The sequence below is a fragment of the Salminus brasiliensis genome, chromosome 7, assembly GCF_030463535.1.
Source record: "Salminus brasiliensis chromosome 7, fSalBra1.hap2, whole genome shotgun sequence".
NCBI classification, from domain to species: Eukaryota; Metazoa; Chordata; class Actinopteri; order Characiformes; family Bryconidae; genus Salminus; species Salminus brasiliensis.
In genome coordinates this window covers 34,784,960-34,857,048 of record NC_132884.1, presented here as the reverse complement: position 1 = coordinate 34,857,048, position 72,089 = coordinate 34,784,960, and the positions used below count along the sequence as shown (strand labels likewise).

Here is a 72,089-nt window from a genome sequence, read left to right as displayed (position 1 = left end):
ACAAGTGCACTTGCAATAGCTTGGTGCATTTCTGCTACACCTTTCTCATTAGTGTAGCTTTCATAACTTGACATTTCAGTTTTCAGGTTTTTAAAAGAAGGACACTCCATCTCTTTCATGAATTTAACGAGATGCCCAAATTTTGAATTAGCCAGTTCGTTTTCTGCAATAAAGTAAGCAGTTTTGAGAAGCCCCGTTATTTCTTCCTCACACTGCAGCTGCGCAACTTCAATAGCGTTAGCCATCGCATTTTTAGCCGAATTAGCCTCGCGCTTTCTTTTCAGTGCTGCTGTATGAGAAACACTGTCCGAGTGGCGACTTAAAGTCGACGTTTTGTAGCATCGGCTGGTAAAAGGCGCAGCACCGTACATTTTACAAATCGAGCAGCTCATTTCACCGCTATTAAGTTCAAGCCAAGGATATATTCTTGGCCAATTGGCCTGAAACTTATCTTTGGACTGCTGCTTTAGTTTGGTGCCGTCACCTGTCTGTGAATCCTGTGGATTAGCTTCGTTAACGCTGCTGCTTGTGCTAGTCCGTTCGGGTTCCGGTGCCTTTTTCTGAGCGGGTTCAGTTTCAGACGATGGAGATTTGCGTTTTAGCCAGCGTTCCATGTTTGTGTGCCTCAAGTTCTTATCAGGGACTGTGTTGGTTCTGAAAGTTGACCGGGAGAAATGCCTCTAAAGCAAAAGTTTCTCGTAGCTCTGTAGACAGAGGAGGAGTGAGCGCGCCGAGTGCAGCTTCCAGTACGCGCGGTCCATCCGTCCGTCTCACAATCCAAACCGGGATAATTTTTGCTGAACGTTTTTTGCTGTAATTGTGTGCGGGAGTTTCCCGCATTATTAAAGCTAAAATTGCGGGAATAGAAGAAATAGTGCGCAATTCCCGCAATCCCGCACTGAAATTCAGGCCCTGTCATAGTACTGGAACGTCGCTAGCTTGTCCCCAGGTCAGCTTCCACGGCTGATGTGCCTTTGAACAAGGCACCTAAACTCCAGTGTGCAGTTACAGTAAACTGAAGTGTAGAAAACTCTAACAATAGATGTTGCATGGTAGTTATCAAACCTCTTCTGTCACACACGCATTTCAGGGTCTTTTTAATCCAGCAACTTCCACTAGAGTAAAAATTACCTGCTGGGTTGTGGCAGAACTGAGATCATCTGGGAAAATGGTCAAGTTTAGTACAACACAAAGTGAGTACGATGCAAGCAAAGGTTTTTACTTTACCGTTCTTTTCTTATCTTTTTGTTCAGGCCAACACCCCAATGTTCAAAGAGTACATTACACAAGTGATGAAGAATGCTAAGGCCATGGCCAATGCATTGCTGAAGAAGGAATACACTCTTGTGTCAGGTAAACTAATGCTAACCGTACACTAGACGACTACGAAAAGTCTCTTTATCACCTTTATTCCCATTACTCTCAAAATCTCATTATTCATCAGTCATTTTGCAAAGACTGGGAATCTTGCAGGGTATCTTGCAACTAGATTCCTTTTGAGATGATTTCCCTTTATTATATTTGTATTTAATTATTTTAGTTTTGTATATATTTATTTATTTGTATTATATATTTTATTATATTTATATATTTCATTAATAAATAAATATATCTGCCACTTGGCTGCTTCCACGTCATAATTTTGAGTCAAGGGGCACTAGTGCTCCCAACAGCCTTGCTCTTTGCCTCACAGTTACCTTTTCATTGCTAGCACTGCATCTCTATTACTCTCTCCTCTTCTCTTTTCTTCTCTCAGGTGGGACCGATAATCACCTGGTGCTGGTAGATTTGAGGCCTCAGGGAATGGATGGTGCTCGAGCAGAGAGGGTTCTGGAGCTTGTTTCCATCACTGCTAACAAAAATACCTGCCCAGGAGACAAGAGCGCACTTACCCCTGGAGGCCTCAGACTGGGTTAGTTAGTGTGCAAATACACACCCAAAATCACTTACCTCGCTCTTAATTCTCTTAATACGCTGTTTCCTTAAGCGTCATACTGATGAGTTATGCCATTCAGCTTGTCCTTGTCTGCTTCTGTTGTGTCTCAGGTGCCCCCGCGCTGACATCTCGCCAGTTCAAAGAAGCAGACTTTGAACAGGTTGTGGAATTCATGGATGAAGGCTTTAAAATCGCACTGGATGTCAAGAAAAAGACCAGTGAGTTGACTGGACACTAAAACCTTTTCACTTGGTTAAAACTGCCTGGCTAACGTAGCTAATGTAGCTAACAAGGGATGAATACTGAATACTGTTGGCCAGACTTATTTGATTTCCAACTACTGTTATTTATGAAAATGGACAAAACTCAATTAAAACTTTAAGGTTACTGCTGCTGTTTTTACTGTGCAGCTTGCAGACTCAATGAACTTTGTTTACTAAGTACTTTTAGTGATTTATTTATTTGATTGAGTGATTTTGTGACACTTACTGCTGGCACTTCCAAAAGGAAGTGTGTTAGCTTAACCATTTCTGAACTTCCCTTTGAGGAAGCTGAGTGTTTACAGTTACTGTAACCTTGTCTAGTTCCCGTAGAGAAGTATTGCCATTAGAATAGGACTCTTTGGAGCACATAAACATATTGGCACCGTATCTAAATACAGGTGTGGGCTAGAAGGGTATTTTCTGAAATGATGGTGCTTCATGAGGAGTTGGTAATAAGATGGGGTGGTTATCATCAATCAATCTGACCTCAGTAATGCTCATTGTTGAATGCAATCAGATCCTCACAGCAGTGCTCCAAAATCTGTTAAAAAGCCTTACCTGGACATTAGAGACAGAAACAAGCAGTTGTTCCAATATTATTGTTCAAATGTGTGTGTGTGTGTATATGTATGTATGTATGTATGTATGTATATATATGTATATATATATATATATATATATATATATATATATATATATATATATATATATATATATATATATATATATGATCCTAATATACTCTTTTCTCTCTCTTCTCCATTTCTCTCATATCCATTTATTCAATGCTATTCAGAAAAGCTGGCAGAGTTTAAGAGTTTCCTGCTGGAGGACCCGGAGACAGTGGCACGTATCGCTGACCTGCGCTACCGTGTGGAGGCTTTTGCTCGGCCCTTCCCAATGCCAGGGTTCCCTGACCACTAACTACTAATACAACTCAGAGACCGACAAGCAGACAGTGAGAGAGAAACAGTGGTGAATCTAAACACCCATCTAGGAGCCTTGTAGCTTTCTGCAGCAAGTAAACAGTAATAAGAAGGTGATCCGTATTTTTATTTTTTTTTCTTTTGATCCTTTGTTCATCAGGCACCTTGTTGGCAAGTGCGGAAAGTGAGGTGTGGATAAATGCTGTGAAGGTTGTATGTGGTCATCATGCACAATTATGCTAAATCAATGAACAAATAGTTTTATTAACTCCAATGTCTTACAGTGTTTAAGAGGCCAGCAGTGCATTCAGGCAGTTTTGCTTGGATGAAAGCTTTCTTGTTTCAGCATGTTCAAGTGCAAGCAGGCTCACATACTGAATAGCTGGAATGGTGCTGTAACAATCGCAACTGATGTGTAACTGATGTGTTTGATGGGTAATATTGGGATGTCCAAATATTGTGCTTCAGCGATCCAGTTTCTAGAGTGTTTTTGGAGTTGGTTGCAACATGTTTAATCAGTTAAATTGAGCTGATGGTTAATGCTGGACCTGACAAACTAAAGCTGTCTAGTGGTAAAATCTAGCTTGTGAAGCACAATTTGGACAATTCTGCTTGTCCAGGTAGTCTTAATCGTGACTGGCTCTGCTGAAGACCGCTCTTCATGTCTTGCATTTCGAACATTGTCTTAAGAACAAAACTCATTCAAACTTTGCGCTATGTTGGCACTCTTGTGTTTACAGATAATTTCTCACCTCTTATGTCTTAATTTTGAACAGTGGAACAAATGACGATCATGAATTTCTTTATACTTTAGCGAGGATTATTCTTTTCTTTTCTTTTTTTTCCATCCTAACTACTACTGCTGCTGCACTCAGAGGAAAAACATTAATTATTATTTATGTAGACAGACTAAACGCACACACGTTTCGAACTTATAGAGTCTAATATAAGCAAGAGCTTATGATTGAGGTCCTTGATGTATTGCATAGTATGTGGGGTGAGATCACATGGGGATAATGGGGGTCTAAAGTAGTGCAAGTTGTTTCACTGTAGAGATACACTGTTACTAGAGTGTTTGTGGTTAATTAGCCTACTAACCACCCTCCCTTTACTAACCCAAATGGTTTTAGGGGACAAAGGTGTGATGATGTAATGATAATGCTGACCCACATGTATAAGGTACTGTTAAATTACACTGAGGGTGAGAGATACAGTATTTTTATTGTACATGTCTTGCCTTTCCCTGTCCACCAGCAAAGCCTACAGTAGCCTCTGGTTTCCCCCTTAACTCTAGTCTATCATTCTCCAGGATGCTGCCTATGAGACCTTTTTATCTGTAAAGTTTTTTTAAACAGACCTTTACAAAGTGTACAATTTTATAAGAAAGTCTAATCCCAATAAACATGTGCAGTAATAAAAAAAAAAGAAACTACTCCTGCTTTCATTCCTACAAAACCACCAAAACACGTCTGCTTTTATTGGTTTCCTTAAACTGGGGTGGTTTTGGTCTGGGTAGGGGGTGGTTGTCCAATTTTATTCTATTGTCCTGATTTTTCTTAAAAGCAACATTGTGGATTTGAGAGATTATTGGGGGGCAGAAATGTGCTTCTGGATTAGTGTGTGATTTGATCTTGATCTGGTGATTAAAAACAAGCTGAGGCATTATGGAACAAAAATAGTGATTGCTTGAACAGGTACGTGTAAGTATAATCCCTGTGTGTGTGTGTGTCCTTGTGCGAGACGGCGGCAGCAGCAGCAGAATGTCTGCTGTTCCACAGCTGTGCTTTAATGACAGGCCAACAGTGGAAATTGTCTCACTCAGAGAAGCTGTGTGAGAGAGAGGGACACACACATCCACACACACCCCAGCCTACCTGTTTTGTGTCAAGGAGCAGTAGCTCTCCCGTCAGCCTTGCTCTTTACCTCACTGTTACCCTGTCACTGTTAGCACTTCAGCGCTCTCTCTCTCTCTCTCTCTCTCTCTCTCTCTCTCTCTCTCTCTCTCTCTCTCTCTCTCTCTCTCTCTCTCTCTCTCTGTGCACACAGACAGGCAGGCACTAATTTGACAATAAATCACCAATGTTCAACGAGGGACGGATAAGCGACAGCGCCCGCAATTAATTGGACTCGTTTATTTGGAGTGGCACACCGTCGTTGTGCCGCTTGTCATAATTAAAAACGCATAGCAACATGACGAGTCATTACAGGCAGACGGCTGTTCGGGCTTAAGTGCTGTTTTAGAGTTAAGCTCCAAACTGTCCTAATGCACCATAATTATCTCATAATAAAGTGTAAGTGTCTCTTATAGTGCAATAATGCTCCCCCATCGAGAGCGGCCATAAGAGTGAAGGATGGATGGGGATCGCGAGGGAGGAGAGGAAGCGTTCCACTCATCAGTTAGTGGCCTGACAGCCCCGCGGAGAGACTGCACTGAAGGGGGAGCATGCCCATCTTGCTCATGCATGGGCATATTTCTTCCCCCTCTATCCCTACTGCCTTTTCTCTCTCTCCCTCTCTCTCTCGGTCTTCCCCCAAATGAAGGAAGTATGATAACACCTCTGCTTTTTTACCAGCAGCAAGAAATCCAGGCCCACCCCCAGTTTGAGTGCCAGGCTGCTGTGATAAGCAACTCCAAGCCTGGAAGTCTGGACTGAACTCACCCTCATCTAGTTCAGCTGAGGACAGCTTGAACTAATGGCACACTGTGACTGCCCAGAAACAAGTGTTGCAATGACTTTTTTTTTTTTTTTTTTTACAGTTCAGACCTGGGTAGTAATTACATACTAATTTTTGTATAAAACGTTTCTATAATCAGGGTAGGAAAAGGGGACCGTATTCTGTTACAGGTTCAGAACAAGAACACATGGTCATTGATGTGAAGCACCACTCAGAGAGCTAATAGCACCAAACTAGGCAGAATCTAATAAGAGTAAGTAAAGTCAGGTTCATAAGGTGCTTAGGTGCTAAGGTACATTTTAGGTTTAAGGTCAAAGCTACCTACCTACATGTTAGGTACACAGATATTGGAAACTTGCGCGAGACATTCCAGTAACACATTATTTAAAGCCTGAGTGGACTGATAAATCTCTGTGCTGATCAGTTATTTATCTCAGTGTTACTGAGCTCTACTGAAGCCTGAGTAGACTGATAAATCACTGTGCTGATCAGTTATTTATCTCAGTGTTACTGAGCTCTACTAAAGCCTGAGTAGACTGATAAATCACTGTGCTGACCAGTTATTAATCTCAGTGTTACTGAAGTCTACTGAAGCCTGAGTAGACTGATAAATCACTGTGCTGATCAGTTATTTATCTCCGTGTTACTGAGCTCTACTAAAGCCTGAGTAGACTGATAAATCACTGTGCTGATCAGTTATTTATCTCAGTGTTACTGAGCTCTACTAAAGCCTGAGTAGACTGATAAATCACTGTGCTGACCAGTTATTAATCTCAGTGTTACTGAAGTCTACTAAAGCCTGAGTAGACTGATAAATCTCTGTGCTGATCAGTTATTTATCTCAGTGTTACTGAAGTCTACTAAAGCCTGAGTAGACTGATAAATCTCTGTGCTGATCAGTTATTTATCTCAGTGTTACTGAGCTCTACTAAAGCCTGAGTAGACTGATAAATCACTGTGCTGATCAGTTATTTATCTCAGTGTTACTGAGCTCTACTAAAGCCTGAGTAGACTGATAAATCACTGTGCTGATCAGTGTTTTTTTTTTGTTTTTTTGTTTTTTTTGTGTGTACTGTACTTGTATCTGTGAGCACAAATGCCCACATATTCACTGCTTTAACAGGTAGGTGAGTTAAGAATAACCAAACACCTTAAATTGAAAAGTTAAACTAAATATATAAATAAATGTATATTAAACTTAGTATGTATATTATAAAGCATATTATAGTGGAAAAATTACAGCATGATTACCTCCTTTTTTTTCTTCCAAGTTTAAATGATGGTGTTAATCCCTCAGCACCCCCCCCCCCCCCCCCCAAAAGGCTTACAGGTTCTTCATTCTTACACACACATACACATGCATGTTATCTGTCACACACACACACCTCAGGCTTCACAATCACAAACACTTTTACACATACATGCTCCACAACTGGTTTGGAGAACATCTGGCACGTAAACACACACCCTTGCCTTTCCTTACATTCACACCAACCTGCCGTTTCCAGCTTGTGGTGTCAGTTCTCATTTATGCAGTAAAGCAGGTTGATTGAGGAATAGAGAGAAATGGACATTCATTTAAATACCATGTTAAAGTATAGCCTACAGGACGTGTCTTGTTTTGGGTTTGTAATTGTTTCTGTGTTTATCATCTTTTTTTAAATCTTATAAGCAGTGATTACGGTTAGATCATTAGAAAATAACATTTGGTAGATGTTGAAGTGTCTACATTATTAGGACTGTATTCATTTTGTCTTGTTCACACATGTGTTGGTTTAGAGATGAATAAAATAGATTTGTGTTTAGTGATTGTGACTATGAAAAAAAAAATAAAAATAAGGTCACTATAAAGCACCAATACAAATTAAATGGAGAGTGCATACACACACACAGACACACTTACTCAAACCCAGAGCTATCACGTCAGATCTCCAGGCCCTGGCCTTCTGCCAGAGATTGTGTAGTGAGGAGAACTGCCACTTAATTAATAATGTCTTCCGTGTTGGTAAGACGCTAGAGGGTGTTTCCGAGCGAGTCCAAAATTAACGGGTTCTTATGTGCAAAATCCTAATTTGCAAGCGGTTCAACATTTTTATGAAGGCAAATGCACTCGCTTTCTCAACACAGAACAACTTAAAGCAGTTCAACATCTCGTAGTTTTGAGTGCTTTTCAACTCCATTTGTAGGACCTTCTTGAATTCCTAAATTAAAGAAAGGTTAATGGATCATGAAAATGAATGTTTAATGTTTTCTTACTTGTTTGCATTCACTTGCTTACACCGTCTAGTATTTTGCGGTCCTTTTTTGTATAATGGGAAGAAAAAACTGGAAAAGCTCCTCATGTACTGGTTCAGCTTTCCCCCTCATGTGTTCAAAGGAATTGAAAAGGGATGTTGGGTGAATTTGGAAAATAGGACAAAATATTAATCTGCTTATTTTTGTGATTTCTGTATTTGTCCCAATCTGCAGTTCTGCAATTAATAATATTAAATGGTCTGATTTTGTGTTTCACAGGGGCAGGGAGTGTTGTATGTTTTGCTGAGACCCGAATTCCTCACAAATTTGGCCCTTTATAACTCCACCCTCAGTACTGCACAGTATGTATCGTACCAATGGTATTGAATTATTTGACCGTGTGTAACCACCCGCAAATGTCTTTGTTAAATCCACAAGGAGTCACTCTGTCCGGTCAGCTAAACAGAAGAGGGCAGTAGTTCTCTTACCATGCTGTCAAAGTGGAGCTTCTACTGCCATTGCCTTTCTACTGAATTCACATCCCTGTGCTTCTCTCCTGAGTGTACTGTAGTGGGCTTTAGGTAGTGTTGAGATGAAAGGGTATGTGTGACAGTGCATGTGTGTGTTTATCTCCGTCTCATCAGCCTTTTAAAAGAGCCTATAAGCCATGTCGGTGAACCTGCTGCCGCCAGTGCTGAGCTCCAGTAGAGTCTTCACAGCTCCTTGTTTACTTATTTACATGTGTGTCCTTATCTCATCCAGAACAACTCTGTCTTATCTAAAAAAAAATAAATAAATCAGGCACATCCCCTTTGGCCCTCTGGCAGGACATGAACCTTCATGAGCATTTTGGATTTAAGAAAGAGCATAAACATGTGACCATAATCTAGGCAGATGAATCTGGAGTCTATCTTTACATTAACAAAACTGTGTATTGTAGGTTGTAGGTTGTAATCCGGGCTGTTAAAAAAATTATCTTTTCAAATAAAATAATTGTAAAGATAGTCCGAATATATATTATTTCAATAACTTAGGGTCATATTCTTTTGTAATTGATTGTTTATTTTATTTCTAGGCAAATTTAAATAGTTTTAAGTCACTCTAAATGGTAAACAGGTTATTTATTCTGTAATATAATTGCTGTGATACTGTAAATGTAAATATCAGGTTCATAAATCCACACCAATAGGAAAAACACAAGTTCTGTGAACTAATCTAATTTACTCCTGGGCTCCCCCTACAGTTGGGGAGTATAATTCACTTTTACTCCACTGCACCCCAACTCTTCCTGCCAGTTCAGGGGATTTAACCAGTGACCTTCCGGTCTCAAGTCTACTTTAACCTTTAGGTCTTCGCTGTCCCCTGCATGATGTTGCTTGAAGACAAGCCAAAAAATATATATATCTAGGAGATCAGAGTGGTCCAGTGGACTAAGTTGCTAAGGCACTGCTAATCACAGCTTCGCATCCCGGGTCATGCTGCTTGCCATCGGCAGCCGGAGCCCAAGAGAGCACAGTTGGCCTTGCTCTTTCAGGAGTGGGTTGGTGGTGCTTCCTCCCACATCACTTCTAGTGTGATATCGGTCAACACAATTGTATGTTAGCGGATGTATCAGGTATCAGCCACGCTGGCTACCTAGCAATGCTGCATCAGTGACAGTTCGACAAGAGATGCTGGCTGGCTTCACATGTGTCAGATGAGACGTGCTAGTGATGGGGGGAGTTCATATGAACAGGAATTCGGCCTTCCAAATCGATAAAATAAATTATTACAAATAATCTAGAAATCCATTCATTTTTTGTATTTTAATCTTTATTTATTTTATCAGATGTTTCACCCATTTTCTCCCCAATTTGGACCGCCAATTACCCAACCCAAGCAGCATGACCGGGATTCGGTCGGGATTATTAGATTTATTATTTAATAATATGCCAACAACAACATGGAAATGAGGGGAATTTACCCTAATTATCTCGGCCAGAAATGGCAAGTATTTGCAGTGAATGTACGTTTTGGGTTGTTCACAGATTTGTGTGCATACTTTGTACCATACAGTAATATTTTTATAGTATGCATCATCACAGTCTCTGGAAAAAAAACAACTAGAAGCTAATATAAACCAGAGGATAACCCCATCTGAAGTGCACATATTGTCATATAGCAAAACAAAAACAATTACGGAAACATCTGTATATATGTGTGTGTGTGTGTGTGTGTGTGTGTGTGTGTGTGTGTGTATGCTGGCATGTGTGTGAGGGTCAGAATCGCACTGGAGCATTTATTTGTGTGTGTGTGTGTGTGTGTGTGTGTGTGTGTGTGTGTGTGTGTGTGTGTGTGGACTGCATGTATGTAGCGGTGCTGTTTGTGTGTGTGTATTGCCTGAGGCCTGCAGGCGAATAGTAATATAAAGAATAACAAATGGAGGTAATACAATCGTAATGGGCCACCAAGCCTTCCACTTTGGCAGTGATGGTGTGTGTGTGTGTGCGCGCGTGTGTGTGCGTGTGCATATGTGTGTGATTATGCATGGTGCGTTGCCTCAACTGGCCTGATTACCTGTCAGCATGTGCTTGGGTCCTGACAGGAGCTTCGCAACTCTCTCTCCCTTGCACACTTGCGCGCGCACACATATACACATATATACACACACACACACACCAGGTGGAGCTTTTAGATATTCATGCCAGTGTGTGTATGTGTGTGTGGCGGCTTAGTGCCCCTACCAGGCTGTCTAGTCTAGTGGTTTCACTAAAGGAATGCAGACAGGGAAGAGGGCTGGAATATATCCTTTATTGAGGGGCTGAATGGTTCATCATGGCTATAGATCTGTTTCTGGGTGCGCGTGCGCGCGAGTGAACACTTCTCTATGGGTACTCATCTGTGCGAAGGACAGGAGAGATTGCTGCTAGATAGCATGTATTATTCTCGCTACACTGACTCCAGCCACCAATTCTCACACATAATGCCCCTCAAATGAGGCAGCCACAAACTTAGGGATATTTCTGAAGACTCATCTATTGCTTCATAGGAGAACATATTGCTGTTTTGTTGTCAAATGGCTCACAAATCTCGCAACGTGAAGCATGTGATAAGAATCGCAGGCCATAAGTAATTGGACGCTGACGCAAATGCTCCTTTTGGCTCCAGCGCACTGGATTTGAAATGAAACAGTGACTATAAATGTCAGTCTAATTTGAGATGCTCCTCCAGTTTCAATGGACCATAAGTAATCGGACAATAGTCTGCTCACTTGTGTCTTAGCCAGTTGTGCGTTGTTGTATCATTAGTCGCGCGAGCCAGCTAACGACAGGTATAGAGCTAATTCTAGATGTGGCTTTTGCAACCAGTGTGTGTTACAGATACTCATTGTGAGGACCATGGAGGTGTCGAAATACATCATGAAGAATAAAAATATTTTTTGTTAAAAATGATACATGGTATAAAAAATGGGGGGTGGGAAAATCTCTGCGTAAAGTATTATTTTGGTACTTCAATTACAATTAAAACAGAACTACAATTGAAATAGATCTAATCAATTACAATTGAAATAGAATTTTAGCAGAAAACTTAATTACTCTGTTAGTGGTTCAGCTGTCTAGTGCACTATCAAATCCCCAGCCATACTGCTTTACCATCAGCAGCCGGGGTCAGGTGTGTTGACTGCCTGGCAATGCTGCATCGGCGGCAGTTTGAAAAAGAGGTGGTGGCTGGCTTTGCATGTATCAGAGGAGACTTGTGTTGAGTGTCATAGTGCAGCTATGAGCAGGTGGATTAATTGGCAGTACCAAATTGGGAGAAAAAAGGGGAATATTTAAATATTTGATAAAGAATGAAAAACACGTATCCTACAGTTTTCACCATGGCTTGAACCCTGTGGATGTTCTGTCCACTGTGTAAATCATTCTGAATGTATGGACCAATAGAAATGCTCTAAATCACTTGGTATAAGCTATTATTTTATATTGACTTCCATTCAAATCTAAGGACAATTTTGCCTTCACCATTTTGGAGATACATGTTTTTCATTGGAATAATGTCTGCTGTCTGGAATAGAGAGCGTTTTTTGAGGTTTTGAGGTCTACACAGATCACCCAATATAGATGGAAATAACCTCAAAAAAGAAGTTGACCTTCTGCAACCCCATAGTCCTCGTTTCACAGACCCCAAACAACTGCCCGGTTACTTACAGGCTAAAGTGCTTTGTTTATTTAAACTCTGTTCATGTTTGAACTGTGGGTTTCCAGGATATCTTCAGTGGAAGTCGTAATTGTTGGGAATTCTTGCACACTCCTCATGAGCATGCTTGTCGTCGTTGCAGGGGGAGGGTTGTGTGCTTCTGTATGCTAGTAAACAGCACTTCATCATAGCGTGCAGTAATGTTATTTTCTACTCCTCCTTTATGGATAATATATGACCCTCTGCAAACTTCTAAGCGTAGAAATTGTCTTTATTTGTTCTTTGAGAAATATCCTGGAGCTACAATTTTACGCATGCATTCTCTAAGTGTGTGTGGCATGTTGAACATGCATGCTGCTGTCGTGGAAATATGACTTTAATATTCTAAAAGCTTTCTACTCTCTAGAAGACTGAATATGGATTGGCTAGGGTTGAGGTTGCTGTTGTCTTACGTAAAAAAAAAAAAAAGGTTCACAAGCACACACAGCAGAGATGGGAAGTGATACCGCAGAGGAGTGTGCGTATGTATTTGTGTGTGCGTGTTTGTATGTGCCCTCAGAGTCTCAGAGAGGACCTTTAAAAGTCAGGCCCTTCCTTCTTCAGCTTCTCGTAGTCTGTAGTGACGGCCACCAACTGTGAAGAGAGGGAGAGGAGAATACATTTAAATCTGCTTAGCTTAAATTAAGACCATCAGGCTGGCAGAGGTGAGAAACCAACACACACACACATGTATGTATTGTCTGTCTGCTCATCCCAGCCCAGCCCACCCTTACACTTAGCATGAAATCACATTTCCCGCTGCATCACCCTTAGCATGTTGGGGTCACGGCTTCCAAACAAGCCCCCCAACCCACTTCACCACTCTCCACCCCACTCTAGTAGATGCAGTTTCCTGTCTGCATAGATTATTTTCCTTCTGCATATTTTCATTGATCTCCCGGCTGCCCCAAAACACACACTCATGTGAGCACACACACACACACACACACACACACACACACACTCACACAGACTTATTACTGTGAGGATGGAATGTGGATGTGGTTGAGAATTAAACATACTGCGTTGTAACCTTTTTATAAGCCTCGGCCTATGTGTTCACATCCATATCCACCAACCACATCACCCCTCCCCACACGGACACGTGCGCACACACACACACACACACACACACACAAAATGCATGCATTTCTTTTGGGTATTTCTGTAATTTCTCGTTCCATTTGCTGTCTGTGTTTCCTGTTTTTCTTCTCTCAGCTGTTCGGAATGCCGCTCTCGGTCGGCATGTTCTGTTATTCAAAACGGGAACAAAATGTTCACCTGCCGCGTCCTGAATTATTCTCTCTGAAGAGTCATTAACGAGCAGAAACACACTTTCAGCAATGCTCCACAGCCAGGCTACCAGAGAGGGGATCCCAACCGCAGCTAGCACAGTTACAGTTTGACAGGCGCTGAATTTTAAGGACTGTCTGAGTTCTCAAGATTTTACTTTTCATGCCAGAATTTGGGATTTTCTTTATTCATAACACTGTAGATTCATTCTGACGGTGCCTACTCTGAGACCTAACGTACAGCACACTCCTGTAATGCACTGCTTTAAGCCAGAAACATGCTCAACACAAGTATGCAAACACAAATTCCAGCACCCAGCCCTGCAAACTCAATGTGCGTTCTTATCTGAGGGAACCAGGAAGGTCCCTCAGATCTTCCAGATCTTCTCTTTTAGTTCCACAAAAAAAAAAAAAACGTTGGTGATGCTGCTTTTAGCCACTACGCTCCAAAATGCTGGAACAACCTTCCAACCAATGTGAGAGGAGCTCAAAACATTGAAATCTTTCATTTTGTTTATTTTTTGTTTTATTATTTAACTTTCATCATCTTAATTATTCATCTTTTATTTTTATATTAAATTATATCATTTATATTATATTAATTATACTATTGTTTTATATATAAATTATATTAAACTTTTTTTTTTATTCTTAAACTTTCTTTAATCACCTGTGAAACATCTTGAATTAAAATTTAGTTTGTCTGAAAGGTGCTATATAAATAAAGTTTGATTGACTGATTATGATACTGTGGCAGTTAAACACCTGGAGGCGATAGATGACAAATCTAAATAAAAACTGGTCTGGCATGATAGTTGACTGAAAAAAAGAATGCCGGAGGTACAAGGCAACTAGGCTGCCACTGTAGCGCCCCTTGTGGCAACGCTTAGAATGCAGCTCACACTTGTGTTACTATGTACCATGTGCGAAACCCAGTCTGCGTAGCTTCAAGCATATGCGCTCGCATTGTATTGCAAGTCCCTGGGGCCCTAAATCTGAGTTTTCTTTCTAATAAAGTTAATCTGGCTCCTCAGGGCCAAACGTCAATAAATAAACAATAAATTGCTGCATTTCACCAACATTGCTCTCCTCTCGATGAGTGGAATGGGTGGCCCTAAAAGTGGGTCAGGTTTACATTAGCATTCCCCTGACCAATCATAATACTAGCATGGCTTCCGCCTCTCTTCGAGTCTGAGCAACCTGGAGAGTTAAAGCTAAACAGTATTTAAAAAACAGTCTAGTGCAAAAATTCATTGAGGATCATTTCAAATGGTTCATTCATCATTCAAATTTGATACAATGTAAAGAACAACTTCCAGATCCACATCATGTCACAAAAGTGAAAAGATATTTCTAGCCAACATAGCAAGCACAATCAGAAACATTACAGACGTCAAACAGTGGAGATATATCAGCACAAACCACAATGCTGCAGAAGGCTGATGACCTTCTACACTCAAATACCTGGATTAATGGTTTTGTTCTGACAGTGAACACATATATGTACGTGTCTGAGCGTGAACACATACATATAAATATATAATATTTATAATATATAATACTTGGGTGTTCAATAAAGCGTTCAGCAAAGTTTAAAAAGAAAACATGCAGCAGAAATTTGATAAAACACTCCTCGAAAATCGTCAACGAGCACTTCTCTTTGATGCATGAAGCGGTGGGGCCTCCAGTCCATTTTGCCACCCAATTGGTAAAATTCTGCAGTAAAATAGAGTGATGAGTGGTGGATGTGAGAGATGACACACGCATGGCAGCTGCTCTCCCAATCACATCTCATGATTTTGCTTGCCAGGTTTAGCTTGCATTATCCCCCCTCTACCAAACTTCACAGTTCCACAGTGCAGCCACATGCAGGTAACATTCTCCTGGTATTCACCAAGCACAGCAATCTGTCTCTCCACAGAACATGTTTCCACAAACAGTAAAATACATCAAAACTGTGGAGAGACAGATTGCTGTGCTTGGCGAATACCAGTGAAGAAGGTTTTTGTGGGACAGCAACTTGGAACAGTTTTTTTAAGAACCATTTAATCATTCAGGTGCTTCTGAGAGTTGACGCGGTTCTATATAGAAGCCCTTTACCCTTAAAACATTCCTTTATATAGAATATCTGTTTTTATTTAGAATACTCCTTCCTATCATGGATTGCTATAGTTAGGTTGTGGTTTTCTGTGTCTAGATGAATGCGCTTCTCTGCAAATATCATGCTGGCTGAACCAGGAGCAGAAGGCATGACAGTTGTGTCGCCGCTGTCAGGCTGAAACTGATCTGAGCGCAGTCAGCAGGAGCTTTTACCTTGTACTGATAGGTGGGACTGAGGTTGTTCCATGGCTCTGGGTTATTCTTCCTGTCCCAGCTGACAGAATGAGGATAAGGCCAGGCCCGAGAGAGATAGAGAGAGACAAAGAAAGAGGGAGGGAGGAAGAGAGAATCAGAAAGAGGGTCAATTGGGAGCAGAAAAAGGGCAGAAAAATGGAGGAATGTTGGAATGGAGGGAAGAAACAGTGGGTGAAAACAGACAGGATAGGGATGGAGAGACGGGGAAAGACGTGAAGGGAGGAAGGCAGAGCAAAGAGAAGGAAAGTAATTATCACTGGAGTTGAAGGAGGGCAGTATTTTGGCAGAGTGCCACTTTTCATTAAACAAAGTTTGTTTCTCACAGAGAGAGAGAGAGAGAGAGAGAGAGCGCCCCACAGTAACAGAGCGGCAGGCCTGAACGCCCCCATGCGCTCAGACACACACAACAAAAGAGCAGCTTATAGCAGGGAGCATGGGGTTGAAATATGAAACGTTTGGCACCCAAGCCAATGACTTTTAACTGATTCTTAGCTATTATAGATATGAATGACTCAAGTAGGCCGTAAATGCATATCCTGAGTCACCAGTGACACACTAATGTATCTATTTCTTCAACTGGGGCTGTATTGAAGGATCTTACCTTTTGAAAAATAAAATGAGTGATAATTAGATATGACGAGGTTAACCTGCTGTAAAGCAAAGTCTTAATGATGGGCAAAACTAAACATATACAGAATTATTCTTTATATTTATTTGCCAAGTGGTAGAGTGCAGAAATCCAGATCGTTCCAAAGGGTTGATTTACTGCCTCACCCTTTCACCCTTTCTCTGATGTCTTACAGCTCTACAACAGTAAAACTGAAAACCTTTCAGTACCATCACCAGGCACTACAGTCACAACAGGTTTTGTGTTGGTAATGACATATTGTGGTAGTAATGAAATTTGAGGAGAAAAAGACCCAGGTCATGGGTGTCTTAACACTAGTATAGTATAAGATACTATACTTCAGATATGTGTAAATAATGTGAAATAATTCCCTTTTTTTGTAAAATATTACTGTAACAGAATAAATGGTAATGCTGTGATATAAATCGACTCAATGATTAGAAGCAGTAAAGTACATTACTCAGAAAATTACTCACATTTCCAGACATCAAAATGCCACTTCTCTCTCATGGTTATGACATAAACATGTGTTACCTTAAAAAACACTTTACAGACTGTTGCAGTAATGAAGGTACAGTTAGGGACGGTACTGTATTGTTCAAATATATACAGAAGCTGGATAAATATAAACATCCAAATAATTTATTCTGTATCTTACGTTGTTATAAAACACATAATTTTTCTATTAATTGATTTTTATCTTTTTGTTGGTGCAGAGACGTTTTATGGTCTGGGTTGGTTTTAAGGCCAAAGTATGAATATTTTGCTACTTAAAATATAAAATAAATGGAACTGGACATGAAATAAAGTATCTCTAACTCTAACTCTATTATAATATAGGGACAAAGAATGTCCCCTAAACGAATCACCCATATATAGATGAGCCAAACCATTCTAACTATAAAGTCATTATGGATGGAACGAATAATAGTGAATATAGTAGTGAACAACGATGCATGTAACGGTCTGGGGTGTTTTTAGACAGTAACTGAGAACAGTGAGTTCTGGTGGAAATGGTGGATGCAAGAGAAACGGTCAAGCCTGAAGACCTGAGCCATTCTGACAAGGACAAACATGACCTACAAAACTGCTTAAAATGGGCACATAAGCGCCTGGACTGAACCTTGAAACAATGGAAGGAAGCCGCCTGCTCAGTAGAGTCCTATTGTTTGTTTTACACCACTTGGATGGCCTGATGTGTTGACTGTTTTCTTGTGGGACTGTTTTTCTCTGGATCCATATCAGATTTACAGCATATCCACCTTGCAACTGACAAGCGTTAAAGGATCTGCTAATGTCGTGGAGCCAGATAACACCTTCATAAGTCAAACAAATGATGATTACCAGCATCTTAGGTGGGTGGTTTTATTGTTTTGGCTCATCTGCATATATATGTGACTGAATAAGCTATTTACAGCTCATGTATCAGTCTCTGGTCCTCATGGGTCATAATCTATTTTCATTTACATTCATTTTTAAACTGAAATGTCTTTAGTGTAGCCTTACAATTTCAATAATTTCAGTATATTCATAAATGTATACCAGTTTTCTGCAAAAGTTTGGGCACCCCTGTTGACAACTTTTGTTGACTTTCTTACTAATAGTAAGTGAACTAGTTTCACTTATGTAACAACCATTTCTGCATGTGTTTAAGCACATCTTTATGTTCTGAATTAAACATATTGATTATTGAAAAATTACATATTTATTACAATGTGCCATTACTTTTGCACAAACCACATTACAGTGTGTTAAATTAAGCAAATAAACAGTATTATGTTGTGTGTCTCTGTAGAGGAACAGCATTCCAAGACAAACTGTAGCACATCTGAGCAGTTTTGGTAGAGATGATTATCAGCATCTTAGGTGGGTGGTTTTATTGTTTGGGCTCATCTGTGTATATATATATATATATATATATATATATATATATATATATATATATATATATATATATATATATATATATGACTGAATAAGCTATTTACAGCTCATGTATCAGACTCTGGTCCTCATGGGTCACAGCAGTGTAGGCTTAAGCAATCTACTTAATTAAACACACCCGATTCAGATGATCTGTGTGTTAGAAAGGCCTGCTTGGTTTCAGAGTGTTAGATGAGGTAAAATGCTAATCTCTGCAGAGCTGCGGCCTGGAAGAAACACAGATTAACATGTGTGATTCACACATTAGTAGAATCCGAGCCAGTTTATGAGGAGCCTGGCCACTTTCTATGTCTCCCATTACACCAGAAACATGACTGCAAAACACTAGAGGGTGCACATGAGTGAGTGTACAGGGAAAGGGAATGAACTGAGCTAGAAATTACATAAAAGAAATTGTTTCAATTCAATTTCAAAATACACAACAAATGAGTAGGTATCTCAATACTTTTGACCATTTAGTGAATGTCAAACCATTTATGCAGGAACTGATTGGTTGTGATATATAAGAACACGCAGACTGCAACTCACCAGACATGAGGTCCTCGTGCCAGTCGGATCAGGTAGAGGGATGCTCCACCCGCACCCAGTATTATGAAGAAAAACTGAGGGATAAGCTGTAAACACAAAGAAAACATGGGAAGACATCATGTCAGATATCAGAACAGCAGCCAATTACTGCAGCATTATTAATACATTTGTCCAAAACATGTTACTAAGGCTTATGACTAACAGACGATATAGTAGTCACCCGCCACCAATGACATCATTGCTGTAATGCTAATTGGTAGTTATAAGATCCCATTCCCTATTAGCATTACAGCCATGACCTCACTGGTGGCGGATGACTACCATCCCCTGTTTATCATCCACCACCCGTGACGTCATGGCTGCAATGCTAATTGGTAGTTTAAGATTTCATTCACACATGTTCATGTTGAAAACTCCATTATTGCTTTAAAAAAATAAAGCTTACAAATTACAATAAGCAGCATACTGTTCGCCTACTGTAGACGTTTTTAAAATATGATTTTTGAGTTAGAATCCTGTAAGACTTCACAGTCAGTTGTACTTTCAGGCTGGTGGAATGTCAAACACAAGAAAAAATGTACCAAGACAGATAGGGTCCAGAATTCTGTCATATTTTACACCTGAAAATGCTTCCTTCAGGTAAAGAGCAGCGATTCTCACTGACAGAGACATTTTGACATGCAGGAGAGCTGCAAAAAACCCTGAGATGTGGCCTAAAAATGACCATGATATCTAGAAGATTGGTGAGACAGATAAACTCAAGATAGAAAATAAATAATTTGAAGACACTGCAATTGAAGCACACTGAGGTTTGTGGGCTCAGTGGTAAATGGATACAAATATATTTAATTAATAGATTAGAATTGATAATTGACAATTGACAGTCAGCTGAATGATCAAACTGATATCTGCAATTCCAATAACCAATTCTCACATAACGCTGCTTTAAAACGTCTATTTTCTCATATTTATTTCTAATATTAAACTGAAACATCTTTAGTGTAGCCTTAAATTTTTTATATTTTCAGTGGAGACTGTATATATACCACTTATATCAGTCTTATACAAAAGTTTGGGCACACATTTTGTTGACTTTCTAACTGATAGGAAGTGAACAGCTTTCACTTCTGTAAAGAAAACAAATGTTTCTGAATGTTTTAAAGCTCCAATCCTCTTTATTTTCTAAACTGAATGAATGCAGCATAAGTGCTGTGATATCACCAATATAACAGTAAACTACTCATTTAAAAAAATTATGCAATTTCAAATGTAGTTTTTAGCTACAAAGGAAAGAGTTCATGCATGTGTCACAGTAATATTATTTCATCTAATATAATATTTTAATTATTGTCATTATTTACTAATAACTCTAATAACTCTAATAACATCACTCTAATAAACTATTGGCATATTAGACAAGCAGAGGATACAGCTGTGTGCCTCTAAATGCTGTGTGTCCCAGTACAACAAGTAGTCTAGAAATGCCCTTGATTTGACCTCCCAAAACCAACAATTGCCAGTTCTGAATTTCTCTGCTTGACAACAAATGCACATGTAGATGCTCAAAGCATCTTTTGTATTTACTGCAGTGGAGTAAAAGTGAATTGCACTTCCTGTCTGTAGGGGGAGCCCAGGAGCAATAACATACCAAATCTCACATAACATTGCATTAATAAAACATCTAATCTATTTTTTCATATTCATGTTCATATTCATTTATACTATCCTTATGCAAAAGTTTGGGCACCCCTGCTAAAAAGATTTGTTGACTTTCTAACTGATAAGCAAACACCTTTCACTTATGTAACAACTGTTTCTGCATGTTGTTAAGCATAATACCAATTTATGTTCTGAAATGAACGTATTGATTATTGAAAAATTTCATTTATTACAATGTGCCATTAATTTTGCACAAACCAAATTGCAATGTGTTAAATTAAGCAAACAAAGAGCATTATGTTTTTGGGTGTGCAAAAGTGTGTCTCTGTAGAGGAACAGCATTCCAAGTCAAACTGTAGCACATTAGACTCTTCTCATTACCTATATCCATACATTTCCTTGTGTTTCCATTATATTGTCTACATCCAGTGTATAAATAAACACACACACACACACACACACATACACACTCACTCTGACGTGGTTGTTATTCCTCCCTGTCTCTCCCTGATTCATATGTATAAGAGAGAGAGATATTGTGGGGTGTGTGTCAGGCTGGGTTGAGCGGGCAAGGACGCAGCAAATAGAGAGACGTGTGTGTGTGTGTGTCTGTGTGTGTCTGTGTATGTGTGTGTGTTCCAGCCTGCACCCGCTGCCTGTCAGACTGAGTGACAGGATCATAGACACTCTTCAGGGAGACCTGTGAGTGGGCGTGTGTCTGTCTGTGGGTGTGTGTCTGTGCAGTCGATGACAGGGATTAGAATATAAATACATAGTAAGGGTAAATGGGGAAAAATCAGTTCAAATGCCAGGGAGGGAAAGAGAGAGGGAGAGAGAAAGAGAGAGAGAGCTTAGCCTTGAGCTGTCAAAACTTTACGTCCTATAGCAGGCATTTACATAATCCCCAAAGGGGCTTTCAGGACGATATTCACATTAGCTTATCAAGTGTTTAAAATGGCCTTAAATGGCTGTAGCCTGTTGTGTGGGGGGGCTTAAACTGCTCTCATCTCCTCTCAGGTCATATCTGTGATGGACACATTCTGGTCCTCATCGTTTAATATGATTGATTTCGCACTGTAAGCTGAGGTGGTTAGTGTGAGTTTCTTTGAATGCCGTTTGGGATACCGGGGGCTGCACCTTTGTCTAGCCTGCCAGCCGCATGGAAGTCCAAGATTGGAGTCTCCCACTGGGTGACTGTCACATGTACAGACCCACCGGAGGGTCAGAGGGGCTAATCCTCATGGATATTAACACTGCAAAGGGATAAGTTCTTCATGTTTTACTGGTCCTGTTACATTACTGTCTAGGCTCTGATTACATGGGAGGCCAGATAGGCAACATTAGGGGACAGTGTCCTGGACAAAGATCAGGAAGGAATCAATCAATTGATCAAACTAATCAGCAATCAGCCAATCAATAGAACTTTAACTGTCCCAGAGAGCAGGTTACATTAGTCACCACCATGAGTTTTCAACAGAAACTACTAAACTAAAAGTCACATAATGCAGCAATTCTATCTTCAATTAACAACATTAAAATCCTTTTGATGGTACACTGACTGTAATAGGAAGACTGGCATGACTGTTATTGCCCCTCTTGGCCCGGCACACCACAACTTTAGAGTGTGCATGAGACTACACTACATAACGCTGCATAACCCAGGTCATATTTGTGTAAAATTCTGTAATATTACTTTACACCTCAGTCCACATGCTTCTTTCACTTCAGATGAAGTTCTGTATCTTAGCTTGTCAACATATGCATGTTTATAGCTGTCTATAAAATGTGGATCCTAGAACAATTTTAAGTACATTCTCTGACTGTAGGGGGAGCCCAGGTGAGCCCAAGAAATACCAATTCTTGCATAATGCTGCTTTAAGTTGAACTGCCCTTCATTATTAAACTTCAAATCCAGTAAAAGAAAATTACTTCCTAACACATTAGATTTTATACTGTTTGTTTAATCTTTGGATTAATGTCTTGATGAAAAGTACTATGTTTTAAGGACCAATCTGCATTCCTATCCTGGACTACTGCTGGTTCCACACCTTTCAAACTGGGTAATTAATAAGTCACCATGAGCTTTCACCTCTCGGCAAGTATTCTTACTCAGCATTGACAGTGTTTATGTAGCAGCTCAGGGAGAATAATCAAACAAGATGTATGTAATTCCTAAATGGCAGCATGAAATGATGATATAGAATTAATATCTATAATACATATTTTTTTCAAAAGTGTCAATAACATCTCAAGGCAGACAACTTCACAGACAATGACTTCACAGATTGTTGCAGTACATTACATATTTTATTAATAATGTATAATTTCATGTACAAATACATGAAATATAGAACTGGATACACGCACACACTATCTATATCTGGTCACTTCATGCCACTAATTTATGGATTGTATCCTGATACATCCTTGTCCTTGATCCTGCATTTACACTTGGTATTTGGTGCACTTGGTCACTGGTTAGTCGGATATGATCGCAGTGTGAGATGGAATATGTAAATTTGCTCAATGTGTAGCAATTATTACTGGTGTTACGGTTGTACAGGGAGAAATATAAGTTGTTGGATCCAACAACAACCAAGAGAGAGAGATAGATGTGTTTACACAGCTATAGCATCTCAAAGTGGCTCAAATGTGTCAGACCACCTCCTAAGGTAGTTTGACTGATTGGATTTGTATCTGGGGTTAAATGAGTCTTAGGTGTGTTTATGCTTGCAGTTTTATGTAGCTTGGCCTTAAGACAGACATTTTAAAAAAAGAGGTGAATATGAATTTCCTACACACCAGAGAAGATGGTGAAAGAAACAGGTGCTAGGCTAAAAGCAGAAGAGAACAGAACACTGCAAGAACACTGAGAGGACAGCAATACCATCTGGTATTCATTGTGGTGCTGTAAGCCAGCGTATTGATTTTTACACAAGCCTACAATATTAAAGCAAAACAACAGGGTAGTAAACACACTTACTATTTATAACATAACATGAATAATCAATCAATGCATTCTTTGACACATTTAAGTAAAGCTATTGTCCCACATGTGTTTGTATCCATCCTCACACTGTGAAAAGATGGCTGTGGACCTGAAAGGATGTGGAGCTGATCAAGCTCTAAATTAGAAAAGCAAAGAACCAAAGAAATTGGCACTGAAACATCCTGAAACTGGATATTTGAGATGTATGGAATGGGTTTTGGATTGTAAATTTATAACTGGGATGATTTGAAAGGTGAGAAGTTGAAAATACTATAGCATGTATGACTGAAATTTCCCTTTGGATTTCTGCAGAAAAACTGATGGTGAGTCTGTTAAAAAGAACGAAAGCTGGAATGGAGAGAGATGAACTGACTGACTCCTAATCTGTGTGTGTGCACAGCATCTGGTGTTACATCTGGTCCTGACCTCAAACTCCTCTTAAGCAGAACAGGCCAACTTTATTTATTTATTTATTTATTATTTAAATTAATGGTGTAAACTGACTGTGAGGTTGGAGCTTTTATGGTTTTTAGGTGAACATTTGGATTAAACATGCTTCTACACCCCCTCTGTGTTCAGAAACTGGGCCTCAGCTAAACGCTGCAGAGATGTTGCAGCCATGCTCACATGATCGGCCTGACTGATGTAGGCTGCGGGCAGTGGATAATGCATTGCGCTTCAGTGCTGTTCGGTGCTTCACTCTGATTATATAACAATGTCACTTTTGGCTGCTTTTGGTTGCCTGCCAACAAGAATTTAGGTCACCACAAACTGATTTTCAGAAACGTGGCAGCTGTTCAAGGAACACACATTAAGGATGATTTTTGTGTTGTCAGCCTTTTTTGTGAGAATTGATTTAAAGGGACATACTTAAAACTATAAAAACAGATGCAACTCAGAGAAGTTACTGAATGTCTGTTTATTCCAGTTTAAATATTCATCTCATGGAGAAATTACAAATAATAATAATAATATAACATTCATATCTGCATACTGGCATCTTTATTTTAATATTATGTTAGATCATAAAACCCCACTCTTAAACTCGAAGCCGGTATTTGGTCAGGCATATCATTGGAACAATCAGCAGGACCTACCTCTTCTGAAGATAGATAAGTGGATAAACAGACAGACAGACAGACAGACAGACAGACGGATAGATAGATAGACAGACAGACAGACAGACAGACAGACGGATAGATAGATAGACAGACAGACAGACGGATAGATAGATAGACAGACAGACAGACATACGGAGATAGACAGTACAAGTGCATCTACTATATATAAGGTTATTTATATAAGGTTTTACATTTACAATTACAATACAATTTTACATTCTATTTCTGTCAAATGCAATGTATATTCTTATCATATAAAGCATTGTTACATTTATTTACTTAACTAGTAAACTAGTTAACTAGTATTATCTTACATTTATTTTTTTAACAAAACCAGTGCAAAATGACACTGTTCAGAGTAAATAGTGTTGGTGTGAGGAACAGTACCACAAACTAGTGGCTGCACAACAAAGAACTATTTTAATGTCCTTGATAAAATATTTACTTACATTTTTTGTATTTATATTTTTACCTTACTATTTTACTATTACTATCTACTATTTTAAGTACAAATTTCCCTTTTACATGTCAAACAAATCAGGACAAAAACATGGTCATTTCCTTTAAACCTTTTAAACCTTCATGGGAGTTGTCTTTAAGAGAGTTCTGAATAGAAAGACCATCAGCATCTCATCTATACACTGCTTTACTCTACATCAGACAGGTATTTCAAATAGAATAATGAAATATTACTTACTCCTGGATGCTTCTTTGCTTGCTGATAAATTCTTTTAAGCATCATGAGCTCGGAAATCAGAGTAGACCGAAACCAAAAAAGCCACAAAATGAAAATTGTTCTTTAAAACACACTAAACACACTAAACTGTGGCCATAAAACGTTGACACTGACTGAACACATTGTTGCTTGTCCCTTCAAATTAGAGATAGAGAGAGAGAGAGAGAGAGAGATAGAGAGAGAGAGGGTTTCTTGTCCTCCATGTCTCAGTAAGGGGGTCAGTGTGTGTGAGTGTAGGGAGGGGGCCGTTATCTAATCATTATAATCGCAGCTGGCATCCTCGGGCTGACCTCATCAGCTGTACGTTTCCACTGCAGTCCGGCTAACTCTAACATTCACGATTGTCCTCCACTGTGCACCGCCAGCAGAGATGCAGCCAGAGAGAGATAGTAGCTATATGTGATATACAGACTGAATGAGCATTCATTCAGCCAAACTCATGCTGGGTCAGAGTCTTACCTAACTGATGCAGTAAGCTACTGTACATGTCCGTTGTTGTGCAGTTGTGTGTATGATATCAATAAGGAAATTAGAGTTGCTTGTGACCTGTGAAATATCCTCTAGCTGAATACAGGGGCCTTTATTTGACTATATTGACTGTCATTGATAGCCATTAAATGGTATATGCTGCTCAGTGGCGCAATACTTTGCATTGTAAATGATGTATTGAGATTAATTGAGGTTGAACTGACCGTAAAGCTGGGGCAGTTTCTCCTCTTATCACTTCAGCTTAGTGTCTATGAAATATCAATACACAGTAAATTGCAGTTATTTGCGATTGACTAAATCTACTGGCTTTTTTATTATTATTGACTGTCATTGACGGTGATTATAGATTCCAGTCATGGTAGACAACCCTTCATTCTAATTCACTCTCACTGAGACACACACACTTTGGTTTTTGCTGCGTCTGGTTGTTTGAAAGTGTGTGCCGAGGGAAGTGATGCACCTGTATTTGCCCCTTGACCTGAGGGAAATATCCATGCTGTTTGATTGATAGAGGAAGCAGTGAGGTCAGACATTCACCTCCTCCGGCATCAGCCTCAGTATCGAAAGCACTTACCTCTAAAGCTCTGACGTCCTTAACGAGACCATCATGTAATTACCAAGTGTTTGATGCAATTAACATTAGCGTGCCAGGGCAGGACAGCTGCTTGTCATTAGATACTTCTCTGTGACACTTAGAATTACTCTTAATTACCTCACAGGTAAGGCTTTGGCCAGGCTGCCACAAAACCAAACCCAACCCACCTGTCTGTTTACTGCAATTAAGAGAGTATTGGCAAAATTCATGTTTGTATTTCATTCATAATCCAGCATTCTGTCATTAGAAGAACAGTGTGGTAAACAAAAGTAATGCTAATAAACATCCACTTAGGCCATAAATAGACAAATGTGAGTCATACAGGCTCAAATACCTCATAAGCGAGTCTACTAAAGGTTGCTGAAGAACGCATGTTGATGCTTTAGACATGCAGCAGCACAGTGTTAACTGGACGGTTTTATAATTCCATTACTTGTTAACCACACTGATCTCCTAGCTCCAGTGCAAAATGAAAAGAACAAACGTCATACACCAAGCAATATCATTCGGGCTAAGGGGATAGTTTTTATTAAACTTTATATTTTCGTTATAATTTGTTTATTTGTTCCTTGAGGTCCACTTATGATATAATTTGGTTTTATGTATCAAAAACACACATAATTCCACCAATTTCCTTTTATCCCACTTTATCAGGTAATTTTGGAACATTTTAATGGTCCATTCATTAGAAAAAGCTCACACACCGTAGAGGAGAGTTGGCATTTGTAAGTGACAAATACAAACAGAAAAGGCAGAGGTACATGCCTAAAAATCATGTTGATATAATAATGTTCTACAGTAAAATGAGCAGAGTGAAAGGTATACTTGAGAAATGTACTACAATACTTGAGGATTAATTTGGAATATGTGTATTTGACTTAAGTTTTAAAATGGAATACCTGTACTTTCATTAAATGACTTTTAATAGATAAAAACATACTTTTATTAATTTTCATTTAGATGTTTTAAAGTAAAAGGTGTGAATAAACACGTGGTATGAAAAACACAACTATGGTGACATTTTGTTGTTTAAAGAATAAAACTTCCAGATTTCTCCTGGATGCCCCCAGCCCAGCCAGCACATGGATATGTTGGATATGTTAATTCCATTACCAGCTCACCTCACTTAACACTATTAGGCACCTCAAAGCACTCATTGTAGATCTCAAAATACCTGTTACAAACCTTATAGTACCATTACAAACTTTTACATACTGTTACAATTTTTACAGTACTCACTGCAAACCTCAACACACCCATTACAACCTTTATAGTACTCATAAACCTTGACATACCAATTACAAACTTAACAGTACTTATAACAAATCTTGACATAGCATTACAAACTTTACAGTACTCCTAAATCTTGACATACCCATTACAAACTTTACAGTACTCATAACAAACCTTGACTTTAACGTTTTCATACCACCTCAAAATCCATTATTTCAGTGAGGCTTTTCATTAAAGGGCCATATATATATATATATATATATATATATATATATATATATATATATATATATACAAGATGTCACCATAGTTGTATTTTTCATATACAGTAGCACTCTCCCGTTTATTCACATTGATCAGTGGGGGTGTGGGGATTAGTACACAACAATGGGTCAGCAGTCTACAGCAGTCTATCGATTCTAAAGGCTATTTTCCTGGATCTGTTGGTTTTGTTTTGAGTGGCATACACACACACATGTTCATGAGGTCCTGCAGAGGTTTAAGACTCCTAAGCACATTATTTGAACTGAAGAACAGAGCTTGGTTCCAGATGTCCAGCCAGCACAGCATGGATGTGTTCAATTCCATCAGCAGCAGCAGCAGCTCACCTGATTTACCATCATTAAGCTCTGATTTACAAAACCAGGACTATAAAAATAATCTTAGACTCTAGACTCCCGTGAGGAGAACTTTGGAGATGTTTTAATGAATACAATGATGGAAAACCATGGCTTTCTGTGTGACTATTGTTTGTATATATATATATATATAGTTTAGTCTTTATTGTGTGCAGGCTTTTAAAAAAGGGAATCTGTAGTGTAAGTGAGGGGACATGTCCTTCTCCCAGTTCCTGTGCATTTCTCATCCAGGCTGATTCTGAGCGGGTGTTTGGGTGATCCACGGAATGAGATGCATTAAGGTAGGAGAGGAAAACCAAAAATGCACCTGCTTCCCACGTCCAGCTCTGCTTATACATCCACACACACACACACACACACACACACACACACACACACACACACACACACACAATAGCTATTGTTCCCTAAAGGATTGTGCTCATCTGTTCAATAGCGGTCTGCTGCAAATATAAATGTTTTTTCTTCTGCTTCTTCTTTCGGTCTCTGAATCCGTCACCAGGAAGGTCAACACACTGCTCTCAGACATGCTCCTCTGTTCCAATGGAACCGGCTGTACATCAGCATGACCTCCAGTCCCCATGGCAACACCAGGGGTCGCGGCCCTTTCTGTGGTTAGAAACACATTAGATGACCTCAGACGCGAGACACGCATAAATGTTGGAGCAGGAGCGTGCGTGTGTGTACATTAGACGACCTCACACAAAACCCCCCATAAATGTTGAAGCAGGTGAGCATTGGTGCTTCAGATGGTGTGTGTGTGTGTGTGTGTGTGTGTGTGTGTGTGTAAGAAAGAGGGTTTGCTTTAGTGTGAAAATGCAACACTTTCATTCAAGCAGCAATGATAGAATAAAAATCTATCTCTGTCTCTCTCAGCTTTCTCCCTTTCTTTTATTTTCTTTAGCTTTTCCTGTCTGTATCTCTCTTTCCCCCCCCCCCTTCTCGTTCCCTCTCTCTCTCTCTCTCTCAGCTTTCTCTCAGTTTCTTTTTTCCATTGCGATAGCATGTAGACTCAACATAGCTACCATGGCATCGGCCAACATTGCTACCGCGGTGTTAGTACACCAGCCAGCAACCTCGCCAGCATCGCTACCACAAGGTTGGCATTGCAACCGCAGCATCCACCAGCCTCACCCAGCATTGGTGCCGGCCTCAACCAGCATCACTACTGCAGCATTAGCATATTTACCCTGGTGTTAGCAACGCTACCACGGCATTAATCACATCTTCAAGACTTCTTCATGAGGTCCTGGACCCTTCACATCTAAAAACTAGTAAATATGTGGTCTTAAGGCAGCTCTAAGGTCAAGGCTCTGCCCTGGCAGGGTCTCAGGAAATGCTACATGAAACATTATAGATGTCTTTTTCCAAAACCCCATTGTTCGATTCTATGCGGCCAATGGCGGTCCAGCAAATCTAGGTTTGCCTGTTGGTTTGTTTCTTTAATTCTCAGCTTTCTGTCTGTCTGTTTCTCTATTTCTCTGTCTGTTTTTTTTTATTTTTTCACTTGTTCGCTCTCTCTCTCTTTTTCTCCTTGCAATTCCAAATGGCCACGTTGGAGGCTGTTACTATGGCGATCTTCAAACACAGGGAGTACTCCATGTGATGTTATTTGCATAAACAAGATGTTTTTCTTAAAATTAAGAGGAGTAATGAATTCTTTGAAATTCCAACTTTATCCTGAGCAGAAGGACTGCAAGGCCCATTCAGGACAAACCCAAATGGCTTCTTAAATGCAGCTGTTAATCAACATCTGTAGAACGAGTCTTGTGTTTTTGATCAAAGGTGGTTGAGTGATTCAGTGCTGTTAGTAACAGGTATAAAGTTGTGATTTTGTTCACGCTGTACTTGGATGATACCTTATAGCTTATTATAAAATGCTAATATTATTTAAGGACACTTTTTGGAAACTCCTATTTAGGGTTTGGGTAAAGATTAGGATTTGGGTTGTGATTAGTGTGGCGCAACAGATAACACCACTCCCACACCATGTGGAAGACGAGCTCGATTCCCAGTCTGACTGTGCTGCGCTACACCAATATGAGTCCTTGGGCAAGACTCCTAACACTACATTGGCCCACCTTTGTAATAGGAGTAACCTTCTAAGTCACTCTGGATAAGAGCGTCAGATAAATGCCATGAAGGAATGAATGAATGAATGAATGAATGTAAGGTAAATCAGGTCTTACATACAACAGATTAATTTACACTACACTAAGACAGGGTGGTTGCCTTGTCATGAAAAATCTTTAAACTCTTCGTCTTCAGATTTGGTGACTGAACCAGCTCAGTATTATTATGGCTCATTATGGCTGTGGTCAAGACCACTCTTCTTGATTCCAAGACAAGTCCAAGACTATGACTTACTAAGTAAAGACGTTGAAAGGAGAGTAAGCGAATCCACTTCCAGACTCGACTTAGCCTGAACAAGTCCTACCTGCTTAAACTGCTTTAATCAATCTCAGCCAACATGCATTCACCCTGGTAAGATTCACACTGGGTCTGGGGCCTTCCTGATATCACTAAGTGCAAGGCAGGAATACCCCCGGACAGGGCACTAGTCCATCGCAAGGTAACACACACACACCTAGGGACAATTTAGCATTGCCAATCCACCCGCCAGAATACTTTTGGGGTGGTGGCAAGAAACCGGAGCACCTGAAAGAAACCGACATGGACAAGGAAAGAACACGCCAAACTCCTCACAGACAGTGACTAGAGAGGATCAAATCCACAGCCAGGCCCCTGGAGCTGTACATGTGGCACACACACTACCTGTGGCACCACCATGATGCCCCTCAGAAAAGATCAGAAGAAGGCCAAGATCGAAGACCAAGTCCAAGACAAGTCTGAAACGATGGAGGAACTGTCTGGATTGAGTCTGTACTCAACCTGAGAAGGGTATTTGGGCAGTAAAAATGTATTTCATTTGTAAGAGCATTTTCAACAGCCACCCACTGACCTTCTTCATCATAGTTCACCAGACTGCACCTTATCTGAATTCTTAGAAATTGAGAATTGAAACACTTACAAATGTGATCTCATTATTAAACACTACTAACTGTCCTCAATACATTATACCAACAAAATGTTTGAACCAGCCTTCAGCCTTTACTGTCAAAAGACATTTTTAACATTGTCAATCAGTCACTTAAACAGGGAATCTACCCACAGACTCTCAAAACAGCATTTATCAAGTCTCTTCTAAAAAAGAATAAAGAGGACCCTGCTAACCTCAAGAATTACAGATCAATCTCTAATAATACCATTTTATGAAAGATTTTTGAGAAGGTATTCTCCCTTCAACTTCAATGTCTTTAAATAGTAATGAACTAAATGTGACCTTTCAGTCTGGCTTTAGAGCTCATCACGGCACAAACTGTCTATAATAGTTCTTCTTGATCTCAGCGTTACATTCAACACAGTAGACAACTGTATACTGTTAAGTCTGGTTCCAGTCATAGCTGATCTGTGGTGAGTACTATGTCACATTTGGTGAAAATGCCTCTAAACACTATGTGCTCTTCTGTGGTGTCCCCCAGGGCTCTATTTTAGGACCAGCACTTTTTCATCTTTATATGCTTCCGTTGGCCAGAGTTGTCAGTAAATACTCGTTCCACGAGTATGCAGATGACTCACAATTATGTATGTCTCTATCTACTGATCCCTGGGGTGCTATTAACTTGCTCTTTCGCTGTCTAAAATATATCAAACCCTGAATGGGTCATAATTTCCTGCAACTCAATAATGACAAAACTGAATGAATCTTCATTGGCAATGGCAGTGACTTATCTAGATTCCCTATATCAGTTAAGGCTCAACATTGTTTTAAAATAATTGGTGTAACATTTGACTACGACCTGAGCTTTGAACACCATGTTTATCTCCAGAACAGTGTGTTATCATATTTGGCATATAGCCAAAATCAGAAGTATTCTCACAGTAACTTTTAATGAAAAACTTTGCATGCAGTTTTATCCTAAAGTCTGGACTACTGCTTGCTGGTCTCTCCAAGAACACTAACATCAATTTCCAGAGGGTTTAACATGCAGTGGCCAGCATAAAGATGACAGATCATGTTACAGATGACAGATCTACTGTCATCAGAATTACTGTGTCAATTCAATTCAAATGTTTTTTCTATATTTCTATATTTTCACTTCCTTTGAGCAAGCCAAGGGTCACAGTGGTAAGGAAAAACTCCCTCAGATCGAGTGGAAGAAACCTTGAGAGGACCCAAGACTCAAAAAGGGAACCAGTCCTCCTCTGGTCGACACCCTATAGCACAGCAAATGACAGAACAACAAGAATGAAAATTGCCAAAAACTGTAGTGAATTAAGAGCTGTGGTGAATGAGTGACATCAAGCCATAAATGATGAGAATGTGAGTGAACTGTGAAAGTCCTTGCAGGAAAACAGTCATATGCACAGCTATGCAGGGTAGTGGAGAGCCAGTGATTTTGGCCAGAATCGAACTGATATCTTATAGTCATTTAATCTTCGCTGTATTTGACTGTAATTTGACCTGAGGTGATAGATCACAGAATGTAATGAACTTTATTATTCCTCTATGTATTCTTTTTTCTGCAAATTGTACAAGTGCAAATAGTGTGAAAAAGTGTGCTGTTATTAAAATATTATTTATAATATTTTATATAATATTTTAATATTTTAGAGTTTATCCTGTTTTTGTTGGAGTCTCTACTGTCCAGGGAAGGCTACTTCTACTAGACTTTGGAGCATTGCTGTGAAGATTTGAGGGACAAGAGCACTGGTGAGGTCAGGATGTTGGATGATCACCTCATCCCCAACTACCCAACTCAAAAGCACTGGATGGAGCACCATCCATCAGTCCAGATAACACAGTTCCACTGCTCCACAACTCAATGCTGGGGGGCTTTACACCTCTCTAGCCCATGCCTGGCATTATGCATGGTGCCAATAGGTTTATTTTCATGATCTGCTCTAGACAGTCCTATTCTATTGGTAGTACTTCTCTACAGGAAGTAGACAAGCTGTGTGTGCACATCTGCACATCTGTGTCAGCAATGGGTACAACTTAAAGTAGCTGAATTTGTCCACAAACATTTGGACATATAGAGTATGATTAAGCTGTTACTGACAGCAGACAGCTCTGTGTGCCGTATTACAACAGACTGAGTGTTCCAGCGCTCTTAAGGTGAATAGCTGAAATGCCCTATAGCTGAAACTGTGCTCAGCCGGTTTGCTTGATTGTTGTTTATAAAAGTGGGCGACTGTGGTGGAGAGGCACCGAGCGCCCAGAACACAGTGACGGTTTTTAAGCTGTTAAATGAAAATTCTTTGCTCTTATGTATAGTTATTTTGGAGATAGCGCTCCCTTCCTAAAGCCCCAAAAACACTCATTAATGCTTATACCAAAGTGTCCGTGCCGTAATTGCATTTTCCTTATCCAGTATCCGACCCCCCCCACCACCCCTCCGCTCGACAGAATGAGGCGACACAATGGAAGAAAGAACCTCTCCAAATAATAACATGAATAATGTCTGAATATTAAAGGATATTATTGCAGCCATTTACTATCCGCCAGGATAATGAATTTATCACTTTATGGCAAAATATCATAATGGAATTATCACAAGGTGTTATGAAGACTCTCTGAAAAGTCATTACAAACGGAATTATGTGTCTTTTTTGCTTCTCCCTCATTTTCTCATCCATATAGATTATATGAATACAGATACATCTCTCTCTCTCTCTCTCTCCCTCTCTCTCAGAAATACATTTTTTAGTTCAGTGGTGTCACGCTTCTCTTTTTCGGCCAAGCGGATAGAATGGCCTGCAGGGATCCACCCAATCTGATTGAGAATTAAAAATATATATTGCTGCACATCACTCGCTCTCTCTCTCTCTCTCTCTCTTTCCCTTTCTCTTTCTTTCTTTTTCTCTCTCCTTCTCTTTTTTCTGTCTTTCTCTCCCTCTCTTTCTTTCTTTTTTCTCACCCTCCCTCTCTTTCTTTTTCTTTTTCTCCCTCTTTTTTCTTTCTGTTCTCCTCTTGTTTTTCTCTCTCTCTACCTCTTTCCCCCTTTCTTTCTTTCTTTCTTTCTTTCTTTCTTTCTTTCTTCCTCTCTCCCTTTGTCTCCCTTTCTCTCTCTCTCTCTCTCTCTCTCTCTCTCTCTCTCTCTCTCTCAATAACACCAACAATACTGACAATACTCAGTTTAGTAGTACAGTTTATTTCTATGTAAATAACAAAGTCCATCATGTCATTGTTTATTTATCAAATACTAGGCCAAATTGTAGAAGCAGTGTGTGGAAAATTAAGTACACCCTTACTTTATCCATAGGAGCTAAGAGGGTAAGTAGCAGTCAGCTAATGCTAATCAAATGCCCTTAATTGATTAGCACCAATTCAGTTTGGTAGTTTTGGCAGTCTGCTGTTGTGTGTTGAATCTTTTGTGTTGTTCATCTGAGGCAGAATTGACCTTTATTAATTTGTGTGTGTATACATTATATATATATATATATATATATATATATATATATATATATATATATATATATATAAAGAGAGAGAGAGAGAGAGAGAGAGAGAGAGGTAATATAATTAAATACATAAACAGCTGAAAGAATTGTGCTTGGAGGAGTGGGAAAAACGTTGTCCCAGTTGATGTCAGACACTGGTACAACATTATAGAAAATGTCTAACTGAAGTTATTTTAGCCAAGAGGGAAACTACCCACTATTAGGGCATAGGGTGTCTTAACTTTGTCCTTACAAGAAAATTGCATTTCTATTAATTACATTTTACAAATGATTGTTAAAGACATTTCTTTAGTTGTGTGTGTTTAAATTCTTGATAGAAGTCACGGTAACATCACATTATACCACCCAGTAAGTATAATAGATAACATATCTGACCAAGGTGGTGGTGTGGTAATGTGCAGTGGCCGCTACGGGTCCGATAAATGGTACTTTTGTGTTACTATTTGTCGCTACTTGTGCACTTGTTTTACCACCGCCAGACCCTGCTACAGTGAAGAAATCAACCACAAATCAAGATCCCAGATTGAGTCCATGCAGTCCATAGCGTAGACTGATGCCAGAGACTGGAGCAAGTATCATTGCAAGTGGCGAGAGAAAAAGTGGAAGCGTGGAAAAAGAGCCAGGATCCACACAAGGCTAAAGGCAAGTCCTAGCTGTCCAGCTATACCATCACTATTCCTCGCAAACGTTGTTCCGTCAAGAATAAGCTGGACTACATTTGGCTGGAATTGTGGCATAACGACAACATTCCAGACAGCCCCATACAGCTTGAGGGGCTAACAGCGTTCTATGGAGTTCTGTGTCTTTCTGCGGTGGATGTAAGGAAAACTCTGCCAATGAGTCAAACCACATAAAGCTGCAGGACCAGACAACATCCCCGGCAGAGGGCTCAGGGAATGTGCCCTCTACCTCCTGACTTGGAAGTCCGGGTTGGAAACAGCATCTCCAGCACCATCACACTGAACATTGGGACCCGCCAGGGCAGTGTTCAGAGTCCTCTGCTGTTCACCCTGCTGAGTCATGACTGTGCAGTAAAACACAGCTGTAACCACATCATAAAGTTCACAGATGATACAACAGTGCTGGGTCTGATCAGCAAAAGATCAGCATACAGAGAGGAGGTGCAGCGGCTGACAGACTGGTGTAAAAATCATCAATCTTCACCTGAATGTAGACAAGATCAAGGAAATGGTTGTTGACTTCAGCAGAGCCCGACAGAACCACTCTCAAAGTCGACGGGTCCTCTGTGAAGATTGTGTGTTTGGTGTGGCGCAACAGATAACACCGCTATCTGCCAGTGAGCTATTACACCATGTGGAAAATGGAGGGTTCGATTCCCAGTCTGGGTGACTGTGCTGCGCTACACTAATAAGAGTCCTTGGGCAAGACTCCTAACACTACATTGGTCCAACTCTGTAATGCGAGTAACCTTGTAAGCCGCTCTGGATAAGAGAGTCAGCTAAATGCCATAAATGTAAATGTAAATGTTAAGAGCGGTGGCGGAGCCGGGGGTGGGTCCTATGGGGCTCAACCTCTAGTTAATTGGTCAAAAGCCCTGAATGTTTTTTTCCAAAAAATGTTTTGTATTTTTTTATTTAAATCAGAGTTTACACTTTTAAAACACTCAAGCAAACATCAATAGTTTTGTAAGTAAGATCGGATTATAAGAAGGACATGAGAACAAGCATTAAAACATTCAAAATTGTGGGTTCGCGCATTGCGAACAGTCGCTAGGCAGGATATTTCGATGCCAAGTTGGGTAACTAGCTAAGGTAGGTAACTATGGATATAAGAATATATTTTTTACGGAAATTAACCACAGCCCTCACCAACAGAAAAGGATGAGGTGAGTCATCAGGTGAGTCAGCAGTGAGTGATTGACATGTTTAGCATAATTAAACATTAGCTGCGGGTCACTTACTGGGACACTGACTAACGTCAGAACCCCAGGGATTCAAAAAGCCTGCTATGAATATAATTGATTATAAATATACCTTTTATCAGGTATTTTTGTAAGACAACTCTAGGTACACCTCCTTGTTCATTTTACCAGCTCTGCTTATAGGAGAACTTTGTAGTTCTATAAGATCCATAAGTCCTATATGATCAGTGAAAAAATGGATAATGGGTTTAGAAACAAGTGTAATAATAACACCTTTTGCACAATTACTTATTTATTAAAAGTCGCACTAACCTGTGCTGCACTCTACTGGTTTCTGACTGACCCTTCACAGCAACATATTGTAAAGTATAGTGTGCACATTCTGTTTGCACTACAATCTCAGTCTGTTTATTGTATCCTGCCTGTTACACTTTCTCGTCTGTACTCTGTGTCTCGTCTGCACTCTGTGTATTGTACTGTACTGTCTGCATTGTTTTGTACTGTCTGTATGCAAGTGTTCTGTGTTGCACTTGTGTTTCTGTCTGCACTGTGTCTTGTGTTGCACCAAGGTCCTGGAGGGTTATTCATTACACTGTGTACTCTGTTGAAATTACAATGAAGCCTCTTGACTTGATTTGACTAATATATAAACACTGAGATGGTCAGAGGAATGAGAGCAATGATGGTTAATGGTGGTTATAATAATAGTAATAATAATAATAATAATAATAGTGGCAGATCATTAAGAGTCCATGTAAATTTTAACATAGTCGTTAGGCAGCAGTGGCAGGATGGTGGGCAGCTGGTCTGACATGGGTGGCAGGGGAGCCTGGTGGTCAGTCTGGTAAGTGGGCAGCTGGTCTGTCACAGGTGCAGGGGAGCGGTCAGTCTTCCATCAGTTCAGGCTGGATAAGTGGGCAGTCATTTACTCTGAGAAGGTAACGAGATAGAATCGGTTGTAATTGGATTTTTTGGAGAATAGAGAATGTTGAACAGTATCAGAGTATGGCTAACGACTCATGCAGGTCTGACTCTTACAGCTTAATTAAAAGGAGAAAGCCACGGAAGCACTCTTGAGGTACTCAGGAGCGAGACCAAGTAGGGCTTTGTATGTCAACTGAAGAATTTTATAATCAATTCGGAACTTAACTGGAAACCAATGCAGTGCTGATAGAACTGGACAGGTATGGTTATGTTTTCTGGTTTTACTAAGGAACCTGTCTGCAGCATTTTGAATTAGCTGATGTTTTCTAGGGTTCCTGCAAAAAAAAACTGACAGTATGTACTTTGTTTCATTTAGATTATTTCTTTATTCATTTATTTGTTTGTTTATTCAACCATTCAGTTTGTTTTACCAGATTTTAAAGCAGTGGATACAAATGACAGTAAAATTTTCACCCTTGCTCTGAATTGTTACCTTTATCATTTCTGAGAGTTGAGCAAAGGGCAAATGCATTATCACCATTTCAGCCCCACAGCCTGCATTCAGAGTGTGTATGTTAAAGGTTTTGTATATTGTCAGTAAATATGAGTCAATTACCGCCACTAGGCCTTCAAAACCAAAAAAAAGCATACTCTATCACATATATGCAGATGGATCTCTCTCTCTCTCTTCACCCCTCCCCTCCCCTCTACCTGTGCTCTCAGGCCATGCCTTCCACCATTTCTCTCTCTTTTATTTAATTAATTAATTTATTGCATATAATCTCATTTCTGAATGCCAGAGGGAACCTGAAACAATAGGATCCTCCTTTAATGAGACTCACAGGCCTGGCTCTCCATAATTCTCTTTGATAGACTCCCATATTGCAAAATCAATTTCCTTCCACCTTCTCTGACTTGTAAATAATATATCTTAGCTTGAGCGGCGCAACACACTTTCTGCCTGAATCAACTGCCTGTGGCCTATAGGCCGACCCACCAGCACTACAATTCCATCATATCAGGGGGGGTTTGTATTATTCATTGGAGTTATTATTATTGACATTATTATTATGTTCTTTCAGGGATGTGAGACCTCTGGTGGGTGAGATATGTCTCTCATTTAAACCAAAACCAGTCAATACCTTCCATCATCATTTACACAACTGATCGAAGAGGGAAATTAAACCTTTGCTCCAAGGAAGACTTCTTTTCTTCTCTTCTCTTCTCTTATGTCCTCTTCTCTCCTCATCTGTCCTTTTCTCATTGATTCTCCTGTTCGCTTCTCATCTGTTCGCTTCTCCTCTGTTCTCTCCTCATGTGTTCTCTTCTCTTCTCCTCTGTTCTCTTCTCTTCTCAGTTCTTCTCCTCTGTTCTTCTCTCTTCTCCTCTGTTCTCTCCTCATGTGTTCTCTTTTCTTCTCCTCTGTTCTCCTCTGTTCTCTTCTCTTCTCCTCTGTTATGTTCTCTTCTCTTCTCCTCTGTTCTCTTCTCTTCTCAGTTGTTCCCCTCTGTTCTTCTCTCTTCTCCTCTGTTCTCTCCTCGTGTGTTCTCTTTTCTTCTCCTCTGTTCTCCTCTGTTATCTTCTCTTCTCCGTTCTTCTCTTCTCTGTTCTTCTCCTCTGTTCTTCTCTCTTCTCAGTTCTTCTCTTTTCTCCTCTTTTCTCTTCTCTCCTCTTCTCCTCTGTTATCTTCTCTTCTCCTCTGTTCTCTTCTCTTCTCTCTTCTCAGTTCTTCTTATCTCATCTGTTCTTCTCTCTCCTCAGTTCTTCTCTTCTCCTCTGTTCTCCTCTCTTCCATGTTCTTCTCATCTCCTCTGTTTTCTTCTCTCTTCTCTCTTTCCGTTCTCTTCTCTTTTCCTCTGTTTTCTTCTCATCTGTTCTTTTATCCACCCTCCTTTTCTCTTCTCCTCTCTTCTCCTCTGTTTTCTTTTCCTCTGTTCTTCTCCTTCTATCCATAACATTTCCTTCTTTTGTCCTCTCTTCTTGTTGCTTCTCCTGTTTTCTGCTCCTCTGTTCTCTCCTTCTCTTCTTTTTTCTTGTCCTGTTCTCTTATCCTCTGTTCTTGTCTCTTCTCTTCTCCTGTTCTCTTCTCCTCTGTTCTCTCATTTTTGCTTCTCCTCTATTCTCTTAGCTTCTTTTCTCCTATTCTCTTCTCCTTCTATCTTTTCTAATTTCATTTGCTCTTGTGCAGTATCTTTTTTCCCTCTTTTCTCATCTCATCTTGTTTTCTCTTGTGGAATCTTGTCTCTTCTTTTTTCTGTATTTTGCCAGCCTTGTCTTCCGAAACATCCAGCTATCAATCGTCTTTCCAGTGCTACTCTTTTTGCTCTTCATGTGCAGACAGATGTCCCCCTCTTCTCAAAGTGTGAGTGATCGTTTTCTCATGCCTGGGCACGAGTGACTAAGCGGCCGTTTGTTCAGCCCTATTCTGAGCTCTGATGAACAGCTCAACATGGTTACCCTGAAACAAAGTTCAAGAAGGGAAAGGAGTATCAGCTAGCCATGAATACATGAATTAACAATAAGTGTCCGCTTCAGTAAGTGTGTGTGTGTGTGTGTGTGTGTCTGTGTGCACTTCAGCACTGGACTCCTAGTTAGCAGGGAATCGCTGTGGAGGCAGTAAAGTGGAAGACCAGCTCAGCAGCTTGAGCTCATACGCACATTAGTCTTCATTTAGCCTGAGTCGGGCTCCAGGGTCCCGGCGTCTCTCACTACAAACTGAAATTTATTGAGCTGCCCTGATCGTGCTAATTGAAAGAAATTGTGTGTCTGTTTGCGTTCCAGGCTGCTTGAGGAGGCTGAGAGGTGGCACAATGCAAGACAAGATGTCCCTTGAGTCCCTCTCTCAGGTCCAACCTGTGAACGCCATCCAGAAAGAGAGAGGGCAGAACACAACACGGGAGAGCTTCAGTTTGATCTGAAAGTTTGAACCAAACCCAAATACAGCCTGAAAACCTCGTAGTTGGCGTGGCGCATAGTTGGTGTGGCACAACAGGTAACACCACTACTGGCCAGTGAGCAACCACACCATGTGGGAGACTGGGGTTTGATTCCTGGTCTGGGTGACTATGCTGCGCTACACCAATAAGAGTCCTTGGGCAAGACTCCTAATACTACACTGACCCACCTTTGTAATATGAGTAACCTTGTAAGTCGCTCTGGATAAGAGCGTCAGCTAAATGCCGTAAATGTAAATGAAAATGATTAGCAGGAGTCTGGTCAGATCTGACCTACAGCATGTTTTGATTCCAAACCTGTCTGTAAAGAACCTGCCCGTAACGATGGTCAGATCACCAATTACCAAATAAAAAAATAGCAAGAATAGAACAACATTGTACAGAAGTGTGCAATTTCATAGTTTTTGTGCTGGACCTTATGGACTTTGTTGACCTCACTGTCACACGAGTGACTCCAGAGATACAAATTAAAAATAATTTAAGTAATAAATAATAAAAGTAAGTAAAATTTAGTCATGTTTCTAAATTTGCAAACCTATCTCTGAATTTGCTGGCATGTTTCAAAATTTGCTGTATTTTGAATTTCTTCTTCTATGTTGTTTACTTGCTGCCATGTTAGTGAATTTTACCAAAAAACAAGTAAAACGTAGCCTACAAATAGGCTCGGGTATTGCTAAAGTGTTTATTATGAATAAACATTTAATAGTTTTCATGCTGGGCCTTCTGGACATCACTGTCCATAAGAGTTACAAATTAAAAATCATTTAATATAACAAACGTAAGTAAAAGTTACTGTCCTGTTTCTAAATTTGCTGTTGTATTTTAGAACTTGCTGCCACATTTTTGAATTTACTGTTGCATTTCTGAATTCACTGTAGTGTTTTCGGATTTGTTGACATTTCTAACAGTTTTTTTGCTGTAGTGTTTTTAAAATTACTGCCATGTTTCTGAATTTTATTGGCATTGCTTGGTATTTGCTATTGTGCTTTTTGTTTGCTAATTTGTTTTGCAGTTACAGGCCACCGTGTTTATACTGGAAACATTAGACCCAGTGCATACAGTGGGGATAGTTTCGTTTGGAATGCAGGATTTGGAGCTATCACAAAGAGTCTTTCTGCTGTTTCCTGTTAAAAAAGAATTAGTGCAGCAGCTGCCAATTCAGTGCGATTAGGCGTGATATGCTGGCAGAGGCAGAGACAGATGTATTCTTGATCTGTTTCAAAATACTGTAACAAACCTTTGAACTTCTTACGTGTTGTTTAGTATCTTAACAGTGAGGTTTCTGAAGAAATCCCACATTGCTTTGTTGTAGCAAAGAGGTCTTTACACGTCCAGACCTTTCATTTTCTCTCAGTCCTATCTGTATTCTCTCAGTATCTCACCACTCATCTTTCCAGAGGAATTACCATGAGTCATTTTATCACTGTTGCTTTGTGTAACCAATTAAACTGGATTAATCTTTCAGTCTGATTTGTAGTGACTCATAGGCTTGGATCTGCCACCCGCTGTGTTCCTGCCTCTCCTTCTTCGGTCCTAAGCCAAAGCCTATGCTGGTTTAAAACCCTTGGTTTAAACAGAATAATCTGAAGCAGTGGTTACCTTCAGATATATTAAAGGAAAAGCTCAGGCAAGTTCAAAAATGAAATGACCCAAATGTGGCTGGTCAACCATGTTCAGTGTCTGGACTGCATCTACAAGGCTAATGTAAATGCGATCTGCGTCACCTAAAAATGATTCAGCATCTCCATCCTCTCTGGGGAAGCATCAGCAGAAACAGAAAGAAATTAAAGTCAGTCCGAAAAGTAAAAAAAATAAATAAATAAATGAGGAATTAAATTCTATTAAGTCTATTTAGTCGTTTAGTAGTTTTGTGAGAAATATTCATCAGTATTGATGATTATGACCAATGCATGAAGCAAACATACATGCTTGTAGAAAATACAGCCCAACCAGAAGCCTACTTGTCCTGCGGTTATTTTATTATTGACCAGATGCAAAAGTTTTAGTACTGAGATTTATGACAGACAGGCCCTGATAATCGTATCTGATCCCAAAAAGCAAACTACACTTCAACCTAATTCTAACTTAAACAATTTACCCTGAACATAACCTGAACCTAAATTACTGCACCTAAACCTAATTCTTACTTAAACATAGGCTAATCTTAACCTAACCCTTATCCTAGCCTTACCCATAACTGTTTCTGCAGGAGTTTCTGTCCAATACTTCCTTTTTTAGACCCTCATTCTCAATTCTCAAAGTCATGACAGGCTGGGTTGTGTGTATTTAGCAGAACAGCCGCACCAGTGGACGGGAGCTCCCTGTGAATCATAAAATATGTACGAATGTCTTTGTGCAAATGTTATGAATATCTTGGAGTGCAATTTAGTGATATATGGACAGATTTTTATGAGATCTTGTTGCTGACCAACTGCATACATGTGTCTACTTACTGCAGCTAAATACCGCTATGCTTACAATTCCTGTTGCACTCGCTCAGTAGAAACACTAGAAGCTTGTGTATGTATGCTGTGGATGCTGGTCTCACATAGCTCTGACAAAGAGAGACAGACAGCTGGACGGACACTGGCCCGGCGCAGGAATGAAGAGTTAAAACGACAAAGAGAATCTGCCAGGCTTGGTTGAATAATTGAAGACAGAGGTTTCAGAGAATTCAGCCGCACACCTGAGTGTATCCACTCACTCATTTTACACGGCTCTGGAACACACTGTTGGTGTGATTTTATTATAATCTTACTACGGTGTCAAAACAGTTTAGCAGGTTTAGCAGTGCATAGCCGATCCTTTGACAGTACCCGTCCAGCAAAAACACTGGCCTTTACCCAGAGCTTTAGTGAGACCAGCCCTGTGTTGCTGGCTGCTCTTGAGGAAATGGCTACCACTGCGGTTCAGCTGAGAGGTTTGGTTGAATAATTTAGGGTAGGTTTCAACTCAAGCCATATGGTGCAACAATACGTGCGTCCAAACCCACAATGCTGGGCGAACAGTGTCCAGTGGAGTTGATTTTGTAATAGGAAAGCGAATTCTCATGCCTCTCCATTTAAAAGCTTCCCTGTGTTCCACACCGCTATTCATGAGTGGCATAAAGTTACAGGCTCATACACAAATCTAGGACTGCCAAAGAACACTGACAAGCTAGAGCATCATTTTCTCTCTCTCTCTCTCTCTCTCTCTCTCTCTCTCTCTCTCTTTCTCTCTCTTTCCTTCTCTCTCTCCCTCACCCTCCCTCATCTTATCTCTGTCAAGGCTTGCTGGAACACACTGCACCTTCTCCACAGAATACTCCCAATAATTGTCAGATTCAACATTTCCAATAGAAAACCTGGAGGGAAATAAATTGGTGACTGGTTAAAAAATAAATAAGTCTCTCTGAAGGAGTGGCACACTCAAATTTAAAATAATAAGATGTGTGTCGGTAGTACTGCCTGTCGTCATCCCCGCCAGCGTCCACACACACAGACACACACATACACACAAGGTCCTGAACTATGATGAAGGTAGAGACAGGTGACAGGAGCTGAAGGTTGACTCTGCCATCAGGGAACACTTCTGAAGGGAGTCAGGGCAGATAGACAGAGTGAGAGAGAGAGAGAGAGAGAGAGAGAGACAGAGAGAGAGACAGAGAGAGAGAGGGAACGTTAAGGGAGGATGCGGAGATACAGAGACAATATAGGATATTGACAGTGGAATAGAAACAGGACGGTTCATCCAGTGCACATTTTCACAGGTGTTTTTTTTTTTTGTGGTCAAAATTCACCTCTCCTTTTCATATCCTTCAACCTTTTTTTGCTAAAGCTCCATTCAAGTTGGACTAGTTTTGTTCCTGGATGGGGAAACTGTATGGACAAAAAAAGTATTGGGACACCTGCTCATTCATTGTTTCTTCCAGAATCTAGGGTTTGAAAAAGAGTTGATCCTGCTTTTGCTGGAGTGACTGTCTCTACTATGCAGGGAAGAAGGCTTTCTACTAGATTTTGAAGGATTGCTGTGAGGCTTTGACTGCATTCAGCAACAAAAGTGTTAATAAGGTCAGGATGTTGGATAACTCCCCAACTCGTCCCAAAAAAGTGTTGGATAGAGCACCATTGCATAATTCTAAAGAACACAACATGGTGCCAATAGGTTCATGTTAATATGCTCCAGAGAATGCTGTTCTGTTGGTAGTACTTCTCTGTAGAGACTAGACAAGCTGTGTGTGTGCATTTGCACAACTGTGTCAGCAATGGGTGCCTCTTGGGTGTAGCTGAATATATTCATTAGAAGGGGTGTTGACAAACATTTGGACGTATAGTGTGGTATGATTTAAAGTTCCCTTGGTTCATTTTGCAAAGTGTACCATTCAGTCCTGAGCACACGCAGTCCAGTATGGAAGTGTTTTGAATTCAGTGGTTTTGTGATCTCGCAAAAGCTCACACATTTACATATATCCACCTATTCAGCCTACAGCAGCTTAGCCCGGCCCACTTGTGCTTTAAACCCCAGATAACCCAAATCCATGTCTTATAGAAGGCTAATCTTGCTATTAAGGGCAAACAATATACAGAACATCCATAAATCAGAAGGTTCCATTTCAACAACTCTGTTAATTAAAGTCATTGGGCCTTATTCACCAACCGTTCTTAAGAAGAAATGCAGTTTTCACATCCACCAATGTTTTCTTATTTTGGATTTGTTTAGTTTACTAGGACAAGGGGGTCCATCTTCATAAGGGTAGAGCTGTGAACAATTTTGCAGTTGAAAAACATCAAAAATTGGATGTAGATTTTTGGTTGGGACTTTTCTCAAGGACATAGGTAAGAAAATTCTTAGGAAGATAATTCAGCAATGTGAATGAGGCCCATTGTTCGAATCTCCATCAAGAGGCAACCTTTGTTGATTGGGTGGTCAATTACACACTATATGAGCAAAAGTATTGAAACACCTGCTCATTCATTGTTTCTTCTGAAATTAAGGATATAAAAAGAGTTTGTCCTGCTTTCATTGGAGTAGCGATTCCTACCATCCAGGCTTTTACTGTTCAAGTTTTGCAGCATTGTGAGCATGTGTGAGCATTAGTGAGGTCAGGATATTGGATGGTCACCACCCCACCTCATCCCAAACTCAACCAAAAAGCACTGAGAATACAGTTCCACTGCTCCACAGCTTACTGCTTGGGGAGTTTATACCCCTCTAGCTCACACCAGTGCATGCATCCGCACATCTGTGTCAGCAATAGGGGCAACTTAAAGTAGCTAAATGCATTCATTAGAAGGGCTAGCCACAAAAATCAGCCTTGTATAATCAGCATTTGTCCCAGTACCCTCTCCCAGAACCCATGATGCTTGTAGTGTGGCTGGATCTGCTACTAAGATGATGTCTCTGAGAATGAAGTATATATTTGCTGATTTCACTTTTACCTTTTATGTAGAACCTGGAAGATACCTCCCAGACCATCTTTTTTCCATTATGGATTAGACAGATACTGTGAGTACTCTCAATTGCATTTTTTAATACTCCTGGCGGTATTATAGGTTGTTCTCCGAGAAATAAAAGATGAATTTGAGGTTGTTAGGATGGTCAGACATTGTGGTCAGCTGTTGAGAATAGATTCTGCCTCACACATGACCATTCTTTACCCAAGGATTACTCCTTTTTTGATTGACAGCAGGGTCTTCTTGACTTGTTTTATTAACGTTCACACACTCCTCCATGATGGGCAGCAGCTGGTGAATCAAATCAATGTAATTCCTCTTTGCTGTAATGCAAGCTGCAGTTTGCTATCTTGATTCCATTGCTTGATGGCATTTTTCAGCTCATGTTCAGCTGAAGTGACATTTGCTCCATTGTTAGATCTTATGTCATGAGCTTGTCTTTGTCTACACCCAATCTTTTAACCATTATGGAACCATGGTTTCCACTGAATTATGAATGGTGGTAGGTTGGCTGTTACTCTGTCCTTTGGTCAGTCTGCCAGCTTTCATTTTCCAACACTAGAGTGGAAGCATCTGCAGAACATGCACTAAGCACTGAGCATGTTGCCTAAGAAATTGCATCCAAGACTGCTGCCGAAGCTTGGAATGTGGTTTTGTCCACAATGATATGTCCAGCATTTATACAATAATAAAGCAATAATAAATATATAAATAATAAACCGGGCTCAACAGGGTTGGAGAGGTTTAGCGGCGATGCTTATAGATGGGCTCAAGAGGGTTGGACTGTTCTACCAGGAGACTCAAAAAACCTTTCACCAGCCAATCACCAGCTTCCACCTGCATTTAAAATACCTCTACTAACATGCCTGTAACATGCTTTCAGATGCTGCTGATGTTACATCTCTTCTCTCCTTTCTTCCCTCTGATACCAGGTTTTTCCCACCTGGTTAGCTTTGCCCCTACCTTCTACATTCAACAGGATCTGCTAGGTCCAGATGAAGCAAAACTTGGGCAGAGGACTGAGCCTATGCCAAAGACTTTAACTTACACCAAAGACTCAATCTTGCCTTATTATTATATATTTGTCAAGATTAAATTTTTTCTTGTACTCATGCCTCCAGAGTCTTCTGGTAGAATCGAGTTTTGGAAAAGAACACAGGTCTTCCCGTTTGTAAAGTGTCAATTTCGTCTAGAAATACTGCTGACAGAAACATACAATTACATTTTCTGTACTTTTGATGTCACCAGTGATATGGATTGAATCTTGTAGGTTTCCTGAAGGTTTGTAGTTTTATTTCCACAACATCACGTCATTTACTATTATTTAATTTGCATTTCTTTTCTTTTCCCACTAAGAGCCATGAGGACACTTGAAAAGCCTGCATTTTTAGCTTGCTCCATTTGGCATAATATTGTATCAGTGCCCTTGCAGCACTGCTAGTGTGTTCAGCACTTGTGGCCATTATAATGGCTTGTTTTTCAACTTTCCTAACCTCACATTGCTAAAATCTTGTGTCTGAATTTGGCTATCTTGACTATTCTCTTTTTAGTGAGTTTAGGAAGATTTAGGCCATCAATCCATATATTCAAGTTTAGAAGTTCATCATCCTTAAGACCATGAGAAGCACAGGGCTGCAGGCTTGAGGTTTGTGCTGATATACACTGAATCTTGTACCTGCAGAGAAGTATTGCCAGTAGAATAGGACTCTCTGGAGCAGATAAACAAGAACCTATTGGCACCATGCCTAATGCCAGGCGTGGGCTAGAGGGAGATAAAGTCCCCCCGAGCATTGAGCTGTGGAGCAGTGGAAATATGTTCTCTGGAATGATGGTTGGTGCTCCATCCAATACTTTTGGGATGAGTTGATGATCCATGATGAGTCATTTACTCTTTCCATTATTGGAAATAGATTGCTGGAAGTTCTTTGTCCCAGCCATGGTTGTGCTTCCAGCACAGATTTTGTAGCATATGTTTAGCAGTAAGCACAAATGGAGAGGTTACTGGATAATATACTGAAGAGATGATGGACAGAATTCGCCTTCTAGTATATGGTTAACCTTTAAGGCATTCTGCAAATCCTAGGTTGTCATTTTCAAACACACCATTGCATCCCTAAAGATTGTTGGTAACTAAGAACAAGATCTTTTATCTCCTTTGATCTGACTGCTTGAGGGATCGATACTTCCACACTGGTCTACTTGTACAATTGAAAATTTGGCCCTTTAACAGACCACTTCAAGTGTTTTGCACAAGACCACAGCATTTTTAGTCTTTCTTGACCGTTATTAGCAGTCTTAACTGTCTGATAAGAAGAGGTCATCTAAGTCCTCTGCTATTTTAGCACAACCTAGAGAGGTACTCAAACTTGCAAGAAACTAATGTGCTGTTTAGCAACCTTGTAAACTTGATGAAACATGCTTTCTATGTCTGCCACGAACACAATTGGTTCCTGCTGAAAGTTTAGTAGAACATCAACTAAAGTACTGGTGAATTTTGGTCCATGGATGGAATGAAGGGTTCCTTAGTAGGATGCTAAGCAGTCTCAGTCTTATATATATATGGCTAGTACATACACCTGTACATACACCTGTACATTTACCTCAACATATCTTACAGTCAGTTGCCCACCATGGGCAATACAAGCGGGATCCCTGTTTTTGCTAGTTCCCTGTCTCTGCTATGGAACTGCAAAACCAAACTGAACTGATGCACAATGAAAAAGAAAGGCTGAATGTAAACCATGTGCACAGAGAACACTGATAGGTCTACTGAGCACTAAGACCAACCAATCAGGATGCAAATCTTGCCCACTGAGCTCACTGATAGGTCTACTGAGCACAATGAGAGACCAATCAGGATGATCTCTGTGTCACACTCCTGCAAATTGTGTAAGAGAGCTTGTTATACAATGTTTCGATTTCCGGGATATATTATATATGAATTGCGGGCATCTGCAAGTCGCAGGGGAGGTGGGATGTCTAAAATATCCCCTGTAAAAAGGCTTTGTTGGCTCCTTAGATATTCCAGGATATAACAGCCTGATGTTTGGTGCTTTTATATCACAACGGTAAATTACAGTGTCCTTTTTTCAGTTCAGCAGACCTCTCCATAACAGACATAAATCTTTGGTCTTACATTGACATTTCTGCCTTTTCTTCAGCTTCTTCTTTAGTTCGGAGAAGTCTTGATGATATTGCTTGATCAATAACTCATTCGGTTTAGCAACAGAGATATGATTAACTACAAAACACAAAAGTTTTCCTTGATGCAGACATGTAGTCCTCTGCAATAGGCCATTCATGACCCGACCTAAAGTTGTCTTAACAGCCTAAGGCCCATTTCTACTGTTGTTTTATAAAACCAACTAAAGAAAGTTTGTTAAATTCATTGCCATTCACACTGCTAACTTCAAGCCCACAAACCTGGCTGCTATCCACTGCTCTCTTATTATCCCAGGGGTAATGATGTGTAGTGGGATAGATATGTTTTTTTGTGTGATGCTTAACTGTTTCTTTACTGCATCAGTACAAAACTTTACTTTGTTAAAGTCTCAGAACCCAACAGGCCTTGGTGAGGACTTCACCTTAGCAAGTGTACATCGTCTGGCTCCAGCCCCTTTGTTTTCATTATTTTCCAGGACTACAGTACTACTCAGTGGGGTTGACTTTGTGGTGACATTCCCTTGGTTTTCAGGAAGTCCACTTTTGTCTTGTTTTGTCTGTGCTTAGAAATGTTACAAGAACCTTTAACAGTTGGAATATTGTTGGTGGTTGAGGTTCAGGTCACTCTTGGTTTGCTCTGGCATTAGAGCAACTGTACACTGTTAAAAGTATAAAATCATCAAGGAACTATTGGAGGTTCCTCAGTTTAAAGCTGTAGAGGAACCTCTTAAGGTGCTTTGAGGAATCTTGAAGGAATATTTTTCTTCTGAAAACCTTTTCTCAAAGGTTCATCAAAGCACCTTAAGATGTTCCTCCACATTTTTAAATTGAAGGATCCCTGAAGGATCTTATACTTTTAACAGTGTAGTGAAACTGTTTCTTCTATTAGTAGGTTTGTTGGTGGTTCTGTGTTGTTTTGTCAACAAAAATAAGATCCAGTACAGGCTGTGTTTGTTTTTCAATGATTTTAAGCAGGTCCCAATTGTATTCTCCTTTTAGCATTTTCTCAAATGTTGCAGGCGGTTGCAAGTCATTGATCCCACATATTATGTGATGTTATTAAATAACACAAATTTAGAAGGAGGAACATGCCTGAAGCCCCTTCTACCAATCTAACATCCTATAAATACCATCTCTACCTTGTTAATGGTTCTATGACAAAGCAATCCTCCACCAACCCGTCTCCTACCTTTTTAACAATCATCTAGTACACTGATAGTTTACACAATGATTCTTAGTGGGTTCGTAGTGATTCTGCCTTGGCCAGTTAAATGCCTTGTATGTTTAAAATGGGATTATCTTGACGTTGTGTCCAAAGTTCTGTTCAAAGACTTTGATAAAGAATCTCAATTGGAGAGGAACCATAAGCCAAAAACACGAATTTCTTTGGCTGGAGGAACAGTGGAAGTTTCTGTTGTTTTACCAGCATCTTCATTATGATTATGGCTGGTCTGGTTGTCTCTGCTTTAATCTGAGGTATTAGGGCTTTATTGCTCAATCTACTGGCTTCATTTGTGTTATGAAACTCCTTGAACAGTTGAAGGAGCTGTGTATTCAGGATGTGTTTCAGGTATATATTAACATAAATGGTTCATTTCTGACCCTGCATTTTGTTCTTCAGTTTTCATTAATACTTGCAGCGGCCTTTGCAGTGGTGAATTTAAATTCTAGGGCAAGCCTTTCCCTTTTTGCTGTTAGCTTTGCTCCTCCATGTCAAGTGCAACTTCTTGGTCCAGTGCTTTAACCTTTATTCTTAGAGCAGCATGGTCTGCTTCACCCTTTAGATAAGCAGACATTGCTCTAGATTAACCTCTAACTTCACTGAAATGTACTGGTATTTATTTGTGGACTTCTGTGCCTAGTAATATACTGTCACTAGGTCCAACCAAAATGTGGGCTGTTTCAGTTCCTCTGATTCACTCAGCTTTCTATGATCACCTTTGTGAATTTGTGTGTTGGGGTTTTTACACCCATCCACAATCAAATACCATCTAAAAAGTCTCAAATTTCATACCTCAAGCAATTAACTAAGTATGTGAGTATATCCCTAGTAAATACATATAAAATGTATATTTACACAATAATAATAAACAATTATAATAATAATAAAAACAACAATTACTATATATGAAAAATATATGTTTTTAAAATAAAAAACCTATATAAGTAGAATACATACATTTTTAATCAGTAAATAACTAGCAATAAATCGGAAGTATGCAGAATGCTTAGATGTTGTTTTATAAGCCTATTTACAACCCTGTTATCTTGCCCCAGAATGAAAGTACACATGGGAAAAAAACAGGCTCTGATTTTATTGGCTGGTTTACATCATCATGATGGCTCACAGCCAAATAGCCAAGCCCAATCTTAAAATAACTTACTCTAGAATCAGTTTGGTGACAGGGAAAATTGTTTACATTACCATCCTGGCCCACAGATTGCGTAGCCTAGCCCCTGTAGTTATTCAAGCACCAGTTCTGGCAAGAGGTCTCATGCAGCTCCACCAAAGTTACATAATCAGGGTTTATACACTTTTTTTCATACACCAATTTCAAATTCAAGGACTTTCCATCACTTTTCAAATACCAAAAAACAAAAAATTATTTGTTTACAGTCCACGCTAGTAGCTGAAAGACTGCCCAGGCTAACTAGTTAACAACATAATGCGCGTTCATGATACCACAGCCAAAACTGTGCATGGTCATATATAATACAGGCAGCAATTGGTCATTTGAAAAATGATGCTACTGAAAAGTTTGTGTTTTATATTATCATATAAAATGACAACAGGAGCTTGTTACAATACTTTCCATGACTTTTAAGTCCTTTTTTCAATTTTGTTATTTTTTCAAGAATTATTCAGTACTGGATTTTATGTCATGGAATTTATTTTCCATGACTTTCCTGATTTTTTTCCAGATGTCAGAGCATCAAAATGGTTTTAAAGCTGCTATTCTGAGGTAAAACTGCTGTATAATGTTGCTTTAAACACCACACAAACAAACATCACCAACATCAACATCATCACAAACATCAAGTGGACCTCAGGGAAAATGAAAACACAAGTAGTGGTGTAGTGTGGGATATGGCCCCTCTGTGAGTTTGATCCAATACCAATCATAACCTGGAGCTCCCTCAGTAAAAGTAATCCTGCTAGAATTGACCTCACAGCAATACAGCAGCTGTGCTCTGTCACTGAGTGCTGTTATAGTTATTGAGTGTGATTCCTGACATTTAAAGCAACATTATGTCACATTTCTACCTTAAAATAACAGCTTTAAAATCATTGTGATGCTTCACTGACTGTAATAGACTTCATAGCGTCTCTATCAGTGCCACTCCAGATTCGACACGCTGCTTACTACACTATGTAACCTTGGAGAAACTGGCAGGAAGTCTTATGTGTGTAAAATCTTGTAAAACTACTCCACCACCTCACCGTCCTCAAGCTTCTTACTTTCAGTGATAGTTCTCTCAGCTTGTCCATGCATGTGTGTTCTTCTTTAGGAGTGGCTCAAATTGCAATGTCCACTTCCCAACTGTAGAGGGAGCACAGGAGCTAGAAATACCACAATTCTCCATAATGCTGCTTTAAAACTGACATGAAAATTCATGCAAACTATGACAAACATTTGGGTTTTTTTGTAACCTAACCTGGTTAAATTTCAGCTCAAGTGGTTCTGAAGAGAGACAGAGAGTGAGAACACAGTTTTCAGCTCAGTAAAGTTGCTTCAAACTTCCACGCTTACATAAAGTACATTTAATTAAAATAATAATTATAAAAATCCCAACAGATGTTGAGAAAATATGCGCACACACTAATGAATGAAAGACAGGTCCGGTCTCGATGCGACGTGCGCAGCAGGTTGAGGAATAGCTCTCCACGAATAACACATCCACTGTTACAGCCGGAGAAATGTAACATTTTGTTGACACCAGTGTTTTCCTATTCGGCTGAAAGTCTCTAACTCGTCCGTATCGTGACATTTCGGGGTCCTGAGACACCTATTCCCAAGGCTCGCCTGATGTCAATGCTCTCTCTGTAGGGTTTTAAAAGAGGTATCTGACAGCGGGCAGTGCAAGCCGGTGCTGTGATGGCCGATCACTGTCACCAATTTGTTCATAGCCATGAGGGGCATGCAGGGGGAGAGAGCCACAGAGACAGCACCTCAGCCCACACTCACACTAATGAGCCACACAGGGTGCCAACTCCCTTTCTCCACATACCTGCCTGTGTGCTCAGCCCGGTGCCAGTCCCACCTGGCACATTAAGCAATCTCTCCCTATCGCTCTCTTACACACACACACACGCACATGGCCCATACTATAACAGGAATTATCCATTAGCCCCTTAAACTCTTACCGGATTATTAATCTTAGAGCTTAATATTCAGTATGGACTGTAAATAATTCAGTAAGTACTATGAAAGTCATTGTAGTTATGAGAGTGAGGAACTGTACTGTGAGTTTTAGGGATTACTTACATGAGTGGTCTCTCATAGTGACTCACGGCAAGTATCGCATGGCTCTCTGCTAAGAAAAACATCCCCCCATATAAAAATTATATTCAATTAATGACTAAAAAATGATAAAGTTGAATTTATCCCTCAAGCAAACTGACCCGCTAGCATCAGAAATGTATAGTAAGGAAGTAGAACTACTTTACTACTGTACTTAAGTACTAAAGTACTATATCTGTATCTACTGGAGTAATATTTTTTCTCCTACTTTTACTTCACTACATATTTTGGATGAGTTTAATACTGTAATATAATTACTCTGTTACATTGTTTATGTGCTGCATCGTTACTCGTTACAATTATAAAAACGGTACGAGTTATTTCAAACCCACATTATCACCATGCCAGAGCGCTAGATGGCGCTGTCACTGTGTTTGATGAAGCCGCCTCAACATTGAGCAGAACAGGCGATCGAGCCGTGAGCGCGTATGCTGCCGTCCTTCCCCTAACTCTGCTGCTGCAGTGAGGACACTACCACTAGAGCTCTGTTAGTTTATCTCCAGATGGAGGAACCACCAGAAGAAACACCATCACCTTCAACCTTTAACAGCACCTTCAACGTCCAGTGATCATTGCATGAATTTTATTTTTACATAAGAAATACTTTTTATATAATAAGAGATCTTTTAGGTGTAGTTTTGTTTACAGAGAGTGAAGCTCAGTGTTTTAAGCTGCTCTCCTGACTGGTTTTTAGTCCTTAACGAGTCTGAGTCCTTAAGTCTCAACATTTAAAATAATATAAATGATACTCAGAGTTTTGACTGCTTTCTGTAATAACTACAAAACACAATACCTGTACTTTTACTTTCAGTACTTAAGTAGTACATTTTAGAATAAACTACTTACTATATTCTATTTTTACAATAAGCAATACTACTAAAGGACAAAAAATGTTGAATACTAATTCTACTTAACTGTGGAGCTTAAAGACACTTCTACTTCTACTCAAATCACTTTTTTAATAGAGCACTTGTACTTTTACTCAAGTCTGGGTCTCTAGTGCTTTATACATGTCTGCTAGCGTCTAACACGAACCAGCTAATGTTAAAGCAGCATTATGCAAGAATTGGCCTTTCCTTCTCTTGGGTTCCCCCTACAGCCGAGAAGTGGAATTTGCACTTTCCTAACCCTATCCCCTACCAGAAATGCTATTCACACATGCCTAGTACAAGCTAGAAGATACAGAACCGTCACTGAAAGTGAAAGAAGCATAGACTGACATGGTAGAGTCATTTTAGCAGTTTAAATTAAACTATTTGCTGCTTTATTACAAAGGAAAATCCACACTATTCTTATTCCCATGATAGATCTACCAGAGGCAGATTATATATTATATTATTATGCCCAATACTGTTTATTTTTAGCCTTTGAGAGTATATTATTAATATCATGGCATGACGTCTGGTGAAAATTCCTGTATTTCTAGATCACAGTTTTTTATCACAGAAAACAAAAATATAGCAATATCATTTTTTACCCAATATTAAACACACCCTACTCCCTATTAGAGTTAGTGGAGCATCATCAAATGCTTTTGAAGCTGCTATTTTAAAGTAAACAAAAACAACATAATACTGCTTTAAAGATTGGGATTTGAATCCCAAAACTGTCATATTATTAGCTATAGCCTTTCATTATCTCTCTGTCTAGTTCTGTGTGTGTTATTTGTTTGTTTGTTTGTTTGGGCTGTGTGGGTTTTTCCTTGCCACTGTTGCTACCACCTCCATTGTGGTGCTTGCTCATAAGAGATGTGGCCCTGGATCTCTGTAAAGCGCTTTGTGAGAACATTTGTTGTGAAAGGCGCTATATAAATAAACTTTGAATTGAATTGAATATTAGTAGTGTGATGCCACTTGCCAAATAATGAGGTGACATACCAAACATCCTGGCTGTGCAATATACATAGTTTGATAAAATACATATTTTCACTAAATTGATCTTGAATATTTGCAAATAATTATGTTGCAGGTTCTGAAGAGTTAGATTGAATGTGGTTAGCTTGGATGAGCTGCTGGAGATAAACAGGCACGGGGCTGTGTGTGGTGTTGATAGCAGCTAACTAAAGTATCTTCTTATCTTATATTTTTTTTATTTTGTTTTGTTTTGTTTTGTTTTTGTATTTTAGAGACCTGGGGCCAGATTCAGCTGTCCTGACAGCTTTCCTGAGAAAAAACATACAAACTATCTCATATAAACAGATAAACACTGCGAAGTTCATAAGTATGTTCTTAAATGCAATTCCTAAGATGTTCTTAAATATGCGCTTAAGAAGATTTTAATTAGGCTTCTAAAGACACTTGTTTTTTTTTACATTTAGGCCAATTGACTTTTATGTTGTATTTCAAAATGAAGAAATAAAAAAACAAAACATTTTTTAGTAAACAAGAGCTGGAATTGTCCTTATGTCGACACTGACAGTACTTTAAGATCTCCAATCTTTTAACCCAGTTAAATTAGACAATAATTCAAGTACGTCAACTATTTAAACTGAGCATTTTAGAGGCTGACCTTCTGAACTCTTACACTCAAGTGTGAGGCTTTCGTAAGATTAAGAAAAAAATTAAGAACGTATATTTTTGGAGAAAACCAAAAGTTCTTAGAATCTTTCTTGAGTGAAAGATTTCTGAAGAATATCAATTTATCTATTCAATTTTTTTTTTCTTAAGAATTAAAAAGAATCGAAGAATCTAAGAAGAATTTCTTCTTTAAGACACTTCTGTGAATCTGGCCCCTGGTCACTGCAGGCCCCTTCAGCCATGCAACAGTACAACTGCCCCCCTGCCACCTTGTCACTGGTCTCAGTTATAAACATTGACAGACTTCAGACGATGTCTAATAGACGTTAGGTATGTTTGTAACTTCTCAATGATGCAGAAACCTGATGCTGTCATGTTTCCCAGGATTAAACGGTAGTACCACAGAGCTCACTATCTACGATATAAACCTTATATAAACATTAAATATTAATTTAATAACATATCTTTACTCTTCTTTCACCAACTGGGAACATTTTGTCGACGTATAAACTCGAACACGTCGAGTTGGGCTTTAAAAATGGCTGTTAATTCTCTGTCAAATAGCACCACCGTGTGTCCATTGATGGAACTGACTGTCTAAAATAAACACTGCAGGCGAGGGTCTGCACTTCTCCAAAATCTAGTAAATCTTCCCTGGACAGTAGAGACAGTTACTCCAACTAAATAGGAGCCGGATAAGCTCTTTTTAATACCCTTGATTTCAGAGGAACCAATAAATGTGCAGGTATACCAATACTTTAGGCCATATAGTGTATGCCCAACTTTTATTTCACATTTATGTCAGATATAATACCAGCAACAACATCCTTATCCTTATCCCCATCCTCATCGTTATCCTAATTTCATAATTACATTATAATAGAATCTTAAATCATTAACATTTTTAGAGAAATGCAGAAGCTATGCTAGATCCCTCAAAACTGTCATCTTATGACTTCAGTTGGTATTAAAAGAAATTCTCCTGAGAAAAAGGATATTAATTAATGAGTCTGAGGTCCTGGGACAAAACAGTTGAGTAATAGCATAATTAATTTTTAAAAATAAAAAAAAAGACATATAAACAAAACATATTTACATCAGAGATTTTTGGCTCTATAATGCCTTTTACATACTTTACAAACTTATAAACTTCCATGTTATTTACCTGAGACAGTAAAATACATGGCCCACATTTGGCTTTTTCTATTATCAGAAAAGGATGATGGAGCACAGGAAATGACGCAGGTCAGTAAGGTCGTTTTCAGACCTGCACACTTTAGTCCAGTTAAATGGGTTCATCCTTGAATGTGGAGAATGTGATCTGACCTCAATCCGACCCAACTATGTACTTTGCAGTTAGGTGTACTCTGCAAGGTTGAGCTAAATGGCTCCCATCGCCTGGTGTTAACCTGGTATACTGCCCAGATAATTACTACAGCTATGAACTAATGTCATCTCTGCCGTCCTAACACAGGACCTTTTTTTTTTTTTAATTTATGTTCTTGCTCCTGTCCCAGGTTTGACCAAACAGCGGAAAGAATCATGTGATTTGTTGTGAGGCGTTTTGGTGCTTGAATTTTTCATTGTGAAATCAAACCAACCCAAAGGGAAAACGCTCCACACTTACAAACACATCAACTGATTCGAACCAGAGCAAACAAAAATGCCCTTATTCTTTACTTCCCCTCTGCCCTGTGTTTGTCTGGAACATTGGTTTTTATTAAAGGTAGATAATAATCCTGTGTGGTCTCATTTTCTTCTTGATTTCCTGCTCTCAGTGGACTCAGTCAAAATGAACATGCAATGGGCCTCGAGTGGTCCAGCAGAATAAGGTGCTGTCACTATGACTATTGCTCAGTGACCCTTGCATTGAGACCCAGTTCAGAAAAAGAGGCGCTGTCAGAGGAGGCCTATGTCAGTCTTCACCCTCCCACCCTCCCAGCATTGCATGTGATAGGGTAAACATATGTAGGGGGTGGGTAATTGGTGGGTAATTGGATCCAAATTGGGAAGAAAAAGGGTAACAATAAAAAAGTGTAAGAAATTAAAGTAAAATATGCAATCTGCTTTCCTTCAAAGGGCCCACCTTCAGACTTAAACTGAAGAACTTAATTTTCTCAGCCAAGTTATCCCATTAATAAAGTGATTTAGCCCTCTGCCTGCTACCTTTAGAATACATGACTAAAAGAAAAGGTTAAAGCTAGAACTTGGCTTGACTGGATATTCATATATATTGGATATATGTAGTTACTTTATTCAGTCATTAGCACATTTATTTATGTAGAGAATGGCATTAATGCTCAGGATCACAGAAACTTAGATAACGGGTAGAAATACCTGACTGCACTGCTGACTAAATTTACCTACATTTTTCACAAAAAAAAAACAAAAACTTGTTTAGAGTAATCAACTAATTGACTAAATAATCAATAGATTAACTGAAAAATAGTTAGTTAGTGGCATCTCTACTACATACACATGCTCACACTAGTATTTCAATTTTCAAGCATCCAAGAAAACACACAGAATGTATAGCTCTTAATTCATATAACCATCTTTAGTTTCTTTTATAGATCCCACCGTCTTTCATATTCATGAGGGTTGTAATTGGTCTGGTGTAGGGTGCTCAAGACAGAGGATCACAAATCACACAAGATACAAACATCTTTCTTAGACAAAAATATTTCAGTAATAAATACAAAATGCTTCTAATGTAGTCTTACACAAGAAATGGGTTTCCCAAACTGAATTAAGAAACCATTCAATAAAAACACTGGATTTCACTAACATGACTGAGAACTCCTATATGTACAAACTGTCAATTATGTAACTGCAGTGTGTTCATGAAGGATCCATCAAATCAGAGACACAATCAGATCTTCAACAATCAGAAGTCCTTTTTTACAGTTACTTTGTCCAAATTACCCCAGTATCCCCCCCGTCTTCTAACGTTCTGTGATGAAGCTTAACATGAACGTAAACAACTTTACAATCCAGGCTGCCGCTCCTTTTCCTGCTGATCTAATTCCCAGAGATGGCCTTTGTCTGGAGTTCCTTGGTGTGGAAACCAGCCAGCTATTATACACGAGCATCCAGGAAAACGCTCATTGCAGGTATCTGGGACAAAAGGAAAGAGGGTGAAGAGTTAGCAGGAGCTGTGCTGCATTATGACTCAACATCAAACATCACTGTCCTTCAGCACCTCTACAGTTGTTTGCCAGCTATGAAGATTCACCGGAGTAGCACCTGGCCAAATTCATTTTCTAAAAGAAACTGTTTTTGGTGCAAATAATTCAAGTCAGAAAGAAACAGGTGGTTTGACTGCAATATTTACTCTGCTCTTGCTGCCACATGGATGATTAGCTGCTCTTCATTTGTCTTCCTCTTCAACCTCCATCTGCTCCAAGATCTCCTCCAACTCCTTGGCCTGCTTCCGTTTCTTGGGAGCGTCTGGGGAGAGAAACCAGCATGTGATGAATAACTTCCAAGGGGAAGCTTTTTCACATTCCAAGATTAAAAAGTAAAATATGAGTCCAGTAAGCTAATTAAGCTTTGGGACACGCCCCTGAGAGCATTGTGGAGGTCTTACCGTGGAAGTGCTGAGCCGTTTTCCTGCGCAGGTCTTCCACGCTCTCCTCTGTGGCGGCCCACTCCAGGACCAGCCTTCTGCCGTACAGATGGGTGCTGTGGCATAAGGCCGAGAAGGCTTTCTGAAAAACGAGAGAAGAGCCTTAGCTGCCTTGTCAATTTGGACTCGTCCTACCAACAGTGTGACAGGATGCCACTAACCTTAGCATCCTGCTTTGTGAGGAAGTCCACGAAGGCAAAACCACGGTGAGCAGAACCAACACCTTTCTTAGGCAGGCGGACGGTTTTCAACTCCCCAAATGTGCTGCGGAAGAGACAGAAATGTAGGAAATGCAGGTCAAAAAAACAGGACTAATTCAGTTCCTATTTTTGAAATCTAAAATGAATAAAAAAAATTTATATACACAGGAATAAACATTAGGAATATTTTAAACCTTTGAATAAAAATTGCAGTTAATGAGTGTCTGAAGTCTGGAACCTAGGGACAAGGGACCTCCCTTCAGATTCTTTGCCAGGCCTTTGCAGCTGCCTTAATGTGCTGCTTGATTGTGGGTCTTTCGGCTTCATTTTTGTAATCAGTAAGTAAAAAGCTGCTCAGTTGTGTCGAGGTCAAGTGACTGACTTAGCAACTGAACAACATTCCATTTCGTTGCCCTAAAAACTCCTTGGTTGCCTTCGTGTTGTGTTTTGTGTTATTATCCATCTACTACCTAACACTATGCTGACAGTTTTGCAGCATTTGCTTGAATCTGAGCAGAAAGAATGGATTCATACACTTCAGGATCCATCCAGCTACTTCTATCAGCACTCACATCATCACTGAACACCAGTGACCCAATTCCACTGACAGCCATACATGCCCATGCCAGAACACTGCCTCCACCATGTTTGACAGCCCTTTTTTCTTTCTTCTATCGTCTTCTCTTACCATGATTCTGTTTTATCTGGGAAAACCTTTTTAGATGGTTTTTAGCTTTTAGCTGGCCTTTCTGTGCTGCTAGTGGTTTACACATTGAAGTAAACCTTCTGTAGGCATGTCTAAATTGTAGACTTGGATAATGACACACCCAGCGTACTCAATTTGACTAGATGTTGTGAAGAAGTTTTCCCTTTACCAATTAAATAATTCTGTGATGTTCCATTTTGGTTGTCTTCTCTGGTCTGAACAGCAGTAATCACACTCACTGACCAAGGTCATGCCAGTTGTGAGTGGACACATGCTAATGGTGAAGAGTCTCACAGTTCTGGTTGGGTTTATTGAATCCTGCATTTACATAAATCCCAAACACGTGCGAATAATATACACAACTGTTTACAGTCTTGTTGTTTCGGGGCACCGCTGGATGGTACTGTTAAGTTTGGAAAAATCATGTTGTGACATAAGACATATTACACATTTAGAAAGTGCATACCAAAAAACATTTAGCTTGGTTACCCAATATTATTCACAGACCACCCAAAAACACAAAAGCATTTCTGCCTACGCATCTGAACGGGTTCAAGAAAATCTCACCAGAAGAGCTCCCTCAGCTCCCTCACTGTGGCCTGGAAGGGAACATTTCGCACCAAGATCTTTGAAGTCGTCTGTTTCTTGACTGTCTGCTTCTTCCTAGTGTTCACCACACCTGACCTGAGAGATGCAGATAAATGGGCAGACTGATTAATGATGTTTTTAGTTCAGAAGACCAAAATATGATTCAGGGAATTGGTGGATATGTCTTACTTTAATCCTCTTTCTGAAACTTTCAGCTCCAGCTGACGCTCATCAACAGTACAGTTCTGTAGAGAAATAAGGTCATTGAGACACTCAAAATTCAAATCCTAAAAAATAAACTATATTTCCACTGATACACTTACCTGTAGCTGCCGTATGGCTTTCTGAGCTGCTTCAGGGTTTTTGTACTGCACAAAGCCATAGCCCATAGATGATACCTTGCCTGGGGACAATATTGTGAACTGATTATTTTTACAGTAACTTCCAGAATACAAATCAAAAGAGATCAATTGCATCCAGATCAACTGCACAGGTGTAAGAATGGGGTTAGACAAAGTTCAGAAGCATATCACATGCTCACCCACTGACTTGTAGGGACATACCTGATTTATCCCTCTTCTTGGATATTGTGCAACTTTTCACTACTCCACATTTGGAGAAAGTCTGTAAAAACACACAGACAGACAGGATAAGATTCATAAGAAGGCTCTACTTTGATCCAAACGCTACACTAATTAGACTCCATTCTTTCTCTCCCATCATGTTCTTTTACTATAGCTTCAGATGCTTGACCCTCAACATCATCTACTCCTCTAAACTCGACCCCTGACCTCTTTCCCATGGACTCTGACCCCACCTCCCGTAGTGTCTCCTCCGTGGTGCTGTAGTTGAGGTTTTTAATAAAGAGTGTTGAGCCAGGCAGGCTCTCTTCCTCCTCCTCTTCTTCTTCTTCCTCCTCCTCCTCCTCCTTGTCTTCTTTTTCTTCTTCCTGCTGTTTCTTTGTGTCTTCACCTTCTATATCCTTACTTACAGCTTCAGGTTCTGAAGACAGAAGAAGAAAATGGACAAGGAGATTAAGAAGGTTGGGCAATTGACTAATTATTAAGGAAAAAAACTGAACAGAACTTTTGGGGGTGTATTTTGAAAGTCCCTATCTGTAATAAAGACAGAATGGTAGAGATGTTGTTGGTTCACCTGGTTTACGTTCTTTAGAAGGTGTTGAGAAGACTGCCATTGGAGCCCACTCTAAATACAGAGGAACGTGCTGAAACTAAGAAGAGATGGACAGAGATATAAAAACAACTCTGAATATCCTACTTTTCGTCTTATTTAATAAGTTAGCTGTACTTTTTATTTTTAAAAGTATGCCTTTTTAGAAACAATTTCCAGCACATACAAACAGACCATGGTGTGTACACTATATGTCCAAATGTTTATGGACACCAGCATTGAGCTGTGGAGCAGTGGAACTGTGTTCTCTGGAATGATGGACGGTGCTCCATCCAAAACTTTTAGGATGAGTTGGGGATGAGGTGGGGTGGTGATCATCCAACATCCTAACCCCACTAACACTCTTGATGCTGAATGTAATCAAATCCTCATAGCAATGCTGCATAATCTAATAGAAAGCCTTCCCTGGACAGTAGAGACAGGTACTCCAACAAAAGCAGGAGAAATTTGTTTTTAATATTCTTGTTTTTTTTTAAGAAAGAATGAATGAGACCAAATAGTGTATTTATAAAAACTGCATTCAGACTGGCTGACCATCAAACATGCTTTGAGATATATGCATATGTATGCCCCCTACTAAATTTCACTATCTAGCTCCACTTTCTGCTATCCTTTTTTTTTTTTTTTTTTTTTTTTTTTTTACTTTCACAGTTTTGTATGCGTGTGTGACGTTACAATTTCTGCTGCCCTTTTGTCCTTCATTAGCCCAGTCTTTAGGAATCTCCAATTCTAAACCAATAACATTTTCTACACATTTTAAACTCTAAATAAAAAATAAAAAACACTTTTTTACATACAAACATACACTTTTACTTAAATATAGCAATTAATGAATAAAGTGTGTTTGTAGTGGAAATACACATATATACATATACCTTAGTGTATGCAAGTCGAGTGAAGGCACGTTTGGCTTCGCTGTGCTCGAGGAACTCCACTACAGCAGTGAGGCCAGAAGGGGGCAGCAGTACTCTCCCCAGAGAGCCATGAGGGGAAAAAAGAGCCTCCAGCTCATTCACCTGCACTCCTGTCGGCAGGTTCTTTACCAGGATGACTGAGTTACTACGCTGACCTGCAGCCTGGATGCATGCACACACAAAATTAGGGGAGAATGCACATTGTTAAAAGGGCAATCTAAATCTAAGCAACTGTTTTAATCAACTCAAATTAAAGTTTATATTTAAAATATGTATTTGAAGTTAATTAAACCTGTTTAACTGCTTGATACCACTTCTTTTTAGGTTGAACTCAAGGTGAAAGGCTCAATTAAAAAAAAAAGTATAAAACCAACATCATACACGGAAGCTAAACTAAAACCCCCAAAGTACAACTGTAAAACCAAGCTGAACTTCATACCTGACTGAACGAGTCCAGAGATACGCCGTTATCCAGCAGGAACTGTCTAGTTTCCTGAACGATCTGCGTCTCTCCAAGGGCCATCCTCACAGCCAGACTGCCCTTTGACTCCTGCACAAAACAACACACACACACAGTCTTCATATCTCTGCCCAAGTTATCCATCACACCATAAATCGCTAGATCTGAAGGTCAGTGAAGATGAAAAACTCACATGATCAAGGACTTGGCTTTTGGTTGTGTTGTATTTCTCAGCGATGGCATCAGCTACTGCACTGGTGCCAAGAAACAGCGTGTTCCAATTATGAGAGCTACAGGAGAAAGAGAATTTATTGCACCTGGATCTTATCATTGGCTAGATCATCTGAAATGCAGAAAATCAGAAAGTTATAGTAACTCTACTGTGGTTCACAGAAGTGGCCATGATCATTGGCCATTATTCACACTGGCATAAAATATGTTTTAGAAGGCCGACCTGCCACTCGCTGCTTTGTCTTTGGCATCCTTCTGCTTTTTATAGGAAGAGCTGCCGGGAGCATTGGGCCCTTGCTCCGTTTTCTCCTTCTTGATCCTGGATGGTATGATGTGCAATATTCGGCCCTACAGCACATGACATGTAAGGAAGCCAGTACAAATAGAAAGGAAAAACGCATAAAGAGGAAACAAACAACTCTGTACCTGGAATATATGGCCGTCCAACCGAGCTAAGGCACTGATGGCATTTTCAGTAATCATGTAGGTGACGAAGGCAAATCCCTTCGGTTTCTTAGTCAGAGAGTCTATGGGGAAATGGAGCTCGGAAAGAGGACCTACAGAGAACGGACACCACAGACACTCCATCAAATTCCATTTACTGAAAGTGGTATATTACATTACTATAATACATTACCTCCTCACCTCATCACCTCTAATGCACCTCTAATGTCATCATGTTAATTGTCAATCATAACTGATATCTGACTGCACTGTGCTATTGACCTTGCAAAAGTCTTGGCCATCTTTGGTGTATTTGTATAAAACAACCCTTTGTGACAGTATGTGAGCATATTAGCTGGGCCAATTTCAAAGCTGTCCTTGAGGAAGGCCTGTATGTACAGTTCCCATCCTATAATTAGTTTAATCAGCTGGTGAAACTGAATAAATGTATGCAGCTGAAGTTTACAGAGTTCACAGTGACGTCAGGAGCCAAACCTGTTCTTCTACAAAATCACTCCATAAAATTACTCAGAACATATTCTTGTTACTTATTAAGGGTATTTGTTTCTGAGTAAACAGTACAGCACTTGTGTAAGTCGATTTGGATTAGAGCATATGCTAAATGCCTTAAATGTAAATGTAATCTACTGCAAAGTACATACGTTTACAGACAGTTCTACAGTATGAAGAGCAGACTTAATGCCTAAATGAACATTTAAGATCTTTTCTAAAGTGTTTCAATTTAACCATCTTTTGGCCCAAGGCACCGGAACATTATGGATACTGATTCCTCCATTATTAACCATTATTATTGTATTGTGCATTTCATTACTGCAAACCCAAAAACAAAACATGCTCACTGTGTTAAAAGCCCAAACGTTTGACAGACAGTGTATATGCATATGTCACATGGACCTTCTCACCATGCTTTGTGAAGAGCTCTTTCAGCTCCTCTTCCGTGCACGTGTAAGGCAAGTTCCGCACAAAGAGCCGCCCCGATTCTGCCACGTCCTCCTCTTCCTCATCATCCTTCAGCTCAGAGACAAAGTTTTTCTCCTGTGCAGCGTATTTTTGCCCTTTCCCCTTGTCTCTGTTAACTCTGAAAACCTCAATGTAACGTCCTCCTGCAAACAAAAACCCATCCAATGTTAGTGCCCTTGACTTCCTCAAAGCAGAGCTTCATGCTACACCACATTCTTCCACGTCCATTGTGGAAAACAGAAAACAAACTCACCCATATAGTATTTATTCAATTGAAGAGCTTTCTCCACTTCTCCTTCTGAGCACAGGTCCACATACACGTAGCCTAAAGAGTGGGAAATGACAAAACTATTCATATTTCAAAAGAGTTGCGTTTTCGATTGCCTGAGTAGTAATTATTCTTACCTGACTTGCGGCCATCTTCTTTCGTGGTAAAGCGGATGGCCACAGGTTTCGCAGGTAACATGAACTCTCGCACTTGCTTCTGAGGAGACAAAGACACATGCACTGATGCTTTTAGGTCAATTATTCATCAGAAATCAAAAAAATCATCAAATGCCAACTGTCCATTTTGCATTGTGTGAAAATTTTGGGACAGACTGACCAACAGACATAAGAAAGGCAAGGTTGCCACCTTGTTTAAATAAAGACGCATGCCAGGAATTTTGGGCCCTATTAAAAAAACGACATTGGGCCCCACAACTCTTAACAAATTTGTCAACATACTTGACTAATATGTGTTTAGCAGCCACACAGCACCCCGGCTTTCAGGGGAAACATTTCCAGGCATTCAATTTGTGATAACACACATTTAATAAGCACTTTTGTACATCAAAAATTACATGAGGCCAGACTCTATCTAGTCTAGTTGACCGATGCTTGCAAGAAAATTTGCAATTACAGTTTAACAAATAAAGTATACCAATATCGATGAGCCTGTGAGTTTTAATCAGTGCTCCATTCATCAATGACATATCTGTCTAACAAGTATAGATTTACATGTCTAGGTAGAACATTCAACACTGTAAAACATGGTGGGCAGGATATCTGTCCACATAACAGTGCAGCATTATATACTTTAATAAGCAGGAAATCTGTAGTGAAAATGTGCAATCTCAGTGTCTCAACAGCTCAACGTTTCCAGGAACTCCCTAATATTTCCAGACAATTTCAAGCAATTGTCTTATTTTCCAGAGGTTTCTTTGACTGTAAAATAGTCTCTAAATTTCCCGATTTTTTTAGGATGCATAGGAACTCTAAAATGGCATTTATTTGACACCAGGTATCAATTTCTAATTGATGTAATAAAAAAAAATAGTGGATTAAATACTGGAGGGATGAAGAATCCAATCCGGTTGGGTGTTGCTTCTTGTGGGATAGTGGCGTGTTAGTGTAGTTTGAGCATGACAGCCCATTTTTATATGCTATCTATAGGGCATTAGAAGCTTCTGTAAAGTGCTTTCATTAAATTACTTGCTTAAGGTTTTGATATTAGTATTGGAAAAGAAACGGTGGTTATGGACCGAATTACCCTGAACATTTTTCCTTCTCCACTAAAGTTTCCATTTCACATAGAGTGTTTCTTTTTTAACAGTGACAAAGCAAATGGCCATTCTAGTGAAAAAAAACACCACACAGATTCAGACATTACCTCTGTGACGTTGAACGGAACTCCACGTAGCTTAACTGTGAACTCTGTAGTGGGTTCAATCTGTACAATAAAACAGGAGAAAATATTAGAGATTCAAACAAACATCAGAAAATGATGCTGAGATCGGACACACAGTCCAAAGTTAAGTACCTACCTTATTCTGGGATTTTGTGACTTTCTGGTTGTTGTCCTTGTCACCACTCTCATATGCACTGTCGGTCTGCTGGGGTGGGCATCCCCCATCCTCGACTTTATCCTCTTCCTTCCTGTCCTCCTCTTCTTCTTCTTCTTCTTCTTCTTCTTCTTCCTCCTCCTCCTCCTCCTCCTCCTCCTTCTCCTCCCCCTCCCCATCCTCATCCTCATCTTCCTCATCCCCACTCTCATCCAACATGTCTGATTTCTTCACCATTTTGGAGCGAAGATAATCCATATCAGACAGGCCTTCCTTCAGAGCCTCCTTGGTAGTATCTATTGTAGACAGAATGCTTCCATGGTAAGGCACGAGATATTATAGTCTTCACAGTTACATAAAGCTCAGTATTAGTGAACTCTGGCATGAAAGTAATAATAATTAAATATCTAAATCAAATCAAATCTAATTTTTTTACAACTGAAAAAAGGTCAAAACCACTTATAAATTAATGGTAAAAAGTGACGATTCCGCAACGTTATTATTATTTGTTATTAGCAGAAGTGATAGTTATAGTAATAATGGTTAATTAAATAAACAAATAAATACATACATACATAATTGATAAATGCAATTAAAATAATTAATTATGCTGCCATCACATGCTATTGTAATCATGGCATTATCTGCATTATGGTAAATAGGGTTGCAAGTGGGAAGTAGCATGTGAACACAGCATTAGCCTTAGGAAACTCTTTCTGTACACCAGAAACTGCCCCGTGGATATACACAGTCAAGAACATAATAAAAAAAAAAAAAAGACATAAAACGTACCCTGATTGTCATCTTCCACCTCAGAGGCATCCTGGTCATTCTCAAGGTCACTCATCTCTGACTCCTCAGAGTCAAAGTTTAAGTAGTCGTCACTGACGGCTTTCTTTTCTTTCTTCTTCTCCTGCTTTTTGCTCTTTTCTGCTATACCAGACCCAGCTTCCACAGAGTCGTTGGCCCATGTTTGCACTTGCGTGCGATTTTTGTGCACAGCAAGGAACTCCTGGAAGCCTGGATCCTTTTCCAGCTGAGGTTCAAACAGAAGACAATTTACAAAATGTAATTCTTTCAACTCAACCCATTTACACACCGCACTGAATAAAGGGACTGATAAGCAGCCGCATCTGAGGATTACAGACATCCACATCAAAGCATAGTGAAAATTATTGCAGATAGTTAATTTATAAAGCACTGTGCTGTACCGAACAATCATGGTGGACATTGACGAAAGAAACAGCACACTTACATCTCCAAGAAGGGTCTTTTTTTCTTTCTTCCCCTTTAAATAAAGAGAAAAAAATATTTGAACCAATTTTACATTAAATATGAACACATATGAATTTTATATGATTTCCTTATCAGCAAAATAATTCTGAGCTTGATTCCTAATATTCAATCTCATGATATTTGACACATTACGAGATCACAGCTAACCATAGTTAACAATACTAATATCTACCATAAATGTGGATGAAAAAGTTTAGTGAGCTTATGCTTACTCTTAAAATGACATTAAATAGTATAGATGATATATCGCCCAGCACTAAAGTAAATGATGATTTCCTCACCTTCTTCTCATCTTTCTTCTCCCCTTTTTCCTGCTGTTTCTGTTCCTCCTTTAGGTCCTTCGGTTTCTCTCCCTGGCGGCTATATTTGCTCCAAGGTCTGCTTTTATTTGGGTCTCCTAAATCTGTACAGAATTCCACCTGAAATACAACACACGAGGATTAACACATCTCATATTTCATGTAAAATTACCCAATGAACAAAGTTACTCATCAGAAAAGCCATTCAAAGATTTCACCAACTTTACCGAGAAACCATAAGGATCTCAACAACTTACTATCACTCTGGATGTGTCGACAAAGCTCTTGTCAAAATGTTTCAGCGCCTTTTCTGCATCTGCCTCAGACTTGAATCCCACAAAGCCAAACTTCCGAAACTTGCCGTCTTTGGTGAACTTCAGCCCGCAATCTGTCAGCGTCCCGAAGGCTGCGAACATCTGACGGAACCGCTCCTCCTTCATCTGAGACGAAATGAGAAAATACAGAACAGGATTTTATAGAAGCGCAACAATTCATCAAAACACTGCAAAAACGTGACATAGATGCATAGCATTTAGTAGCTGCTTTTATCAAAGTGCATCACTGTTCGTTCATTAAAGACAGCGAGCGACTCCCAGGGGAAGATCACTCCTCCACCTTGGTACCAGGGCAGAGAAAAGTCTACACACTTGAGGAATGGTGGGTCAGCATCAGGGTTTTAAATCTGATGTGGGCAGCTACAGGAAACCACTGAATGAATTGTGGAAAATAGGAATTATATTATTGAACAAAAGCCTGAAAGGAAGCTGCACCAGGCAGCAACCAGCACCAGACAATGACCTTCCCAGCAGTCATGCCCTGCTCCACAATCCTTCCACAAACCTCTGACCCCACTAACATACAAGTGGTTTTGAACTCCGTTCATGGATACCTACAGTCCTGCACTACTTCCTACCTCAATCCAGATCATCAGGTAACAGTCAAGTTCTTCATGAGCTGGATCAGGACTGGATTTACTCTTACGGCATTTTGCATAAGCATACATATAGAACCGATTACAACAGAAGAACTTTACTGATCCTGAAGAAAATTGCAGTGTTGCAGCTGTGTTACATACGACTCCACATAAACAGACCTAACAGACTGCCTTTTTGAGATAAGACTAAAAATGACAAAAATTGCGTTCTTTTAGATTTTGAAGCATAGTGAGGTTAGGATATTAGGATGTTGGACGACCATCACCCCACATCCCACAACTCATCAACTCATTCCAAAAGTATTGGATGGAGCACCATCATTTCATAGATCACAGCTCCACTGCTCTACTGCTCCACAGTTTAATGCTGGGTGGCTTCATACCCCTCAAGCCTATGCCCAGCATTAGGCATGGTACCAATAGGTTCATATTTACCTGGTTCAGAGGACTAGTGTGTGTGCATCTGCACATCTGTGTCAGCAATAGGTGCAACTTAAAGTAGCTGAACTTTTTTTTTTTTTTTTAATAAAAACTACACGTAAGCAGCAGTGGGCGAACAGCAGGAGGTAATTTAATTCACAGTGATTGATGAGAATGTTAAAAAATCAGTAGCAAGTTATGGAATAGAGCACAGTGCATGTCAAGACCCTGTTAACACTGAGCACAGGTCAGTCAGCAGATCAGCACTATGCCTACTGTTGTAAGACTCATTGTAGATGCTTATTGCAGTGGATATAACTGATCTCACACTACTGGAGTGATCTGTAACACAGCACCAGTACCAGTCTGCCACTGAATGTACTTCTCTGCTTGTCCAGTGTTAAGTAAATGGGGGTGAGAGACATTACTAAAGAACTTGAAGAATTTATAGAGTGTCTGTCACTCAATCAGCCATTACCTGGCTCATATCTAACCACAGATTTTCAGTAACGCTTACAGGCTTATGTTGAACGTGTGTGTGTGTGTGTGTGTGTGTGTGTGTGTGTGTGAAGTGTGTAAACATGTGGGAAACTAACGCACTACTAAACCAGGCAGTCCGCTATTTTCTCATTTACCAACACGATCAACCATACTCACCCCATTCGGGAGATTCTTTACAATGAGTCGAGACATTTCTCCTCGCTCTGTGCTGTTTTTAATGTAAAATAATCCAAAACGACAAAATCAACAAGCAAGCATGGACCCTCTCACTGAGTCGCCATGTTTGCGTGATGACGCACAAGGCCTCACGTTCACTAAACCCACTACTGCCACCTTCTGAACTGCGGCGGTACTGCACGTCGCCCAGGCTACAGGAAACAGGCAGATTTTCATACACTATGAGAAAATGGTGACCTGGTTGCACACAAATTCAAATATATGTCTATTTGGGGAGTAACTGTTTGGATATACATATTTTATTTATCCTCAACCACTTGACCCATTTGTAATAATGGAAATTGGAAGATTTCTGAGTGTAAACAATAGTGTGGAGTGTGTTACTCGCTGTCCCTCAGGCAGTGTGTGTTGCCTGAGGTGAACTCCCCTTTTAGATGCAAAACACCACCTGGCATGTAATGTCCTCACCTACTCGGTCACCCAATTACTTAGTAGATTTTAATGCTTCACAGTTTACATTCATTCATTCATGGTATTTAGCAGACGCTCTTATCCAGAGCGACTTACAAAAGTGACAAGGTTATATATAACCAGGTTACTATATATTACAATATATACAATATTACAAGGTTACAAGGTTACTGGTATTACAGGTGGGCCAGTGTAGCATTAGGAGTCTTGCCCAAGGACTCTTATTGGTGTAGTGCAGCAGAGTCACCCAGACCAGGAATTGAACCCCAGTCTCCCAAATGCTATGGTGGCTCACTGGTAGACAGTGAAGTTATCTGTTGCACTATGTATGAATGATGCTGTTTGTCCTGGTTTGTATAAACGTGTCTGAAAATACACTTTTTGTGACCATAATGTTTTTTTTCTACTCCTTAATCTAACGTTTGGAAAATTTTAAAAGGACGAGTGAT

At 39.7% G+C, this 72,089-nt stretch overlaps 3 protein-coding genes across 3 annotated transcripts in view; 1 reads left to right on the top strand and 2 right to left on the bottom strand.

The window, feature by feature from the left end:
* Positions 1 to 4,557, top strand: part of shmt2 (serine hydroxymethyltransferase 2 (mitochondrial)) — a 35,538-nt gene extending 30,981 nt beyond the window's left edge. Inside the window, exons 9-12 of the mRNA XM_072683150.1 lie at positions 1,254 to 1,353; positions 1,757 to 1,912; positions 2,047 to 2,154; positions 2,996 to 4,557. Coding sequence (XP_072539251.1) covers positions 1,254 to 1,353; positions 1,757 to 1,912; positions 2,047 to 2,154; positions 2,996 to 3,123 — 492 coding nt within the window. The 3' untranslated portion in view covers positions 3,124 to 4,557. The remainder of the gene's footprint in view (positions 1 to 1,253; positions 1,354 to 1,756; positions 1,913 to 2,046; positions 2,155 to 2,995) is intronic.
* A 6,248-nt stretch (positions 4,558 to 10,805) lies between these two features.
* Positions 10,806 to 25,713, bottom strand: LOC140560345 (NADH dehydrogenase [ubiquinone] 1 alpha subcomplex subunit 4-like 2). The gene is made up of 4 exons (XM_072684742.1): positions 25,465 to 25,713; positions 18,999 to 19,084; positions 15,857 to 15,917; positions 10,806 to 12,845 (listed from the first exon to the last, which is right to left on the bottom strand). Exons 1-4 carry the CDS (start codon positions 25,507 to 25,509, stop codon positions 12,789 to 12,791), a joined length of 249 nt encoding a protein of 82 aa, XP_072540843.1. The 5' UTR covers positions 25,510 to 25,713; the 3' UTR covers positions 10,806 to 12,788.
* Positions 25,714 to 58,912: 33,199 nt separating this feature from the next.
* rbm19 (RNA binding motif protein 19) lies at positions 58,913 to 71,266 on the bottom strand. Its single transcript, XM_072684741.1, has 25 exons — positions 71,149 to 71,266; positions 69,395 to 69,577; positions 69,120 to 69,257; positions 68,798 to 68,830; positions 68,335 to 68,578; positions 67,525 to 67,838; positions 67,371 to 67,430; positions 66,125 to 66,203; positions 65,973 to 66,044; positions 65,662 to 65,862; positions 64,721 to 64,851; positions 64,518 to 64,642; positions 64,257 to 64,353; positions 64,043 to 64,153; positions 63,565 to 63,765; positions 62,654 to 62,729; positions 62,316 to 62,500; positions 62,062 to 62,122; positions 61,822 to 61,901; positions 61,688 to 61,743; positions 61,478 to 61,594; positions 60,166 to 60,268; positions 59,966 to 60,086; positions 59,711 to 59,826; positions 58,913 to 59,493 (listed from the first exon to the last, which is right to left on the bottom strand). The coding sequence occupies exons 1-24, from the start codon at positions 71,182 to 71,184 to the stop codon at positions 59,747 to 59,749; spliced, it is 2,904 nt and encodes a 967-aa protein (XP_072540842.1). The 5' UTR covers positions 71,185 to 71,266; the 3' UTR covers positions 58,913 to 59,493; positions 59,711 to 59,746.
* Between the last annotated feature and the right edge of the window lie 823 nt (positions 71,267 to 72,089).

Bases quoted from the DNA above. Each gene is read 5' to 3' on its own strand.
- LOC140560345 (XM_072684742.1), bottom strand. From the start codon at position 25,509: ATGATGCTTAAAAGAATTTATCAGCAAGCAAAGAAGCATCCAGGA. The intron at 19,085-25,464 runs GTAAGTAATATT...TTGTGTTTACAG, and splicing joins AAGCAAAGAAGCATCCAGGA to CTTATCCCTCAGTTTTTCTT. The intron at 12,846-15,856 runs GTAAAAGCTCCT...CTCTCTTCACAG, and splicing joins GTCCCACCTATCAGTACAAG to TTGGTGGCCGTCACTACAGA.
- rbm19 (XM_072684741.1), bottom strand. From the start codon at position 71,184: ATGTCTCGACTCATTGTAAAGAATCTCCCGAATGGG. The intron at 65,863-65,972 runs GTGAGTTTGTTT...TTTTGTTTGCAG, and splicing joins ATTGAATAAATACTATATGG to GAGGACGTTACATTGAGGTT. The intron at 61,595-61,687 runs GTAAGACATATC...TGCATCTCTCAG, and splicing joins GTTTCAGAAAGAGGATTAAA to GTCAGGTGTGGTGAACACTA.